The following is a 72089-nucleotide window of genomic DNA, read 5'->3' on the forward strand; positions in this document are numbered from 1 at the left end:
AACTTTGAACCCATTTGTCACTCCCACTGCACACCTCACCACTGTATTGCTGTCCCACACCACCATTACATACTTCTCTCCTACTCCTGACTTTGGCCCCCAAATTTTATTCCTCTGTTGTTACTACAGCTCTGCTCATTCTTCAAGATTGTGTTAAATAATCTGGTTAAAAAGTGCACTATCTCTCCTAGGCATCTCCATACCTCCCCAAGGATGTCATCTGGACAACTTGGCACGTGGTGTGTCTTCTGCTGCTGTAGCCCATCTGTTTCAAGGTTTGATATGTTGTATGTTGAGCGATGCTTTTCTGCATACCTTGGTTGGAATAAGTGGTTACTTTGAGTTACCGTTGGCTTCCTATCACTGCGAAACTCTGATCTCTGGCATCAACAATGCATTTATGGCCAGAGAAGTGCTGCTCACTGGATATTTTCTCTTATATTGATACAAATTTACAAATAAGTAGCTTTTGCCGGTGAAGTGTTAAAAGATCCTTGTATGTTGGTGTCTTTGTGGCTGGGATGAATGCAATCAGGAGCAGCAGTGATCAATTTCCTGTCAAATTAAGACATCTTCAAAGCGTTTTCTCACAAACTCAGGTTTATTTAATGTCACATCTTCAGCATTGAAAGAAAACAAGATAAGTGAGTGAAAATCAGCTAAAATTAGAGAGCTGACAGTTTTTATAGTCTGTCATGTTCTTGAGATGGAAAGATGTTTAACTTTGATGTTTGCAAACTGATCCACCTCTGATTTGAAGCCACGTGCACATCAATTTTAGGTCAGCACGCCGTACTTGATATGGGGAAAACAGACATTTTCACATGATGCTCAACGTGTCTGTCTTTGAACAATTTGCCTCCGTTTGCCAAATGTGAAAACACTACACCTAAAGCTAGTTATTTAAAACGTCTCTCATTTTGTGCAACAACTCAGCAGTGAGAAGATTTTCATGGGGTTAATTGGGTCTTGGGACACACACGCGCGCACATACACACCACCAAATCCTCTTAGCTTTATAATGAAGGAAGTAGAGATGGGTAGAGGGAAAAATAAGAAGGGAGGGAGAGAGAGAGAGAGAGAGAGAGAGAGAAACGCGGTGAAAGGAGAGAGGGAGGAAGAGGAGGGAGAGATGAGAGAAAAGAGGGGGAGAGGCAGAGATGCAGGTCAAGATAAAAGGATAAACACGGGGATAGAAAAAAGGAGGGAGATGCTGTGATGGAAGCAACAGAGAAATATGAGAGGGAGGAAAAAGTTGAAGGGGTGACAGTTAAGAGTGGATTGTAAAATAACAATGCTTTGTTGCCATGGAAACTAACATTTTTATCAGCCCAAGAGGCAAGGAAGTAACCTGCTTGTTAAACCTCCTGTGCTATCTTGTTAAGCTGTTGTTGTGTTTGTGTGAGCAACAGTATATTTGCAGTCGTGGCATTCCCTAATGAAACACTGTTGGCACGTCTGGCTTCGCTCTGTTTTGTTGTTTCCCCCCCTGAAGATTTATTTATTAATTACTCTTTTCCTTCTCAAATGAATGTGTGAGATTTGGATATGAGTATAAAATACAAGTCTTGTTTAGGACACACAGTGGATTAAAGAAGTTGGAGGACTCTTGTTTTTCATTACAAATTCAACTCTCCTGCCACGTTTCGCCTTCATTACTATGGCTTGTTATAATCCAACTAAGACTGGAGAATTTTATCCACAAAGTCTTTTACAGCTCTGACCCGAAAACACAAAAATAAAATAGGCTGAGGGGTTTTTGTTGTCTGAGATCAAAACGAGCAATGCAAAAGTCACAGGCAGCCGAACACACACACAGAGACTTGGTTTTTAGGAAGCTGCACAGTCCTGAGAGGATTATTCAAACTTTTTTAAAGCATATAATCAAGTGTTCTCCCAACACAGTCTTTAAAATTAAAAACAAAATCATCACAAAAGATTATTGGATGAGATAGAAAAGTCAATGTATCGATAGCAAATGATTTTTGGTGAACAGGCTGGAGGAGGTCACTCAGGCGAGGAGGTGTTACAATTATAAGCAGAGTAAAGAATTATACTGCAAAAAATGGGATGTTGGCACAGATTTTAACACTAATACCACAAAGTACAACAAAGGAAAATATGTCCGTCTTAACCCTCCGGGGAGCGCTGTGATCTCAGACAAAATGTTCAAATCAGGTCAGGTCATATCAGCAGCTCACATACCTCCTTTCATGCTAATTTCGAACATCCCTTTTGAGCACAAAGCAGTGTCAACAAAAAGATCCAATCTAAGTCCTGCACCTGATGATTTGAAGGCAGAATGACAACTGATGGCCTCTAAACTAAATCTGAGCTGCAGGAGAATCAGCCGTTTTCAGGCTGTGCGAACATACAGTGAAAATCAAATCGCCCATCACAGGTTTTCAATCACTTTGTTCCGTCTTTGTGCTACTGAGTGCCACATCGCTCACTGTTTTATGTTTCATTAAAGTTATAATTCCAAAGATTTTATTATACGTATCACTATTTTGGCATTATTTGTAGTCAGCTTTTCTCAATATTGTAAAAGTATCATTGCTTGAGGCAGAGTCCACTATTCCAAGGCTGGTGTTGAATTAAGAAATGCTCATTTGTCTCAATAATAGTCTAAAATAAAAGTCTCCGTATTTACCATGTAAGTCTCCGTATTTACCATGTTCCCTCTACATCCATATTAGAGCTGCAGCACCAAAGCCCCACATTTCCTACGACCAACAGATGTGCAGTGTGCAGTAACTAAAGTCAAGCTGATAAATACTTTGAACAAGATCAACCGCTGATTCGGTCAAAGCCAAATGTCAGTTTTATACCATCCCAACTAACAACCATTGAGTCACTTGGAGCATAAAATTGTCCCAGTACACTGTGCATCAGTAGGCTAACCAAACAGCAACCTCCAGGGCTGAAAAATGAAGCCAGCATGAAAGTGCCGGAACATGCAGTTCCTCTTGTGGCCACTTGAGGCTGTCTCTAAAGCAAGAATCCTCATAACAACTATTTTTTACATTTCTGTTTTGTTTATATTGAGTAATTCTTTTTATGTGCATGTATAACAGGATACTGGAGTTTAGGATTTGGCTGCTTTGATTAACAGATGTGCCAACTTAGGCAGCTAGAGCCGATCTGTATCTGCTGGGTTTCTAATTCACACCAACCACGATCTTTTTCTAAACCTGACCAACTAGTTTTTAATCCCTAAAATTGAATCATTCTTAATTGTAGTCGCTGGTCACTATAAAATACAAAAATAGGTACAAATTATAAAAGTAATCAAGTCCTTTGTCGTGCCTAACCTAAACCTAACCCAGTTGTTCTCTATTTACTTCTAACTGCAACCAAGCTGTAGGTAATGCCTACACTTAGCCAACCAATAATTGCTTAATTAATGACATACTTATAAAAGCTTATTAAAAAACTATGTGTGAAACTCTGTCATATTTATGACTTAAACTTGTGTGTGCAACAAAATGTTTTTTTCCTTTTAAAAGGGGAAAGTATTCATTTTGTGTACATGGACACTAATCAATACATGTGATGAAAGATTTTGTTCAGGGACTTGAAAATAGTGTTGGGAAATTGGTATTTAGGAACAAGAACAAGCTGTAAAGTTTATGTCCAGAAACACAAATCAGTAGATTACATTTTGTGACTATATTTCACAAACTGCAGTGTCGTCTAATATGAGTCACTGACCTGGACTTCTCCACTGTGTTTTGTGCTGTTTGTGGGGTTTTTTTGGAATTATCTGTCAATAATACAGTACAGGACATCCAAGAAGTTTGTGCTTGTGAATATCTAGTAGTTTATTGGCCTGGCTTAGCACTAATTATCTGATATTTGTATTTGTGGATTTTATTGCGGTTTAATGGTGCGGTTTGCTAAGAAAGGCTCCCAAAACACAACACTGCATGGGGCAAAGCGCTTACTCTGAAGCTTTAAAGTGTTTAGTTGTAGTTCAAAGGCAGTGTTGTCACATATGATCGATGGGTGGCACTAACAAACTCAAAGTTGTTAGGTGGTTTTTTTTCTTCATTTTTTAATAGATTTGACTGATGATTCTATAAATGCAGTTTTTATTTTGCTGTGACCATTAAGATTGCAGTTATTACTCTCTGCAATATCCTTTCAAATTGGGGCCTGGTGCTGTTGACCATAATTAGAAGCCCAGGGGCGTTACTGACGATCCTGAATGAGATCTTGGCGATAAGGACTTCGCAGAGAAAGTTACAGACAGGGCAGATAGAAGACTTTAAAAATAATTTGGGGTCAAACACAAGGCTTGAAACAGGACTCATCCACACACAGTGATATGATGCAGATGACAGAGTCGTAATATATTCTGTTGTTGTCAATGTCAATTTATTTATAGGGAATTTTAATCTCATATGCAATATAGTGGGCGGATTATTGCACAAAAATGTCTTGGTCAGCTAAGACAGTAAACAGATCAGAGGAGGATATCATATAGAATTTTGGCACAAATACACACACACAGGACAATCGTTCACACTCATTTTTTCCTCATTTCCAGCGAACCTCTTTTTCCCACTGAGTAATACTGCTGATTCCTTTGTCACAGAGTTGCAGAGCCATGCAGTTATTCCACTGAGTTATATCCTCAGCCACTCTCGCAGAGAGCAGCTGCCTCATATCTTGGTTTCCTTCACACAGAAAAAGATGAAAGGAGGAAGTTATGTGTCCAATCAACAGAAACCACACAGACCTCACTGACCACTTTTCAAAAAAGTTCAGACTGGCTGATAAGAGACAGAAGGCTTTGATATCATTATGAAATCAAAAAAATGTTTAATTTTTATCATTTTCTTTATACATCAGGGCATAAAAATTGTGTTTCTTTGCCCATGGGAAAGTGAATAAAAGAGGATTTAAAAAAACAGTTTCTATCTTAAAGATAGTGAGATATTTCTGCCTCTTATTTTCTCTTATTCAACTTTCCATTAAGTGTATTAAAACTGGCTATTTATACTCACAGATGTCCCTGCTCACTTTTCTGATTGTCAAAAAATGTCCAACAAAAGAAGCATCTCTGTTAGATAGATAATGAAACTGCCTAAATAGACTGACCCACTCCATCTGTGTTCATGTGTGTGTGCATGTGTTAAAGGACGCAGGGGGAACAAAGGATTTCCATGACACAAGGGGCCCAGGACAGCTCCGAAGGTGGGGGAAGGGGGGAGCTGGTATAGGATAAATTAGGAAAAGGGAGCCTAGTAGAGCCGCGGACGGACTTTGGAGGAGTCAAGACAACAGAAGAAAGGATCAGAGGATAAATGAGGAATAAATGACAGGAAAGTTTTAGAAAGACATGCTTTAATGGTTTTAGAGTTGAGTACTTATGAGGGATTTTTTTTTCTTAGCCCAGACTCATTCAGCTCTGTCTGAAAGCTCAGAGGAAGTCTGGTTAAGTCAGCTTAGGTCAGCTCAGTTAATGGGAGGCCGTGCTGAAACCGGTGTGGAGAAGTTAACTGAATTTGGGGTGTAAAAAGTCAGCTTCAGCAACCAAAGTCACTCTGACCTTTTTGCTCCGTGCAAATGTTTAATCCTCGTCTGATATATTGTGCAAAGGACTTTTGTTCTCCACACTGTAGCTCCAAAGGTGAATTAACAAGTAAACAACTACTTTGATTTTTAGCCCACAATTGTTATACAGGACCGTAGAGTGGCACCTGAGCAAATAATACAACATAATTGCTTAATTATTCAATTCCAATTAGTCTTAAAAATTAACACTGTGGTTTACACTGCAGCTCTTTATTGGAAAATAATCTTAACTGGTGGATGTTTTATTTGGTTAAAGCATTTTTCTGCTGCGTGTTTCCAAATCGGTTTGATGTTTTTATTCTGTTGTGTCGAGCTGAAGTAGAGCTTTTCCATGTTGTCACGCTTTTCTAGAAAATGCTTTGTAAAAATCTGGTTTGATGGTTGATTATCAGCGCACACCCAGACGTCTGTTGTTCCCCCAACAATAGACTACCACCACCAGCCCTTCTGCATGTGTGTGTGCGTGGGTTTGTGTGTGCGAGTGTGTGGGTGTTAATCATGCAGCTCTTATCAGCGACCGTCAGACCTGCAGAGACTCCGATGTGCTCCCTGCTGATAGCTGCACATGCAGAGGTCTCCTCCTCCCTTGGGGTTTTAAATAGAGAACTAATAGACCTCAGCTTGGAAAATAAAAGCTGAAGATCATTACCAGGCAAGAACGACAACTCGGTGGAACAGTAACTAGAGTAGCAAACAGCTGATGATACACTGGCCTCTTGACGCACAATCACTGCGTGGGAAGGAGCCGAGAAAGACACCACTGCACTGAACGCCTCCAATCGACAGTAACCGTGATTTCCACAAATTTGCTGCAATGTCTAATGAAAACTCGCTTCATCAAGCAGAGGATCTCGGCTTCTTTTTCAACCTATCATTTGCATACATTTGATAAAAATAGAGAAAAAGATGGCTCGGAAGGTTTGGAGTTTGATAATCATACCGAAATATCTATAAATCCAGAAGCGCTTCTCTGATATTAAAGAACATACATTCATTTGATAGTTAAAAACATCCAAAGGATCCAGATTTGTGGATGTATTTAGCAAGACTTTCATGCATCATATCTGATTTGCAACCTGAGGAAAAAAGGGGGTCACACAGAGTCAACTCTGTATGAAACACGTCCTGTAACTCATGACTGTGACTCTAATTTCAGCTTTGATGTTGAGAGAAAGAGACGCAGAGACCGGGTGAAAAGATAAAATCAATCATTAGAGTCTATTCACTCTGTCTCTATGGTGCCAATGGAAAGGATCTAAATCTGCTGACACATGCACACAGAAAGAGAGAGTGGGAGCTTTAATGAACAGTCAGGGGAGTCCATCGCCCCTTTCCTTTTCACATTTAGACTCTTGATTGGCCGAGACCTCTGACCATAAAGGTCAAAACTGTGACCCTAAGTCAGCCTTGAGTGTGTGTGTGTGCGTGTGTGAACATGTAGACCAAAGGCGAGCTTCAATATTTGGATAGAAAATTTGAAGTCAAACACTCAGGAGAGGTTACACTAAATTTCTATGAATAAACATGCTTCAAGTGGGCAGCGTGAGTTGGGAGGGTCAGCGGCACGTGAACTCAAGGCCTGTTTGAATGTGTGCGAACTTCAATCTGCAGATGACAGCTCGTTAACTCGGAGAGATCTGACCGCCAAGCTCAATCTTGTGCTTTCTTTTCCCATCCCCCCCTCTGCCATGGTCCGCAGCAACAAGGTCAAACACAGAGGCTGAGGAGGGAGGTGTGAAACAGTCCGGAGAGGTGCACAGATCCTTTGCTCATAATAATAAAACTCTTATAGGTGCATGTAAATGCACATGAATGCGATGATGGATTCAAGAGTCTGTTTATATCTATAGACGTTTCAGTTATAAAAGTGACTCTAAAGCTGCCTGTTGTTTCCTCTTTACTCCTTTTTCACTAATCAGCAGTTTATGAAACCCTGCGGAGTAATGTGAGACGCTCCTTAAAAAAACGCAGGGAACCAAAAACAGCAGAAAAGTACAATGATGGCAAAAGACACTTTTTAAAATATAAAGTATGCATCACATTCTGAGTTCAAAATTAACCAATTTATGTTGTTATCTGATAGCTATTTCCATGTTTTAAAAAACTAATTATAATTACATAATGATAATTCTGATCACTCCATTAAATATTATCCACAAAGCCTGGAACAGCGAGCGCAGCCCTGAGGTAGTCAGTGGCTTAGTGGGGTTTTCTGGCTAACATTCTCTGGACAGGCTACAGTAGCTGGGAAATCATTACATAAAACTCATTACCTGCAGATATTAAACTGGATGAAACTGATCATTTTTAATTCAAGTTGGAATGATTTTTGAAGGTATCAGTCACATGAATGTTTCTTGATAAGGTCTTCCTTTATTCTATTTTATTCAATTTTATATTTTTGAAAACAAAAAAAATTGTTAGCGACCAAGCAAGTTTCTGGGATCACCAGTCAGAAAAATTTTCTTCAACTTTCATATTTTCTCAATAGTATGTAAGCTTACTTCTGCCACCAAAAACTGTTTTTGCCACCCATAAGTCAAAACTGATTATTACCTTAAAATTTTGATGTAATTCCTTAAAATTTCAAGTTCTCAATTTCAAGATATTTTTCTCAGGATATTGATTATTAAATGTAAAATTCTGAGATCATAAACTCACAGTTTTTAGATAATAAACAGAAATTTTGGCTTATGGAGAACTTTTTTTGTCAGTGACAGAAACAAGCTTCGATACAATGAGGTTGATAAAGCAGTTACACAACATTACAGCTTTATTAATTCTACAGTCACACCAAGGGAAATGGTGGTTGGAGACCACAGCAACCATGCGCAATGAACTTGCAAACTTGTTTCCTTTGAAATCATTGCATCAAAGACTGGGGCCAGGTCTGTGACCACTCACAGTTAGTTGCCAGTTTTAGAGCAACCGGAGAAGTGTAGTCGGATTGTAACAACAAGAGAAAAAGTAATCAGAAGGGAGGGGATTGAACTACCAGAAGGCAACATTGCAGGAGTTGAGGACAGCTACAAGTACCCGGGGCTCCCACAGGCAAATGTGAACCACAAAGAGGCCGGTACCAACTACCTCCAGAGGGTCACGCAAGTCCTGAGAAGTCAGCTAAATGGCAAGAACAAGATCCTGGCTATCAATTCCAGATGTGGGGAATGCCAAACAGATAAAACAAGACAATGAGACAAAGGAAGTAAAATTAAATACATGACACAGGAGACAGGGAACAAACACAATATATCAGGAAGTAAGTGAACAGGGAACACAGAGATGAAGGCTTGACAATATGATACAGGATAGTACAGGAGATGCAAAAATAAACTAAAATACAAGAAATCAAAAATAATAATAACTTCAAGAAACAAAGAAAAAGCATTTAGTTCTCAAATAGTGAAAGTTACAGCAAAGAAATAAATAAATAAAACACAAAACAGGGGTTAAACCAGTGAGGTATAAACTGACAGTCAAAATGCTTGTTTTATATAGAACTTTAAACAGACGATGATGTCTTATTTCTCTTCATTGTTCCTCTATTAAAAATACGTTTTGTAAAGCAGTAATTCTTGGCGAGAATTTGAAACAGGAAACTTTGAAATCCCCTTTTTGTTATTTTTTCATCTTCCTTTGTCAATCTTCAATCTCCAAGCTGCTTACAGTTACAGCTCAGAGTAACCTCCAAAAAGTCAATGAACCCAAACAGCTCACCTGCAACTTTGACTACAACTTGAGGCAACTGGTTGTTGGTTGTGTTTTTATGCTGCTGCACAGTGTGCTCGTTTGTTTCGCTCGACTGTATTTTTAAAAACAGGCTATTGAGAATGCAGGTGCTGCGCTTCAGAGAGACAAAATAAAAAAACAAACCAAAATAAGACTAAAACTCAATCTGTTAGTGAGCATTATTATCTGACAAATACTTGAGGCATTATTAATAAAATCTCATCACACCCTAGCTCCTTATCATTTCACTCATTTCTTCATTATCTCCAGCAAATGTGACAGTAATTGTGGGGTGCAGTAGCATATGTCAGCAGCGGATACTACCTGCAGTGAGAAGAAAAGGATGACAAAGAAGAGAGATTAGGCAGGAGAAAATTCTGGAGGTCACAACCCAAATTTAAATACCGAACTGAGTTCTTTTAGTTGCAATCTTCGGTTTAAAAATTAATCAGCCAAACGCAGGAGTGAATGACAGAATGAAATAATAATCAAATAGTGGGGGAAACGGATGAAAAAAAGCACAGAGACAGAGTGAGGTAAAGAACTGGGCCAAGCAGGGATCAGCTTCATACCGAGATCACAGACATGGAGCGCTGTCTTCCTATCGCTTATTTCTTCTGTATGTTTACCTCCCCTGCTCCATCTTTACTTCCATCACTGTCTGATTTTTTTCTCCTCGTCTGAATCTTTCTGTCTCAGCTTGTCTCAGAGAGAGAGAAAGGGAAAGATAAAAGATAAGGCAGAGAGATGGTGCTTTAAAAAACAGGCTGTTAGAAGAGAGAGGAGGCAGGAGAAAATGCAAACAGATGTTTTATGGGAAGGTCAATGAAAGGAACAATGGCCTCTGCAGGCTTTGGACAGAGCAATAAGGTCAAAGACAGAAAGCTCACACCCTGATCAATAAACATCTACCAAACAACTTTTTCCCCACTGCTTTAAATTGAAAATGTTTTTGCAAATAAATCTAGTGATCTAACTTGATTGCTGGGTGTGTTTGACTGGGAATTATTTTAAAATGAGGACTAAGAGAGCAGGAGGACATATTTACTGTGCACATCGTTTATATGTAAAGAAAAGCAATGTTTTTATCTGCTTCTATGCATCACTGGTAAAGCAGGTATAATGAAAGCTGTCTGTATTGTTAAATTCCTTGTAACAAATAACAATGTAACAATAACAACTGACACCATGTTACATAAACCAAAAAAGATGTGTGTAGAAAGGGGGTTGAATATTATATCGAACCCCTTGTTTCCTCCATGCCGTTGTTTGTCCTGTTTCTTAATCCCTGCCTAAGAGAAGACAGAAGTTATTATACGCAAAGCTTCCTGCCACAGCCATTCAGTCTAATGAAGACTTAAAACTTTTTGTCCTTTTTTATTGGAAATCAGAGCTAATATTAATCCCTCTGTTTTTTTCTTCTGTCCCATGTCTCAGCTGGCCATCAATCTTAGAGAAACTCTCAATGCTTTTTCCAGGACTCTCATTTGGTTGAGAGCATAAAACCTTCCCCTTGCCCACTTTATATTTTACCAACATCTTTATTCAAGAAGGTTTTCCCCAACATTGGGCCGTGCTAACAGCAATCAACAGTTCTCTGATTACCTGCTGTTATTCATTCTCTTTTAAGAAAGGCTGATCCTTCCCTTCCTGGCTTTCATTTCAAAGATTTTAGAAAAACGTCGTGGGCAAAACAACTAATTGATTTTAATTTACATTTTTTAATAATTTCATCCAAAAACATAACTTTCAAATATGGAGAGTGAAACATTTCAAGCCTTTTTGTTTTAATTTTGATGGTCATGTCCTACAGCTCGTAAAAATCAGAATTTGTAGTCATAGTGGTATTAGACGGCCTCTTAAGTGACTGAGACACCAGTGCGAAGGGTTATGGTTATTTTAAGATTTCAGGAAGTGAATGAAAGTCATTGTAATGTCCTCTGTAGTAACAGAAGCATAACTGTGTGTGTGAGAGAGAGGCGGGTGGGGGGCAGGCCTTTGGAGATCATGACAAAAAATAACATCCACACACTTAGATATATACACAGGAAAAGGGGGAATGAGAAGTGCAATCTTCTCCAATCAAGATGTTATTGATTTGCTGCTTGATTTCTCTCTCTCTCTGTCGCTCCCATCAGCACCTGGCTCTTGTCACAGTAGGACACTGAGGCTCAGTAGCAGCAGAGACAGATATTTACACATCATTATCTTTCCATCTTACATGCGTGCACACACACACTTTCTTTTAAAATACACACACTCAAACTCTCTCGCTCTCTTGCCTGGTCATTGGCTGTGAAACCAAACACAAACAGATGTTTTCTGCTCCCTCCTGCTCTTCAATCATGATTAGCTCCTTCTCAAGAGCCACAACAGCCGCACGTTTAAGTCTTTCATTTGAGATTTTTTAGCATCCACTGTAAAAAAGAAAGAAAGAAAGAAAGAAAGAAAGAAAGAAAGAAAGAAAGAAAGAAAGAAAGAAAGAAAGAAAGAAAGAATCACTTTAAACGTGAATATAATGGCACAAACAGAACACCCAGATATTTTCTGTTTCATTTCAATGATGCTATAAATGCCATCTCCATGTATAGAAAAAATATAAATTTGATATTAGGATTTAATGTGCACTATTATGAAAGCTAGTTTATGATGAAATAATATACACACAATGGTTTGTTGTTTGTTTGTCTTTTTCTTGTCTTACGACCTGGGTTATTACAGTAATCTGTAATATTTCAAAAAGCTTAAAAATGGCACATTTTCTGAGCATCAATTATTCTTTCATTTCTATGTAAGGATGTTCACTGATACTCAAAAATGGAGGAATTTTAAGTTACAGAATTTAAATGTAGAATAAGTCTCAAGTCACCCCTCATTTCTTTATATTTTGTTTTCCCTGAGATAGACGTCCTCGTAATATTTTAAAGCAACAGTTCTCCAGTTTTTCTGAAGGTCTTTCAATGTTTTTCTTTGAACACTGGCTACTTTTTTACATATTTCCAAAACAGTAGGTCTACCCAAACCCTTTCACAAGAATGTTTTTTGTTTATTAAACTCCTAAGACCTGAACTCTTCCACAGTATGCATTTTTAATTTCTCGTTGATATTTGGGCATATTGGGGCCCGATGAATGTAAAAACAAAGAATTACCAGATTTTTTTTTACCTTATTTTTGTTTTTAAGAAAAATAAGAGCCACATGTGAGGATATTCGCTTAAAATTTTGATAGAACAGTAGCAGTATAATGTCCTCATAAGTGGATATCAGGCCCTTGTAGAGCAAAATTGAGTATTTTGGTCTAAATAACCCAAAATGTGATGTCCACATACGTGGATGCCAGGTCCTAGGAGGTTAAACCACTTAACAGTAACCTATGAGTCACTCAGGCATAAAAAGGCATCTAACTCAACACAAAAACATATCATTTGTTCTGTTTCTTTAATGGAATCTATGGAAAATGTCAAAAATTACATCAACAAGGTAATTCCCAAAGATCTACCCATTAAAAACATGCATATCTCTACATGGTGTGAGGACAAAAAACAACTGAGGACACTGAACAAGTGGAGAACAAAAGAATTTACAGCAGATGAACAGTATCTGAAGGTCATGTCCTTAAGAAATAAGGGAAAAGCCCTGATACAGAACCTGAGCGAAGCTACTGATCCATCTGCTGTTTACTGAAGCCGCATCAGAAATGGTCTCAGTGGAAGGGTGGCTGGTAAGAGCCACCTTTCTGCTAGGAAACAGGGGGAAGAAGCTGAGGTACTGAAAATCAGCAGCAACAGGTCTTATGGAGTAATGAATCCAAATTTTACATTTTGGTTCAAATCATCAATATGTACGGGGTTCAGGAGAGAAGTACAACAAACTGGAGAGTGCCTGAGAGACCAGAACAAAAGGCAGCCACCATCCAAAGAATAGCTTTGAATGTCCTTCAAGAAGAGTACTTACTTAATTACAAGAAAGCTTGACTAATAGAGTTCAGGCTGTGTTGAAGAATAAAAGTGGTCATGCCCAACATTGATTTTCAAGCTAGTTACAATTTTACATACTCTGCTTTTATCTTGAATTAAAGCAGAATGTAAAATTGCATGCGTTGCCTACATCTACACTTACACACATTGCCTACATCTGTTTCCTGTTTTCTTTGCAAATTATAAAGAAATTAGATGTGGCTTAAAATCTTTGATTGCCCAAAAGACTGAGATTTTTCAGTTTTTCTGGAGCCTGTAAATCATTTTCTCAAAATACAATACTTATTTTTAAAGCACAATTTCAAGTATTTGTTGTGTCTTTATTGGTTTTTGATCTACTAACTAACAAAATCTGCTTGCAGCCTGTAAGAAAAACAGCTAAAGGCATCACAAGGGATTCCCCAGATGTATGTGTATGCATGCATGTGTGCGTGTGTGTGTGTGTGTGTGTGTGTGTGTGTGTGTAGCCGTATGTTAATCAATGCCGTTAATGTAGCAATGAATTAGTAGTTTAGATGTCACGGGATGCTTAACACAGCTGATCCTTACCAGGCACCAACACACACAAACAGACACACACTGCCCACAGGACCCCGTGGGACCACAGGCGGACATTGTATAGTAGGCTAATTATCCCAAATTGCTAAAGTAGTAGGGAGAGCCTGCGTGTGTTCGTGAATGTGTGTGAATGTGGTTGTGTGCATGCACGCACTCACAGCTGCTCCTGGTGTCAAGCCATTGATAGATGAGAGATAGAGAGAGTGTTCATTTACTGCTCGGAGGCACACACACACACACCTGACTGCTCATTTATTGGTCTAACAGATTGGTCTTTTGTTGCTCGGTCGCTGGTTCATGCTGCAAGAACTGCTGAAGTTCAGACTACGATGCTCCGGGGAAAATGCACCCTGTTGTCAAGCGTAAATGCCTTAAATGCTGCAGCTAGACCTCCTATGAAATTTGTGTTCATAATTAGGAAATAATAGGCATAATAAGATGTAGTTTGACGAGGAACAGACGCAGGGGAGAGTGCCAGGAAGCATGTGTTGGATGGATAAATATGATCGCCTTCAGCTCCAACAACGAGAACTCCCGATCCACTCACAGTAGCGTTGCTGTCGTGGGGGAAGTTTTTTACTTTTTTCAGAAGTTTGTTTCAATTAACAATGGCCAAACTTTTATCTGTGGTTATTAAATGATAAGAATGGAAATATTCTAAATTCAATCAACATTCAATCATTTTTAAGATCTTTGCCTTCAGTAGAAACTAATGAACGTGGTGCACATGGGTCGGGACTTGCTGTTGCCCCTTTCACGTGTTTTTGAGACAAGCTTAAGTTGACTTTACCTTATCGATGCGATATATATATATATATATATATATATATATATATATATATATATATATATATATATATATATGTATATATATATATATATATATATATATATATATATATATATATATATATATATATACATATATATATATAGGAGTATCTTAGCCATTTGCAGGATCCTGTGCAGCCCATAAACATTACTTATTAACAGGTTTTTGTAATCTTCCAGCCAAATGCTTTTCATGCTGCAGGATATTTTCTCATTGGTTACTCTACCACAAATAAAAATTGTGAAAAGTTATATTTAGCATTGCTCAGTGTTAGGCAAATAAAATAAATGGCTTGGTGGAAGCAAGAGAGCTGACATCATTATGATCTATCCAATCATAAAAGAACAAAATATAAGAAATAACAACAATGCACATTATACAAAAAACTATTTGCTTTTACATTTTTTAATTTATATATACAATTTAATTTTTTCAGTATGTGCAAGTTGCCATTTTTTCTTTTTATTTTGGTACATTAAAATGATAAGCCATATCTTCTAAACCTCTATAGCTTTTCATAGCATAAGTTATGATTATGCTTTAATCAGTAAGTTATACATATTTTAATATCTCATCTAGATTGAGAGATAGAGATAGCCTTTTGTCTTCTTCCCAAGAGACCATTTGTCCCCCCCTTTCTTCTCTGTCATCCAGCCATCCTGCTCATTCCTCCGTCCCTCCATCTTTTCGATATTGATGAAGTGACAGGGCCACAGAATGAAAGACACCACCTCATCTGGTTTAAATTACCTCCAAACCACACACACACCTGCACCAGCACACACCAGCTGTGTGTGGCGGTAGGCATGGAGGGAGGGGTGAGTGCCTCTGGGATAGGTGGCGAGGGAACGCCCATGACCCCAACCATACAGATAAACACACACACACACACACACACACACACACACACACACACACAACAGGAAGAGAGCAACAGAGCGGTTGGGGTGTGAAATGAGCTGTAAGGCAGAGGGGATATTAAGCTGCCACATGTGCTCTGTTTACTATTCTCTAATTAACCCCCAGGCTGTCTTATAGACTACACACACAGAGACACACATACACACACCTTATCTTGTCTGAAAAAAAACTGGCTTTGGTGTCATGCAGCCAGAACATTATCAACACTGATATTACTCTGCACCACAGACACATTTAAAACGAGATAACTAGAGGCACCAGAGACTCTGTGTGAGCATATTAAACATAGTTACCTGCCCGCTGACTGTATATAAAGGATAAGCAGAGATGCTAAACACCAAGTTTGACTTGTCACAAGCTTAGCAGCGGGACGAAGTTGTGAAAAAGTAAGTACACTCCATGGTTCAGTAGCTTGTAGAATCACCTTTAGCAGCAATAATTTGAATTCATCATTTTCTGTATTACTTTATCAGTCTCTCACATCATTATGGGGGAATTTTGATCCACTCTTCCTTACAACATTGACTCTGTTCAATGAAGTATGCAGGTATTCATTTATACAAAGCTCTCTTAAGGTTCCACAAAGCATTTCCATCAGATTGAGGTCTGGGGCATTACAACACCTTGATTCTCTTCTTTTTCAGTCATCCTGTTGTAGATTTGCAGTTGTGCTTGGGATCATCGTCCTGTCGCATGACTCAGTTTCTACTAAGCTTTAGCTGTGAGATGGCCTCACCTTTGACTCTAGAAAACACAGGGAAGTTAATGGCTCACTCAATGACTGCTAGGATCCCATGTCCTGTGACTACAGAGGCAGCCTAAATCCTCACCCCTCCACCACTGTGTTAGTTACTGTTTCTCTGAACATTGCATGGTCTGACCTTGAGGTGAGTTTGGTGGAACATCCACTCGGGGGAAGACTGGGAAGCAAACTGCCCAAACTGATTTTATAGAAGTGCTCACTTACTGTTGTTCAGTTAATCAAGCCTGTTTGATTAGCAACACTTTACTGCCACTTACCCACTTAAAACCTATAGAAGCAGTAGGAGTGTACAGAGATTTTCAGAGGACTGGATGTAAAAATGCCTGTCGTCCTGAAAATGGATGGATGAGAAAGTCTTGTGAAAACTGTTTGACTCTAAGAGTTGGATACCAGGGTTCTCTCATTCATTCATCTGAATGTTAAACACTCTTTCGGAGAATATGATTGAAAAGCTTTCTCACTTTGTTTGGTTCTGTGTTGAGCAGTCCACCACAAATGGACTGACCCTGCCTGTTCTCACACCCACTGACTTTATGCTGGCGTGATATTATCTTTGTTTTATTTTGTCTTCTGACACTGAGGACAGAAAATTCAGCTCTTTATACTGTTTAAAAAGATGTGGTTAAAGCCAAAAATCCAGGCATTAAAGGTTATTATATTAGATTTGCGTCAAAATGCACTAATTTTCTCATGTATGTGCGCAATTGTTGTGGAGTAAAACAATACGAAACAAAAGGTTATGTGAACTTTTAAAAAAATGTTCTCTCCCTGTGAATATATGAGTGTGTGTATTTGTGTTTAGGCTATGATGTCACCTATAATGCAATCAGCTGTCAACACTAATGCACTCACACGCTCTAACAGAGTTAGTCAAAGAAGAGAAGAGAAAGTGGGTGGACACTTGCTGCGTGGCAAGCGTTGGAAAATGAGCGGTTTCTTAATAGAATTCACCATGGTGTCTTTTCCTAAAGTGTCACACACTGATACATACACACTGAACACAGGAAAACACACACACACAAACAGAGGGCTGAAATTGAGCAAGTCTAATTGAAAAGAGCCAAGCAGAGAGTAATCTGATAGCTGCAGTTTGGCCTGAAGGGGGAGGAAGAGAGAGAAGTGGGGTGGGCAGGCGATAAGCGATCGGGTGAGGTGACAGGCAGAGAATGAGAGAAAGACAAAAGGAATATCCAGGTTATTAACCTTAAAGTCTAACTCACACTGAAATAAAAGTCAGTTTGGATATTCCCAATAGGCTCATCAGAATCTGTAGCTGTTTGTTTATGTAATATAAACGTTTTATCCACTGACTTCTGTATTTCAAATTTTATGTAGTTTAAATCCATGAAGTGGGACATCAGAGGAGAATTATAATTGTGACACATGCATCTAAGGGCACTGCAAATAAAGCATGGATGCACCATGCATTACTAATGACCTCAGTCTGTCACACTAAGTACCAAAGTTACTCAGTGTTTTAGTGTGCTAGTGGCTCTCTGGACCAAACTGTAGTGTTAAAAACTCTTATTTTACTATTGAGTTACAAAGGCTTTGACTTTTTATTTGATTTTTATTTATCTCTTTGTGTGCAGAGAAAGTCATTAAATAAATAATTAGTGTTTCAAGTATTACAGTCTGTTTGGTTTCCTATCCCAAAACCAACACACAAAACATTTGTTCATAAGCTGAACAATCATCATGAATCAAAAGGCTATTTTTTTAAGTAATGACGTAGAAACTTGTGGTAAATTTGAAAGTATATGACTGAAAATAAGTTTTACATACAAAACTTACAATGTTCACAAATGCTCAGTGTGCCCCCTCTGTCGTGGTCTGGAGTCTTTGACCCAGTATTTTGAGTTTTGTTCTGAACTTAATTCTTGGAAAGTATAAGATAATTTAGGTTCTAGTTCCTGAGTATGTTATTTCTTTAGTACCTTTGTTATTTATAGTTATAGTTTGTCTTAGTCTCGTCTTCGTGTTCTGTCCTCACTGGGTCCGTGTTTATTTTACCTCCAGTCTCCCCAGTCATGTCCCTGTGGCTGTCTGCATTCCCTGTCTTGCCTGTTAATACACCTATAGTCCTGGTTGCTGTGTTAATCTGAGTCTCAGTGTGTGTTACTTCCTGTTTTATTTTGTTAGTCCTCTGTTTTGTGTGCATATGTTCAGTTTTGCTTCCCCTGTCTTGTTAGTCAGATTTAGTTCACCTGTGTTCTCTCTATTTCCCTGATTACCCCGTGTGTGTGTTTAAGCCTCTGATGGTGTGTTCCCTTGTTGAGTCCAGAATTAAAGTGGTTTTAATTTAGTTTTGCATCCAAGTCCTGCATTTGGGTCCTAACCTGCCTGCTCCACAGTATCATGTGATGATGCTTGTCCAACACTTTTGCTAGCATGTCTGGAGTACCTGCAGCCACTGTTGTTGAAACTCATGAATCCCCTTTTTCTAACTGTACATGGTTCTGATTGGTACCGGAAAACGACTGCAGAATTAAAGCACTTTGAAATCAGATAATTCCTTTTGATACACCCTGCACTTTATTTATTTTTTTGCCCCTCATTTGTTTTGCTTTTCCTTTACTGTTCTATTGTATTAAATTGCATTACGTGTTCTTCATCCTAACTTTTCCCTCTGAGGACAAACGAGGTTCTGCTTGGCTTGAATTGACCTGACCCGTCTGTGCAGCTGTCACTTTTGCTGTGCTGACTCAAACAGAGCTGTGAGTACTTCCTCAGGCTTTTCACATTTGTTTCATGTTGCTGTAGCTTGTCCATCTAATCAAACTCTGACTGGCAGCTTGTATACAGTACTCTAACTTATTGATCAAAGCTACATGAGAATCATAGAATCATTTCTATATTTTTGAAGAGCCTACAAAGGAAAAAGAAACATGAATGGTGAAATAAGAACCTGCAAAACTAGATTTTTAAGAAACAATTACTGAACCAACAGTTTTGGTGCATTTTCTATTTTTCTTCTGCAAATGTTTAAAGACTTCAATAAATAAATATTAATAATTTATGTAATATTTATGTAATAAGTTTAGTTTTTAGTTTTTGCAAAGACAGTTATTGATTTTATGTGAGAACCTGATGGTACCCATTTCCAAATGACTGCCACTGCTGTTGTAAATGAACATAAATTGAAACAGAAACAGCAGAAACAGCATGTAATGTCTCACACCAATGTAAAAATGGGAAGGCAACCTCCTTGCGACTACAAAAAAACAGCGATTGCCCAATGATTGCATTGAATTTTTTCACATTTGGTGATCAAATGCAAGACTGAGCTTGCATTTGATCACATTCAACCTCTGGGGACTACTTTCAATACCAAGATGACACATTTTATCTAGTGGGAGGAAACCTTATTGCAAAAAATCCAATTCAAACTGACTACAACTGATGATTGCCAAACGTTTGTAAATAATAAGTATAAGTAATTTATAAATGCTGACCAAAAAATGTTAAATCATTCTCCTTAAACACAGTCTTGAATAATCAGGTTTTATCTTCTCTTAAAGAGCTCATAGTATCATGTCACTCAGATAGAGCACTTTTGGTCGTGCACGGTCACCACGGTTTTCCCCAAGTGTGATTGTAGCGTAAAAGGAACCACTAGCTGTAATGGTCAAAGCTGGTTGACATATAGCTATTTCATATATTCATACAGTTTTTACTCCATTAAGTTTAATTTTTGCCCTGTTGTTCTGGACTGTCTTAATCATGAGGATGAAATGATGAGAGCTAGGGGACTTCTAATTTATTAGATCATCTTTCAACATGTGTTTAGTATCCAACCACGTATTTAGCATCGTTTGAGAAGAGGAAAAAAAATATATGTATCGATAGTAATAATTTTCTATAACCTGTTTGTGGAGACCGAAAAAAGAAAACATTTAAAGATTTTAAAACAAAAAAGGAGTCAGATATTGGGATAAAGATGTAAGATTACCACTTAATTATTATTTTTTTCTTGCAGCCTCACTGTTGCATTTGATTTAGCTTTGGCTTTAATCTGCACTTCTGATGATATTTTCTCCTTTAGTCTGAGTGTATTTCAGCACCATGGTAAAACAGAGTGGGGTGCGGAGGAAAAGTAGAGTGCTGCATAATATCCCCTTTGTCCTGCCCACACACACAGACATAATAACACGGACATGCAAAGTTCGGACAGCAGCACGGACTAATGACAGGTAACAGTAATTTGTGTTACTCAGACATAACAACAGCAAGGACAAGTGAAATATATCAGAACCCAAACAAAGGCCACGTACGCACACGCACACACACCAGCGCGGTCTTTGTCTCGTTTCCACCGTCTTAACTCTCACATGTAATTAGCCTCACTCTCTCTGTCTGTCGCAGATACCGATAGCACACAGGAGGGGGTCAGCGTTTGTGTGTGCGTGCGTGTAGCTGGGTGGGTATTGGGACACGGGGGTCCCAGCGTCTCAAGGGACAGGTTATGACAAATAAGATTAATGTGTCCCCTATTTCCAGACTGGTGCACTGGCCTCTGTTGTGCTCACACACACACACTCACGTCATAAAAAACACACATACACGCCTCCCTGATAGCTTTTTCTCTCAGGAGAGGGTCCATATGGGGACCAGAGGAGGGTGGGAGTGTCGTGCCACGCTAGGACGTCACCTCCTCTCCTTTTCTTTGTTGTCACATAAAAGTGAGGGACAATTGTATTTAAAGAATCTCATTTTGTCAATAACAACATATGTCTTTTGAGATTGTGTCTCAATTTATCCTTATATCAAAGTTATGAACAAAGAAATCAGAGCTTTAATCAAATAAATGTCTCTATGTAAACAGTCTAGTGCAAGAATACAAAGTAAGACAAAAAAGTAGGGGAAAAAACACTTGTTTGTTTGGACCATGAAGAAGAAAACTCTGAACTCAGATTTGGATGGCTAGCTGTTTTTTCTTTAATGTCATGAAGGTGTAGAAAAATAAATAAAACCTCTCTGTGGACTATTTTTTTAAAAAAGCGTAAAGTAATGAAATTGGCACAAAATACAAAATAAAGATTTTCTTTCATTTGCTCTCCATTCACTGGTCCCACATTTACATGAAAGGATTACAGGTTTTACTTTTTTTTTTTTTTTTTTACGTAATTGCTATTTTCAGTATTAGGTGAAACTTTCTTTGAGCTTTGTGAGACAGTTTAATAAAGGCCGCAGGCTGTAGCTTTCTGGGATGATGGCACACATGCATGTAGAAGACGATGGAAGCAATAGCTCAGTAAAACTTGTACACTTTAAATGGAGTGAATGCAGTGAAGAGTTGTTAGGTGATTTAACGGATACGTTATATAGAAATTATCAATCTTTGCCTGGTTTGACAACTCTATATTTGCATCTTTGTCTCTTGAGTGGTGTTGGTCTCGCAACTCAAAAAAAAGTAACAAGTTACATATCTTTCGTTATTTTTCATGAAAGTAACGCTGTATGCTACTTAAAAACGTATTAAGAAAGTATTTTGTCACACTACTTATTACGTTACTTTTGTTACTCGATGGCCAAAACATATTGTCCCATAATTACCAGCTAACAATATAAATATGTTACAGTTCGACACACCAGCACAAATCCCGGTCCTAATGAGGGCAAACATACGGTCATTCTTTTAGTTTTTACAAACAAAATGATGCAAAATTTGAAAACAGTTTCTACTATAGAAACATGTGATGGTGGCAATGGAGTCTGCAGTGCTGCAACCCTGGATGCTTATTGCTGTCTTTGTTACCTGCTGAAGTTCAGGTTCTGGTTGTTGGTCTGGGCTCATTCTCACCTTCTTTGGTTTAGCTCTATGTTAGGATGCTGTCATTTTGTGCAATAAAAATAAAAGTAGCGTCTATAACCCCACTCTCCAGTAGATGTTGACCGCTCCACCATTCTTCTTTTACCACCACACGAACTGAAATCAGTTGACTGCAGCACATGCAAAGAGGAAGTAAAAACTTGCAATGCTCCTGGCGACTGATTTCTTAGCCAACTAAACAGGGGAAAAAATTTGACTAGCCCACTAGTCTAAAACTAAGAAATGGTTATATATAAAGTTAAATACGAGAAACATTTAATGGACAATGTCAAAAACTCAATAAAGAAAGGCATTTTCTTTGAAAAAAAAAACACAAACCATCTTCTTCAATAATGAATCATGTTGTTACTTTGCGTCTGTCACATCATGCATCATGAAAATTGCACATTTTACTCCAAACAGACAATGAAGAAGAAAAACACCTAAAATATGTTGTTAAATATGACATGAAAACATGTTACCACAAAATTATGTTCGCGTAATCTTAACACATTAAAACCTAACATTGGAAAAACTAATAAGTTGTACCAAAGAAGTTTGACGCATTGTGGCGTACATTAGGAATGATATACTCGGCTCGAAAATTCATGACAGCCACTCCAATAAATGTTCAAATCTAATAAAAAAACAATAAAGGTGGTGATAGAAAAGCCTTTGTAATGCAATTAATTGTAACAAGGGTAATTATTGAATTTATTTTCATTGCCGCAAAATGTAATGTGATTACAGTAGTGCGTTACTCTTGGAACATTTTGTACCCAGTGTTGGTCAAGTTACTTGAAAAAAGTAATCAGTAACTAATTACTGATTACTTCCCCAAAAGGTAATCCCATTACTTTACTGATTACTTATTTTCAAAAGTAACTAATTACTCAGTTACTTTTTAAAAACACGATTTACAACCTGAATAGGTGATAAAGCGATAGATCTTTCAGCCCAATTCTACTTTTTCTGCATAATCCATCTTACAAAATGTAATCAAATGGAAAAGTCTCCTTTTTTAAAACTTGTTTTATTAGTTTTAATCTTTTAACTTTATGTATCAAGCACAAATTTAATTATATGCAACATTCTCTGACTGGAAGAAATTTGTGTAACATTGAAACCTATTTTCTACACATTCCAGCACATAAAATAAAATAAAAAATTTGTGTTTACTCTCACTCTTTCAAATAGATGCAAGTAAAAGACAGCAGAAAATAAATAACATCAAAGACTAGCAGTCCTGTTGCTCTGTTTTCACCTGTAAAGCAGGATTGGCGTAGGCGGAGGTTTGCCCTGGTGCAGGTGTGCCGCAGCGGTCAGTTGAAGAATCCGCGAGTTTCTCTGTGTTTTCCCATTACGTCGTAGCACACTCGGTGCTTGCTTGGAAGTTTAGGGTTTTTTTTTTGCCGTATAAAGCGCACAGCGGACACTAATGTTTTTGTCACTTTTTATGGAATCAAACTCAAAGTAAGGTCAGTACTTCCACGCTTTAAACGCTGCACGCTCATACTCTCTCCCGCACTCGATATATTATCCACTGTTGATCTGCACACAGCTTCTTTGCCGTTACTAAAATCACGGTTTTAGTAATGCAGTAACGCAGCGTTCCTACGGGAAAGTAACAGTAATCTAATTACGTTTTTGCAATAGTAATCCCTTACTTTACTCGTTACTTGAAAAAAATAATCGGATTACAGTAACATGTTACAAGTAACGCGTTACTGCCCATCTCTGTTTGTACCCAACACTGAAGTGTAGCAACAGCAAGTGTGGACATGTGTTGTGACAGCATCTGTCAACATGCTGTGTCACAGTTTAACTCCTTCAGTACAAGAGCTGATCTGAGTTCGGTGCCATTGATGCTGTCAGTATGTCAGCAATCATGCTGATGTCCTCTGTCGCGTGTCGAGATAAAGCTATATATCCACACATACATATACACACACGAACACGCCCTCCCTGAGCCTTTTTTCACCCTTTGACCTCAGCTCTCGATTGGCCCACCATGCTTGAGTGGTCATTAGATTTCACCAAGACAAAGGAATAAAATCTCTCTGTGTCAGAGGCACACACGAGAGATGGATAGAAAGAGAATACGAGGGGCACAATGGGAATTTATATGCATGGAAAATTTCCATAAGGTTGATGAACCTTGCCGCTCCCAGAAAACAATTAAAGTTAAATAAATATTACATGCAAAGACACCGCTGAATCCAGACACAGGCGGTTAGACCAAGATTATTTTCTAAATGCAGTAATTTCATTTTATTAGCAAACAATTCTATATTGCCAGCCAGATGATGCTCAATGACTAAAAACTGGTGGGGAGATAAACTCCTGGCAGATGTAGATGTATGGGAAACACACCAAGGAGTCTTGTGGTTATTAACACTCAGTGTGAAGCTAATGGAGGAGCATTGTCAGCTGAGATGATGATTTTTTAAGCATTTTTCCTGATGTAAAACAAGGTGTTAAACTTTTTCATATGGAGACATAGAGTCCCAGAGATATTTCTTATTACTCCTTACAGTGAGTAAAGTACTAATATGATGGGCAATTTTTACAGTATGTAATAGCAGGAAAGGCACAGGTTTATTAATGGTTGTTCTCATTCCTGGGGAGTAAAATAATGTAGTTTTGTTATTATCGTTTGTGGGAAGCAGTGCTCCAGTGGGGTGCTGTATACTTGCAAATACAAGCACATTGTATTTGCAAATAAATAAAACATCAAGCTTATTAATATTTAGAAATATTTAGAAGCATTCAATTTATAAAAAGAAGAAAAAAGTGAAGTCCTTTTGATTATTTCCTTTAAGTCTAAAGTCATAAATACTAAGTCAAAGACAAGTTGGGTCTTTTAGAAATGTTAGTCTAACAAATCCCCAAATGTGCCATTCAAGTCTGGGCATAAGTTATCCTCCATTCCTGAGCTACATTTTATCATGGAAAGCTTGGGAATTTGTAAAAACACAATGGTTCTATACCAAGTTTAGGGACCAACAACAGTGTGTGGTCCTTGTCATTAATTCTAATGGTTTTGCAAATTAAAATTTCCAAATAGAGGGCAGCATGGTGGTGACAAGGGGAAAAGATGGTGGGATGATGGTTTGCACAGTCACTTACCTGTTGGAATCCATCATCTGCCCAGAGATTTGCATGTTATTGCCTTGTCTGTGTGGGTCCCCTCTGGGTACTCTGCTTCCTCCCACAGTCCAAAGACATGCAGTTTGTGGGGTTAGGTTAACTAGTGATTCTAAATTGTCCATAGGTGTGAATGTGAGTGTGAATGCTTGGCTGTCTCTCTGTGTTGGCCCAGTTTTTCTTTTTGTTTTATTTGTTTGTTCCTCTGGCTGGTTTCATTAAGCCATGACATCCTGCTTGCACTGATTTGCTGTGATTTGCAGCTAAGTAAAGCAATTGAGAGGCGAATTAGCACCTCCAAGTCTGAGGCAATGGTTCTGGGCTAGAACAGGGTGCCATCCCATTTCTGAGAAAAAAACTGATTTCTTCTATTTTTTTTATTTATTTATTAATGCTTGCAATAAAGTTAATAGACAAGTTGGTCACACAGTAGAAAAGTGGAATCAAACAGCATTAAAAAGTTTTATGTTAACAGTGTTACTGTGAAGTCCTCTGTTTTCCTGCATGAGTCTCACCTCACTGTTCAAAGTTCAGCATTTGTTTGGTTGTGTGCATTTGTGTGATTTAGGTCTGCGTGTGTGTGTGTGTTTCTGTCTGTATATGAACAACTGTGTGTGTGTGTGTGTGTGTGTGTTTCTGTCTGTATATGAACAACTGTGTGTGTGTGTGTGTGTGTGTGTGTGTGTGTGTGTGTGTGTGTCAGCCCCAGAGGTATAATCTTTTCCCCTTGTACTCCCGCTGTGCGTCTCTCTCCCCGAGATCTGAGCTGTACCCCCGACTGAGACAATGAGTGTGTGTGTGTGTGTGTGTGTGTGTGTGTGTGTGTGTGTGTGTGTGTGTGTGTGTGTGTGTGTGTGTGTGCACTGTGTCCTCTGAGTGTGTGCATGCTGCTGAAACCATGGGAGCTCTTGACACACATGCCTGAGGGCTTCTGAGGGAGCAAAAAAAGAGCAATGAATGGATAGAAAAATATAGTTTTAAAAAAATCCATCAAACTTGATCTGTGGGTGAGGGTGAGAGTTTAATTGCTGTGTTTTTTGTCAGAAGAAGAAGAAGAAGAAGAGGCAGGCTTTAGTTGAGACACCATAAAAAGATGTCATGAAACAAAGAACAAGTGGAGAAAACAGATGACGCCCAATCAACAGTTTTTGAGATAATTGGATTAATATGAAGAAAAATTAATGATCTGGTGTGTGAAGTTTTTGTGTGTCTTATCTGTGCACAGCTGACACAAAAACAGATCTATATAGCAAGAAAGAAAGAAAGAAAGAAAGAAAGAAAGAAAGAAAGAAAGAAAGAAAGAAAGAAAATCCTCTTGGGAAGGAAAGACAGAGAGAAGACATTCCTCCTCTCTGTCCTGGTCTGAAACTAATTGGTCCAGGATTAGAGGAGATTATATATAAATAAATAAATAAATAAAAAAAATACACAAAAATCATACAAAGGCATCCACAGGTCTAGTTACCATGGCAATAGCCTGCTGTGCAACAGTGCAAAAGCAACAGGGAGAAAAAGAAAAACCAGTTGCTGTCTTGTCCTTCAACGCACATATTAAACAAATATGTAAGACTGCTTTCTTCCATTTGCGCAACATCTCTAAAGTTAGAAATATCCTGTCTCAGAGTGACGCTGAGAAACTAGTTCATGCATTCATTACTTCCAGGCTGGACCACTGCAATTCATTATTATCAGGATGTCCAAAAAACTCACTGAAAAGCCTTCAGCTAATCCAAAATGCTGCAGCAAGAGTACTGACAGGGACTAGAAAGAGAGAGCATATTTCTCCTGTTTTGGCTTCCCTTCATTGGCTTCCTGTTAAATCCAGAACTGAATTCAAAATCCTGCTCCTCACATACAAGGTCTTAAATAATCAGGCCCCATCTTATCTTAATGACCTTGTAGTACCATATCACCCTATTAGAGCACTTCGCTCTCGCTCTGCAGGCCTACTTGTTGTTCCTAGAGTATTTAAAAGTAGAATGGGAGGGAGAGCCTTCAGTTTTCAGGCCCCTCTTCTGTGGAACCAGCTTTCAGTTTGGATTCGGGAGACAGACACTATCTCTACTTTCAAGATTAGGCTTAAAACTTTCCTTTTTGTTAAAGCATATAGTTAGGGCTGGACCAGGTGACCCTGAATCCTCCCTTAGTTATGCTGCAATAGACATAGGCTGCCGGGGATTCCCATGATGCATTGAGTTTTTCCTTTCCAGTCACCTTTCTCACTCACTATGTGTTAATAGACCTCTCTGCATTGAATCATATCTGTTATCTATGAAGCGCCTTGAGGCGACTTTTGTTGTGATTTGGCGCTATATAAACAAAATTGAATTGAACTGAATTGATTACCAGAATGACACAGTTACAAACCAGTGGTTTATTTAGATGAACAGTGAAGCTCATTAGTGAACATGTGGCTTTGCTGCAAGACTTTTAAGAACTTTAACAGCCTGTTGACACCTGCTGATATAGAAATAGGAATGAAGCGTTTATAATGCTTTTTATGCCACTTAGTGCTTATCTTGGAGAATCTGCAGAAGAAAAATACGTCAGTTGTCAAGCAGTTAAAGACACAGAGCTAGACATCATTCAGAGAGAAACCAAAGCTGGTGTAGGTATCAGACTGGAGAGGCAATGTGCAGCTGTGGGGATACTCACAAGCCCCTTGCTGATTACTGAGTTTATTTCAGAGGTGTGAGAGGGTTTCCCCTGTAAGACTGTATTTTATTGGGCTTCTAAGCTAAGCAGGAACTGTCTTTAGCAAACACCATGTTTGAGGACAAGGTGGTTAATGGTTGTATTTGTACCAGAGCATCAGAGAGCTGTTTCCTGGTCCAGGAAAAAGAAACTGGCAAGTGTGGGAGGATTTCCAGTTGGCTTCAAGTGCAAAAGTAGAAAGCCAATAAAAACCTAAATAAATAGCAAACAAATCCAAAGCCAAAAGTGCCTTACACAAAGTTCCCAAATGGTGCACAAGCCTGAACAACAACTACAACCATCTCCACCACTCCTGCTTCCTAATTTGGATTGGCTGTTTCTCTAATGACAACTTATCCAGCAAGCTAATTAATTACCTGAAGAAGATGTCGATGCAGCTGTCGATATCTCACTAAAAGTTTAATCATTCACAGACTTAACTTCTTATACCCTGGCAGCATACATGTTAAAGTTAGCTGCAGGTCCTTTAGTGAATTCTGCTTTCAGGTGATAAAATACAGCACGCTCTTTAGCTCGTAGATCTATTTCATGTTTGAGCAGGTGTTTCCTCAGATTAGATGTGTTGCCATGGGCAGCTTTGCATTTTGCATGAGAAAGGTTGAAGAGAGCATTGTCTGTGTTAAGTTTTTAAAAGTGTACCTACCTTAAAAAGTACATAGTTCGGTACCTAACCCTATTTATCGGTAGTTTCGCAAGCTATCAAAGCAAACCCCTGAGTTGTTTAAATCAGGGCTGTCTTCATTGTCTACAGCTGCAAGCTCCAGTATTGTATTAAGAGAAGATATAGAAATGGAATAAGCTATTCTACAAATATGTCAAACTATTTTTTTAATTAGTTCTCAAAGCCCAACAGTGAATGTGGTTATGTAGTACAGTATGCATACTAATGCAGGGGAAATAAAAGGATAACAACAAAATATGTTGATTTACATTGAAGCTGTTTTATGTTCCTTGTAAATAATAACTAAAATAAAATAAATCAAACTATAAATGAGATGAGTCATGAAATATTAGAAAAAACAAATGCACAAAAGGTTTTTGACAACAAATACATTATAGTTTTTAGAGTAAGTGCTGCCACATAAATCAAATTTAATTGGGAGAAACCTCGTTTCTTTTTTTTTCTCAAGCCAATGCACATCGCAACAAAGCGTTAAAAATTTTTCATGATACACAAAATTTGCAATCACTGGTATTAAGAAAAAAAAGCTTTAAGTCTACATGACTTTGTTGCAGTTCACTAAGGCAGGGGTTTGGAGGGAAACACAAAACTCCATCACCAGGGGATACTAGTGTTAAACTCTAATTATTGACTGAGGCATCCTGTTGTTACAACACCTAAGAACATCTGCTGTTAATTAAAAACAGGCTTCTACGTTTTAAAAAGCAGCTGATATTCTGTCTGATTACGGTTGCTGTTTATAGATCGCAGGTAAAATCCTGATGCGCGATGCTTCAGGCCTCAAAACCAGCTTTGTATAGGCATTTCAGTGGTTGAACAAAGGCTTTTAGCGTGTCAGCTGTTGTTTTTTCCTTTGGTGTCACAACATGGGTTTGTCTGTGAAATGCGCTCGACTCTGAGGCAGCAAGCTTTTCTCCCTGTCAGTCTTAAAAGATGATCAGACTTACTGAGACATCAGTTTCCTCTGTTTTCCGTTTTCCTTTGTTGTTTCTGAAATCTATTCATTAATCTTTACAGAGGATTTGAACACAGCTGTTGTACCTGGAGAAAGAAGATAAAACGTTTTACCTCCAAAACAACAAGAAACTTCAAGCTATTGTTTTTGAAACATGACTGATTTTATCACTCATTAACTGATTAAGAACTAGAAAGTCTGTGTGGATTTTTGACCTCCAGAAACGGTGTGGTCAGGGCTTTTATGAGTGGTTCCCCATTTTATTTACAATCATGAAGAATGAAGATGCATATCCTTTTAATTCAATATGAATAAGCGCTGGGTGGCTGCAAGTGCGCACGAACAGTATGGGCAACCTCAGGTAAGTCCTGCTTTCTTTTTTAGCTCTTCAGTCCTTTCCACAGGCTCCACCTCCAGTTTCTCAGTTTCCAGAGAGCGCATTGGAAGTGGGTTAGCCACAGCAAACAAAATTCCCTACAAAGCAGGAGGAGACAAGCTGGAAAGTACAGGTACAGAATTGCAGGGCAAGCAGATTATTAATAAAAACTGCAACACAGCCTGAGATACACTACCACGCTGAGGAGGATAACAGCTTGGCAATGAGAGCCTGGTTGAAGTACTACCAGTGATTGAGACGGACTGGATGACACCCTCTCCTGGTGGTTAGTTCCACCCACATGCTGATCCACTGACAAAGGAGGAAAAGAGAGAGCGAAAGAAAGAAGGCAAGTCCATACCTGGAGGACATGGGGGACTCCTATAGCAACACCGTGATGTGTGACAATTTCTTGCTTACTGTATTTACTGCATGTGGGTCATGTTCACTAAATGACTCGTGAAGCTGCACCCAGAGACTGACAGCAGATTTAAAAGACCTCAAGATAACTTGAGGATAAACACTATCAATGAAAACAGGTAACTGGGCAGAAGCTAGTTCTAAGCATGAAGAAGACAATTACCACCCTGGAGGCAACACCAACCTGACAGAGAGAGGAAGATAAAGTCGGTCTTTAAATATTGATCACTAATGAGGAGATAAGTAAAAAGGTGTCGCAGCTGAGGCTCAGGAAAATCAGAAGCTTTAGTTTTAGTTTAATAATAATAATAATAATGGATTGGATTTTTATAGTGCTTTTCAAGGCACCCAAAGCGCTTTACAATGCCACTATTCATTCACTCTCACATTCATACACAGTTTAGAGCTAATCTTGAATGTTTCTATAATATCATAAAAGAACAATTGAAGGCATTTCATGGGATTTAAAGACTTTAATTGGCAAAGAGTCAGCACTGCCCACCCTTATTCTTCATAACTTTGGCAGGTCTGTATAATAACCTGGATATCAGCTTGAGGGCCTAATCCTGTTTGCAGTTGATTTCTGCATGATCAGGTCATAGTGGCTTCTGCTTGTCTGATCCCTTTTTCAGGACTTCACATAGATTTTCCTGGCCATGGCTGTAGAATGCTAATTTAATGCTCTACGAGAGACATAGCTATCACTTTGTGCCTCGTAACACGGTGTCCTGCCATGCTGGAAAATTCTGACCAAATTCCCCTGGATTTTCCAGATTCCCCAGGATCACTGGAGGAAGTTAGTCCTTTGGGACATTTTTAGTGTGGTTAGTCCTTAAAAAAGGGAGTGGGCAAGCCGAAGCCAATCAGCTGCATCAACTTGGTGCACTGATGAGGGGGAATGGATCGCCATTGATCAGGATTTGGTCCAAAAGCAAGGGTCAACTCTGTAAATATTAACTCTTTCCTTGAATTTGATTTATTTGCCCTTAAAGACTTTGAAACTTGTGAAATAGAAACACTTGTGCCTCTGCAAAAACGTCTGGTCATGACTCTAGTTGTTTCTTAGTTTATTAGTCTTTGTTATCCTCTGATTACATAACAAAATAATTTAATCAACACAGACACACACACTCTTTCACACACGTGCACAGACACCTGGTCGTTTCCTCTCTTGATCAGCCAGATGTTAGCGTTGAGGCTGCGATGTAAAATCAAGTGTGAGAAATGTTTTTAATTATCTGGCCACCTGGACGGGGTTGTACAATGCTCACGCACTCACATGCACGCAAACACGCGCACGCATATTTGCACACAATGCCACCATGCCTTGTTGTGCATGGATGTGTATCATATAACCTTTCACTTTCCACGTGAAAAGATGTGGATTTTACTCACAGAATAAAACCTGTCAATCTTGTCTTGTGATGTGTGAAGACCTCTTGAGGATAGAGCGTTAGGTAAACACACACGGGCGCACACACTCACGGTTCCAGGTAACAGATGTTGTCCGTCTTTTAATTAAAGTCAACAAATTAAGACACTGTACTCGCTCACTGCTGCAGAAACAGGCCCCAGACAGTCACGCACATACATTTCTGTCTTCTTCACATTATTCTGTAATTGGCTGGAGGCAAATATTGCAGTTTGCTTAGAAACTCTGTTCGCTTTTAATTATTATTCAAGGGCTGCAGCAGACACTCTGGCAGTCTAACAGGCTGATTTCTGACTGTAGACTGATTCAAAACTTGTACAGAGTGCTTTTGCAAACGCAGATGGAGTAAAACCCTCAGTTATGATATTACATCATTAATGAATCTGTGTACTTGTTGTGGTTTAATCAATATGGCTGTTTGATCATGGCCAAATAATTCATCAGTCCAGTGTAGTTGTATTAAAATTACATACATACTTGGGTTAGGGTGCCTTCTATCTCCCTCTTCTATGAGAATTTTGGGGCATCCGTTTGACAAGAGTCATCTGCCCTGGGACAAACTTGGGATTTCCTGAAGGTTTGGGAAGGGAATGTCTGGAATACTCTTTTTAGCCTTCTGCCACTGAGACCCGACCAAAAAATAGAAATGGATGGATGGATGCCGCAACTTGATGTGAAGTGTCACAGCAAACAGTGTTTATTGTGTAGGCAATAGTCAAAATAATATCAAGGATTTATGAAAGTGTTCGAGGTCATTTTAGGAAAATATATAATATTAAATTATTCATGCTCCAAATTTATTAATTACAATAATACAGAAAGAAAGGAAAATCTTAGAATGAAATCATCAAGTCAAAAGAAAATGACCTTTGTTAGGTATATCTGTTATGCAGCTAATTAACGCAAATATCAAATCAGCCAGTGACATGTCAGCAATTCAGTGCATTTATGTAGGCATGGTCAAAGTGAGCATCAGAAGGAGAAGAAAGGTGATTTAAGTGACTTTGAAGTTTACTACACAATCATCTATGGGGAGAAAATATTAAGTGAGGTGCAGTTCTCAAGGAGAGAATACCTAATTGATGCCAGAGGTCAAAGAAAAATGGTTAAACTGCTGATTAGAAGGCAACAATAACTCAAATAATCACTCATTACAACCAAAGGATGCAGAAGAGCTTTTATGAACACAGTGGAATGTTTCCAGCACCTTGTTGAGTGTGTGCCATGAACAATTAAGATGGTTCTGAGGGTCAAATGTGGTTCCACCTGACAAAGAGCAAGGTGGGAAAGGTCACCAGTCCAGTAATAAAGTGAGAAAACACTTAAATCCTTACCTGAATCTAATGTAAAATCACCCAGCTGATCTAACTTACATTACGTGGGACTATAGAAGGAAGAAAGCCCACACAAGCACAGAGAGAAGACACCAAGGCATCAAAGAAATTCCCCCAGCTGACCAAAAGGTTTCAACTACCAAAAAAAAAAAACCCCAACAGTGACAAAAGAAAAGATAACTTCAAGGACAATTTTTTTCTTGCTTAAATGCAGCTTAATATTCTTTTGGGTGCATCCTAGTCTCCTTTGTTTTTCTTTGTATCAGACAGAAATTAGTTCATGTGCAGAGTATGCAGTGTGGATGAATGTAGAAAGGCATATGGTCTGCAGCACACCACACCAGCAGGAATGCACCAGCGAACCTTCCAGTTTCCTCCCATGTTTGTCCCTGACATCAGATCAGTCAAATGTTAAGATGTTTCATCGCTGCTTTGTTCACCCCAGTGTCTGATCTTAAAAGCGCACTTCCTACAGAAAGGCAGTGACTGTTTGCAACTCGTCCAAAAAGTCCACGTCAAAGTCAGCACACAATTTAAGACTTTATTGTTCAGCCTATAACAATTAGTAAATGCAGCAAAAGAATTAAGTGTTACATAAGAATCAACCTTTTTACTTGATTTCTTTCTTTCTTTTTAATCATTTAACCAAACAAATCTTTCAATTTCTCAAGCAAAGTCTTTTCTTCACCGTTGCAGAGTGTTTTCTGACAACAGGAGAAGGTGAAGTCAGGGAGGGAGTATCTGACAGCCAGAGTCATGAAGTCACAGTCTGCATACCGCAAACATTCAGTGTAGGTCTTGCCTGAGGTGAGGCAGTGCGAGGTCAGTATTGTCAGATTAACAAATACATACAATTGTGAATTTTGATTTGAAATAACTTGCACAATAGCCAATTTTAACAAAAAACTAATAAAACTTTGAAAAGAAGCATTTTCCAAATAGAATCTGTGCAGGAAATATGTTTTCTTACTTTATAATAAATTGAATTTGTTTATAATTCAAATGAAGTTTTTCAATATTGCTGAAATTTAGTGAAACGCAAACAAAAGAATGCAAAATCCAGAATTGCTTTTGTGTTTGTCAGTGGATTACTGTTATTATTATCATTACTGTTAAGAGCAATGTGTCACAGTTTAATGAAAAATGCATTCTTCACCTTATTAGGTAATCCCTTCATTCCATAATAAGTTGTTTAACACACTCATGCTATAGACAGATTTATGTTTGTCTTTTGTCCTGAACAATGCTTACCACCACTGGTGAGTTTGAGGCAGGAGTCCTTCCCCTGGCTACACTCCTGCTTGACTGCACAGTTCTGGGAAGACCCACCCGGGCAGGAGTAACACTGCAGCGAGAGGCCTGGAGAGGAGTTGCAGAGTTCACATTGTTTAGCTTTAGATTAGATTTAGATTTAGTCAGTGGTTGGGAATTTTATTTATTTATGATGTATTTAAGGATGCTCATGCCTGAGAACAAGCTTTAAGAAAAGAGCTCTAAAACAGCTCAAATAGTCACTCAGTTTTCATAATGATTAAAGGACCATGGAGGGCCATGAGTGCCAAAATGAGTTAAATAAATACATCGTTAAATAATGAATAAATTGTGTCAGTATGAAAACTGGAAATAATTAATTAACTAATTATATTATTAATTAAATCTGGCATTAATTGATTAAAAATGGAAATTAAAAAATGTCTTAAATGTTTTCAATAAATGAACTGATTTTATTTAATTAATAAATTAATTACTCATTAAATTGTTGGATGATGTATTTATTTAAATTCATTTTGACATACTTTGGCCCTCCATAATTGGCAACCCCCAGGTCTCATATATAAAACCACCGCTGATTGCCAAAAACTGCAGTTCCTCTAAAGTTCCTCTAATGACCACTAGGCTGTCTCAAAAAATGAGTGAATCCCAGGGTCTCTCATGTTAGTATTATAGTATTTTTTTAAAAAATAAATAAACATGCCTGCAGACTCAAAGTTCAGAGTGTGGGTCCTTTGACTGACAGGTGTCTCGGCACAAGCACCTGCACCTCATTCATCCGTTTACACACGCATTCATACAAGTGCTTTTTTCTACATCTAAGCCTTTTGTCTAACATACTCACATACTCACACACAAGGTTCAGTAACTTGTTCAAGGATACCTCAATGATACCTCAACATGCATTTGGAGTAGCTGGGGATCAAACCACCAACCTTCCAACGGGTAGATGACCTGCAGTACCTTTTTTGTGTTGCATTCATAGAGTCTATGGATGTGGCTTTCTAACTAAGTTTAGCTGGATTTAGCTTTTGTCTAAATATGGCCACTTTGGGCTCCTGAAAATCAACATGAAGAGAGCCCTAAAGGAAAGTGAAGGCATTTAAAAAGGGGACATGAAGGTTGGCACCCCAAATTGCCCCAAAATGCATTAATCGGTTTACGAGGGTGTCCTTGATAGTAAGGAAGTGCTTCAAGGCAGACAATAAAATGTTAAACCTTCTCTGGAAATTAAGTGACACTAAACTGATAATTCTGGTGTGTTCACACTGATTACATGACTTTGGATGGAGCCCTGTTTTCTGTTTTTGCAGGAAAGAAAATGAGTATATTTCACAACTTTTTCTTTAAGGCAAAGGCAAAATAAAAGTCTCATGGACTGTAAAAATCTGAAAAACATGTGCAGTGGCCTCATGTTTGCTATATTTCATTAATATTTTAGGAACTTGTCAATAAAAGAAACCCCCCAAAAATATAGAAAAAAACAGCAATCCAACTTTGCACAAAGCAAACTGCATGTCCAGAGACGTGAATTAATATTTATAAGTGGAGGCACATGACATGACAGCAGAACATGCAAACAGCACAGTGATCTGCTAAAATGTTCCCTCAGGCTGATAATCTCTATGACTTAGCCCCACTTGGCTGCACTTTTTAGGAAAAAAAAAATAAAAGAGTTCCTTTTTTCCCCTTACCAAATCCAAACATGGCAAAGCTGACAGCTAGGCAAAACACCACAGAGCTCCTCATCGTGATTGAAAGGACTGTCACGTCTGAAAACCAAAACAAAAAGCAGAGTTTCCAGCATTGTCACGCCGAGATAAGAGGCAGGGATTTGACTTTGTGCAAATAAAAAAAATGGATAACACATTCAGGGACTCGAAACACACACACACACTCATGCTGCCGTTTACAGTTCGGACAAGATTTGGGGTATTTTTAATGAAACAAGTCTCCCTGATTTCGGTTCACGCTCACTGACTTTAAATATTTTTTGTTATTTTATTAAACAAAATTAAAAATAGGTAACAAATTTTTCAAGTAATACCAGAAGAAACTAAAGAGGACAAAACAACAGACAGAAATCAGGTAAAGAAAAAAAAATCAACTGTGAGTACATTAGACATTTTTAAATTATTTCTGCCTCGTTATTTTTATCACAAATCCCTGCAGCCACTCACCTGTGAATGTGAAGGAAATGATTCAGCCTGTGAGGAGCGAGGAGCTTTTTGTAACAGCAACAACGGAAAAAAGCAAACAACCCATTTGTTTGGTTTCAGAGTCCAGACGTCTGAAATGTTGACCAACATACCGAAGAGTTTATGTAACAGAGATCAATTATTAATAGATTTTAAGTTGAAGCTATTATATTTTTCTTCTTGCTCTAGGTGATTTCTGTTTGATTTTTCATCTGCATGTACAATTTAAAGAATAAAGGTAGGTCAATAACGTTTATTTCACTGATTACTGATGGCATGCTTAGTGAAAGTAGTACTATTCACATTCAGGTCAACCTTCCTGTTCCTATGGTCATGTGGATATCTCAGTACACTCTTACTGCTTCCATTGGAATAGATAATCAAATGCACTTGATTAATTGATCATCAGTGTATAATAGCAGAAGACTTGGCAGTTTGCTGGTATGGAACATTCAGGTGAGTGTTCAAACAATACATTTCCTAAGGTAGATGTTTAAGCAAATTCACCCCTAGGTCACACTCCAGAGGCCTTGTTTAACATCTCAAATGTAAAGTATGCTACCAGGATCCTTCTCTCTAAGAAAGAACATAGCAGCACGACTTGGGTTTGCAAAGATACGTATGAGCAAACTACAATACTTCTGCATGTTTAATGCACAGAATCCAAATCAAGAAAACCAAAAACACCACATCAACTGTTAAGCACGATGGTGCAGGCATGATGATTAGGGCTTGTTGCGGTCATTGAACCAACCATTTGACTTTGTAAACCAAAGTATTCTAAAGTCAAATATGAGGCCATCTGTCTGACACCTAAAGCTCTGCCGAAACTGGATCATGCAAGAGCACAGCAGCAAATCTATAACAGAATGGCTGAGTGAGAAAACAATCAAGGTGTCACAATGTTCCAGTTGAAGACCAGACGTGGCTTCCACTCCAGATATGTTTTTTGCAGTTTCTTGAAAAAGTTATATTTTGATTTAACCTCTAGAGACCAGAGCACTTGTTTGGGATGGATGGCATGCAAAAGGTCTATACTGAACAGAAGGAAGAAAAGCCAAACATATGTCCCTGAAGAATTAAAAAACAAACAACAGAAAATTAAAATTAAAATTGGACTTTATCAGTGATATGTGAGACTTTTTCAACTCACACTCAGTGCAAAGAGTATCAAAGAAAACTAGTCCTGGTGGTGTTCTGTCCATTTTCCTACACCCATTAATTCACTTTTTTTATTCTAATAACTGTTAAAATTGTTCTCAACTGCCAGGTTAACCTGCACTTGACCCATACCGAGAGTCTCCACTTGCTTCTTTATTGCTACTGGATAAAAACCAGGCTTTATAAAAGTGTCTGTCTCATAGCGTTAACTTTTTAAAACCACAGACAATCAAAATGTGAGACATATTTTTTTAGGATGTGCAGGATGTGGACACCCTATAAGAGGTAGGGAAAATTAAATGTAAGGGCTTAACAGAGCAGATATAAAGCAAAGGATATAAGTGAAACAAGTAGAGGAATACTTAAGAACAATAAGAAAAAATGGTGAAAGTTAATCAGTGTGTGGACATTGTTTACAGTGGTTGCAACATAAAAGCAACAGCAGGCAGACTTTTATCCAGTTCATAACACAGCGCCTGTGCCTGAAAGGTGAGCTATGCTGTGAGCTGGAAAACTGTTATTGCTGCAAGATTTGCCCTCAGAGTCAGAGAGGTGTAATATCTCTGTCCATCAAAGGGAGCGAAGACTCAGCACATTTCAGCTGAGGGAAAATGAACCTGTGTAAACTTTTACTGCATTTATGACAAATGCTGTCTGCAGGAGAAAAACAAACAGAAGATGTGAATGACGGCGAACTTTAAATGGAATCGAAAGCATTACATGAGCAAAAGTTATACTTTATATATATTTGTGTGTGTGTGTGTGTGTGTGTGTGTGTGTGTGTGTGTGCGTGCGTGCGTGCGTGCGTGCGTGCGAGAGAGAGAGAGAGAGAAATTCGTAAATCTTAACTGACTTAAATTTGACTGATCTCCTGTTCAAAATCATCTTTCCTGCATCCCTGGACCATGTTCAACACAGATGCTATTTTTAGATATCTCACTGGTAGTCCTGCTCTGTCTTTTTCTCTCTTTCCTAGCGTCCTCCCTGCTCGGGGTCCGCTGCGTGTCTTCTCCATTTGGATCGATCTTGGTGTCCTCTGGGACGAGATCCACTGCGCGCATGTCTTCAGTGATTGCGTCCATCCGCCGCTTCTTCGGTCTTCCTCGCGGTCAGCAGCCTCCAGGATCAAGTCGGAGGGCTGATCTTGACACTGAATTCTCCTCAGTGTGCATGACGTGTCCATACCACCATAGGCGCACTTCCCTCATCTTCTTTTTCATTGGGGCAAGTCCGAGTCGTTTTTGAACAGCTTCATTCGTTGTGGCAGTTTCATCTCCATAGCATTGAGGAGCATTGAGGCCCGCGTTCCACTCCATTAAGGGCCACTGGCCGTATGACTGTCTTGTTGATCTTATGATGATGGACTATCTTCTTTGGCCTGCTCCGTCCTTGAGCAGATAGCCTTTGTGTATTTCTCACGTTGCTCCGGCGAGGGGGGACGCCCTATCATGTTGATTCAAATCGAGTTGACGTTCCATGTGATGCGACAAAAGATGCCCTGACAGACTTGTTGTATCATCTGTCACCAGAGACCCACACCATTGGCCAAGGACCAAGGATCCTTGTTTCCAGCTGGCACTACAAGGTGGTGGTGTTGGGGTTTCACCAGCCTATGTCCTATCCTTTTATGGATGCAGATCTCCTTTAGTGTGTCAAAGCAGCAGTTTTTCGACTTAACAAATGTTTTAAAGAGGTGGACAAAGTTACACTCAGGCAAATCTGGAAAGTGAAACAGGTGGTGAGCCAAGCCAAGGCTTTGTTTGAGTGTCAAAAAACATTCTCCCTCGGGTTTATCAAAACATTATAGCAGAATTCCACCTTGATCTTCTTCCTCTGGGGAACGGATTCATGTGTACAACAATGTGGATGTTGACCAACATGCTCCTGGTCTCACTGGCTGATATGCTGGAAGGCTTGGAAAATGTGGACACTTCAACTGAAAAGTGCCTTCATCACTAGATAGATAGATAGATAGATAGATAGATAGATAGATAGATAGATAGATAGATAGATAGATAGATAGATAGATAGATAGATAGATAGATAGATAGATAGATAGATAGATAGATAGATAGATAGATAATTTACAGACATAATTTCAATATTACAGTCAAGAAAGAAATCTAAGGAGAATAAGGAATGCGCCTTTCTAAAATTAGACTGAAATGATACCTTAAGTTCCTGCAATTTTTGTAACCTCAGTAGGATTTCGCTCTTTCAGAAGAATAAGCTTGGCAGTAATAACTTTTTTATTGTGAAAAATTTCCCAAAGTCCCACTGTGCCACAGTTCTCCATTGCTGCCCAGAAACTATTCTCCATTATTCTCTGTTCCACAAATATTTCACTCATTACCATGAACACAAGTGAAGAACCGCTCCATTCTACCTCCCCTTCTTTTCAGCCTATGTTTGTGGCAGTTTGTTTGTTTGTTTGTTTTTGTTTTGAGAAGATGTGGCTTGTTTCCAATCATCAGCACTGGCAACAGGCATGCCCAGTGGGCCAGAGCGCTACAAAAGCCTTCATAGCTTAGTTTCTGTGTGAGAACCTTTTAAGGATTCCAGTTGCCGTTTGGTTTGTTTTCTTGCACTAAACAACATTGCATACAGTATCTTTGCACTCATGCACTCACTTACACCACTAATACTAATGACTGATGGTTAGTTGAAGGTCTTTCTTTGTTTTTTTTTAACCCTCTGGACTCGGCTAATGCACCGGCACATTCAAATCAATCGATTTAAAGTGGCGTGGCAGCGTCGCTGAATTTCTATTTCAACTTGTGTCGAATGTGCAGACTTCAAACTATAAACCAGTTTTTATTCCTAACAATGCAGTTATGACTTTATTGACAGTTTGATGTTGCTACAAACATTTGTGAAAGAACAGGCCACTCTCACGAGCTTAGTGAATTCTAGCGTTGTCGTGTGATTGGATGCCACCTGTGCAACAAGTCCCGTCATGACATTTCCACACTACTAAATATTCCACAGTCAACAGCCAGTGTTATTATAACAAACTGAAGTGATTGGGAATGTGAAGTAGCATGACATAAGCAGCATGGAAAGTGATAGGAAGACAGCATCTGCAGACTGTTCAAGTTTCTTTTAAGTGTTCTTTATTTTCTGGTGCCGCCTTTCAACAATTGTTTCACAAAACAGAAGAACCTGGCAGTCAAAATCTCACCTGCTTTATGCAGAAATCCACTCATCTGAACCTCATTAGAGCGGGGTTAGCGGATACTAAGGTGCAAAGGTTGCCAACTTTCCCCAAAGTCAATTGTTACATACCTGCAAACTTCATGTAGCCTTCATATTAGCTCAGGAACAGTACATAGAGAGCTTCATAGAATTGGTTTCCATGGCTGAGCAAATACACCCAAGTCTTGTAAAGCCTGTTGCTACTGGACTCGTGTTCTCTGGACTGAGAATCATCCGGCATCAGATGGACAAGTCTGGGTTTAGCCATTGCCAGGAGAACAGAACTTGTAGGAAAGTTTGATGCAACGGGGATTATAGTGTAGGGTTGTTTTTTAGGAGTTGAGCCCGGCTCCTTAATTCCCATGAAAGGAACTCCAAAGAAAACTTTGGACAGTTTTATGCTCCCAGCTTTGTGGGAACAGTTCCTGTTCTAACATGACTGTGCACCAGTCCACAAAGCTAGGTCCATAAAGACATGTATGAGAGAGTTTGGTGTGGGAGAAACTGACTGGCCTGCAAAGACTCCTGACCTCAACTCGACAAAACACCTTTGGGATAAATTAGAGCGGAGACTACTAGCCAGCCCTTCTCATCCAACATCGGTGTCAGATCTCATAAATGCACTTCTGAAAGAATGTTAAAAAAAAATCCCTGAAAAACATACTCCTAAATCTTGAGGAAAGCTTTCCCAGAGGAACTGAAACCATTATAGCTCCAAAGGATCGACATGATATTAAACCCCTTGGTTTAAGAATGGGATGTCGTGCAATTTCATTTGTGTGACGGCAGACGAGCGAACACTTTTAGCAATATAGTGTGTGATGATTTAGACTTTTTAAATAGGAATTTGCAAGTCTCCCTTTTGCTGTGGCAGCGTGGTCTGGCTTGTGACACACGACCAGAGGGTCAGACTGAAAGTCTCCAGCAACAGCTGCTAGACTAACATGAGCTGTTCATGGAGCTCTTGGAAACGAGACACGTGTTTTATTTAGTATTTTTAATGACTCGTTGAAAAGCTTCAAGCAATATTCTGGCGCAGTTTGGAATATTTATGTGCAGCGTTGATGTTACGCAGGATTTACTGGCCGAATCAGTTTTATTTTATTTATTTTTAGACCACAGCCAACGAAGATTTTTTGCATTTTAATCAGTAGTAATTGGGCTGGTACTCACATAGCCCCTCTCTACCCTTACTGCGCTCTTTAAAACTACCAGCCAGTACTTCCTGAGCCATCCCCATCTTATGTTTTTGTTTGTTTTATTTGTTTGTTTTTATAACCCACGTGCAGTGTTTTGGTTGTTTTGATTTTGATGGTGTTAATAAGGAAGCAAAACCTTTGGCTCTGAAATAAATACCCAACTGGGTACCGATTCAAGTTACAACTCAACCTGAGATCTGATTTAGACCCATCATTTAACCAGATCAAACCTTCAATCCCCTTCAAACATATATTTTCATGCTGTTTTTTCCTGTGAATGAAAAGTGCCAGAGGAGCTGTGTGTTATTATGAAATTTTCACTCTCTGAAATGACTCGGCCTCCCAACGCTGTCAGCACTGACACAGGTTTTATGTCAATAAACATTCAATCAGGAATGAAACTCTGCTTCGGCTGTTATGAGTTTTTTATTCCTGGATTCATATTAGGTCCCCTTTCTTCCTCCTCTCCCACTCTCTCTCTCTCTGCTGGAGGCGCAAAATCAGAGTTCAGAGCCGAACTCACTCGCACGCACCACAAGCATGAAATCAAAGTTTGTGTTACAGTTTTCCTCCCTCTGTATTTTCTTTAATGGCCTGCACCTTTTGGAATCAATTTCGTCCTGCGCGCTTGAAGGAGAGAGATCATTTCACTGTGAATAATATATAACATTATATTATAGTCTGCAACAAAAGTTTAGCATAATAAAACTTTGCAAGCTGAGTCTTTACCGACCGGCATGTAATGATAATCAAACAAAAGGGAGGATTTTATGTGGGAACGCAGGAGGAGTTTGACTTATAATTGTGTAACATTTTCCCAGAAGGAAGCTCAGTGTTTTCTTACAGAGGTTTAAGCATCACCTCCTGAGATCAGCACAACTTTCCTTTGCCATTGCAGCTATTTAGGCTAATGACTGACTGTCCTGCTGCTCATTACTTTTTTGTCTCAGGTCCAGCTAAAGGCTGGTGTAATGAGGCAAACCAGAGCCTTCATTTGTATCTGTGGTGGCCTCGGCCTTCGGTGAGGTTTTGTGTGTGTGTATGTGTGTGCCTCAGCTCACCTAAAGTCAATGTTTAATTCAAGGTAAACAGAATTTTGTCCGTATTTAAATGCGATACGACTTGTGGGGAGATCCACATCAAGTTACGGCATGAGATTTTAGAAGGGTTTGATTTTACAACCACACGGTACAAAAGACAGACGTGGCTACTGTGACGACATGAGATTGTTCACTGCCACATTGGTGTTTTGAAACCAGATTTTTGATTACTTATTGGCTAATGGCATGTCAATCACACGTCATTACCCAATGAGCAGACTGATCATCAATGACAACCTTCCAAAAAAAACCCTCTTTCTAAAACACAGCTGCTTTCACATAGGCTTAAACGAGGTTTGTGCAGTTATACATATAGCCTCATGGTGGCCATTAAAAAGAATGTAGCTTAAACACACTTGCATGTTGGCATAGATTGAAAGCAGTTGCTTAAATCAGCAGCATTTGATGGTTTATAACAGATTAGGTTTATAACATTACAGTTATGCCATAACTGGAAGGTGAGTTTATCCACCTTTCTTAAATACTGAAAAATATTTTGAAACAAATTTCAAAATATGGAAATATTTCAAGAACTAATGGATGAATTTAGGTTTTGCACAGATTCCCAGAACATGAAACCTAAAGACCAAATTAAATATTGCATCTCAAATGGGTTTGAGATGTCCAAAGTCCAAAGATGAGAATATTTAAATGGTTAAGTGATATTTCTGAACTGGCTGTGGATATGGGATAAGTTGCATAAAACAAACTGCTGATTGAGTATGGTCTGTAGTGTAAACTGCTTTGTTTAGTCACTACAAATAAAAAGCCCAACTTTCCACAGAAGGGAAAGCTGTGTGATCGTCTTACAATAAAAGAACAGATTTTTCTTTTTGTCCTAGCAGTTTGTCCTACATTTACACTGCAATGTTAAATATATGCAGATGTTACCTTTAAATTGGTGCAAACTTGGCACCCTGGGTACCCAAAGAATTTAACACAGTAAAAATGTGTATTTTAACCTAAACAACTAAACGAAGTGATGCACCTACACCTAAACTGAACTGCAGGGTAAAACTGCTTAAACAGGGTCTGAAAGTAAAGTTTAAACAACATAAACAGACATCATGAACTCCAGGCTCCCCAGTTAGAAGCTGGGAATGCTCTTGTCAGCCTCTTAAAGTGGATGAATTTTCATCAAACAGTTCATTGAGGTGGTTTATTTATATATTTGTTTAATTTCAAGAACATTATTTTCATCTGTAGTCCCTGCGTGAAGGCCCATATTTAATTAGGTAAGTAAACATTTGAAAAAAAAGTGCAGGAGTGAAAGTAAACTCTCTAGTCTCCAGCACAGATAGCATTACTAGTTAACCGGGGTCATTATTGCTACCACACAGGACTGAAAGAACCATTTCAAAGTTGCTCAGCGTTTAAAATACCTCAGGTGTCAGTTGGGGCTGGCACTGATAGCACGGTACCAGTGGGATTATCACTGAAGTTCCTCCATCTCTTGATTGTTCATGGAGAAATAAGTGGGTTTCCAAAGTACTTCAAACAACCCAGCCAGTGTTATTTAATCTGTCACAGCTGGTGGTGTTTATTCTGAATATGTGGTATTCTCATTTTTATTTTTTAAGACAAACTACAAAATTCTGTACAAATATCAGCATTAAACTAACTTGTAAATCGTTACATTTAGCTGAAAATAACCCTTACTCACTCATTCTTATTGTATAAAACAAACCTTTTGCTCTTTCTCCTCTTTTCTCCATCCATTGACTGAGTTTTGTTTAATATTCTCTTTGTTCTCCTTAAACCTCCCACCTCTTTCCTCCAGTCGGCCACCATTTCTCTCTGTCTTCCTCTCATTTACCAGTCCACTGAGTTAAATATGGGAAAAACCAAACCAATCAGGCCATGACATGGTTATTATTTTTAAGCACCGTGTTTTTTTAGTTCTCTCTTTTTCTCTCTTGCTTTATATCAATCGTTAGCATTCTTTCACTTTTTCCCTTCTTCCATCTCTCTTTTATTCTCTCTCTCAGTAAGTATTCCATTTCTGCAAGGTTGAAGAATTTAAGCACCAAAAGATTTAAAAATCATTAACATTTCATCAGTGTGTTACGGCCCTAGCAGTGTCTTGTGGTGTTTCCAGCTAGTGAGCTGTGTATTGTGGTTTTCAGCTAGTGAGCTGCGTTTTCCTTTTGACATTTTGCATTACTGACCAACGCCTGAGTTTTGTTTGTGTTACCTTTATGGTGATAGCGGCTTGTCAGTCTCTTTTAGTTGAATTACTTCAATAAAACTGTTTTATTTAACTGCTTCGCCTCCCTGACTCCTTTTTCTGACCCGGTCACTTTTGTTACTTCCCCCTCCCTGCCTAGACCCCCCCAGGGGAACGTAACAAGTGTACTTTTTTCATAACATGAATAAGATGTTCCAAATGAAAAATGTTTGACAAGAATTTCTAAATACATATATATATATTAGGGGTGCAACGATACTCATATCGATATTGAACCGTTCGATACAGTGCTTTCGGTTCGGTACGCATATGTATCGAACAATACAACATTTGTAATTTATTTTATCAACTTTCCTTCTGACGATGCTGTCTGTGTTGAGCACTCAGTAAATCTGCGTTCGACTACTCAGCCTAGGCTGCACTGTCGAACGCAGATCCACTGAGCGCTCAACACAGACAGCATCATCAGAAGGACGAGCGCAGGGCAAGCTAGCGAGACAGAAGTTAAGCTCTCCTTGCAACATGGCAAATTGAACCTTCCCCACCCTCATTCAGATGTGGCGTTTGGAATTATTTTGGTTTTCATGTGACGTATGACCCTGAAGGTAAGCGCGTCATGGACTAAAGTAAAACAGTATGTTGGATGTGCCATGCAATGCTCAATTACATGGGTGGGAACTAGTGTGTTAGCGAGCAGTTAGCTCGTTAACGTGTTAGCCGTCTAGCCCCACGCAGGGGTAGCTCGATAACGGAGCACTAGTGGGAACACAACGAATATGACTGCACATTTACGCCGACATCATCCTAGTGCAAAGACAAGTGGAAGCAGACAAAAACAACAAGCATGCATGTTACAAACTTTACCCGAGTCATTTAGACAGCCGTTAGCACATGATTCTCCTTATGGGGACCTGATATGTTTAATATTGTGGCGAGCTCAGACAAGGAGGAGAGGGAGGTGTCGTTTGGTCTTGCTTACCGTGAGCTAGCCAGGGAGCACAGCCGTTTATTGACATCTGCAGAAGAACACTGCCGCTAGCTAACTCCTCAGCGCGGCAACCGCACAGCAACAACAACACACAGAGCGCCCTCTGACCCCGGAAGGACACACCGTCGCAGCGAGAAGGCGTCACCCGTCACTATGGCAACATAAACAAAACATAACTGTACAAACAGAACCCTGAACAGCCCTGACCCGCTACATAGCCCCCGCCTAAGGGGTCAGTCGACCCCGACGACCCCATTGCCCCACACAAAGTCCTGCAAATGTCCAGGTGCCTTCTTTTGGCGCACCGGCCGGTCACGACCGGCGGGGGAAAAGTCACTCGGGTCAGAACATGGGGTGCCACCATCATCCCACTTCTGACACTAATGTGGCGAGCTCAGACAACGAGGAGACGGAGGTGTCGTTTGGTCTTGCTTCCCGTGAGCTAGCCCGGGAGCACAGCCGTTTATTGACATCTGCAGAAGAACACTGCCGCTAGCTAACTGCTCAGCGCGGCAACCGCACAGCCACAACAACAACACACAGGGCGCCCTCTGACCCCGGAAGGACACACCGTCGCAGCGAGAGGGCGTCACCCGTCACTATGGCAACATAAACAAAACATAACTGTACAAACAGAACCCCGAACAGCCCTGACCCGCTACAATATGCTGCTGAGAATATAGCCCAGAAGAAGCGTATAGTATAGCTTTTATTTTGGAAAGAGCCATTTCTCTGTAATAAACTCTCTTTTCCAAAGATGAGTGACTCCTCAATCAGATACAGGTGTTACCGCGCCAGATCCGCGGCCCCGAACCGTAGTAAGGAAACCTCTGGCAGTTACTTGAAGGTTCCGTAACTGACTCGTAGCCGGCAACAGCTTACTATACAGGTCAACTCCGCTAGCAAAAAGATCGAAGGAGGCGTAGGAAACTGCTTCACCGAACTTTATTTCTTCTCTAAGGCAAGAACACAGCGTACAGTGGGCTGAAACAGTTTACTCACAGCGAGCATCGCCGACACAACTCTGGCTGTCGAGGGAGTTATTATATTCCTTTTATTTATTTTCTTTCCGTCTCTTCTGTAGCTAACCGTTACTTTTTCCCCTTCTCCGCTCTCTCTCTTCACACACACACACACCAGGCAGTCCCGCTACACACATCCCGAATACATTTCCCATCAGGCTTCATCCTTAAAGGGCCATGCCTGTAACACAGGGCTTGCAAAATCGGGCTAGCGATTTTTCCAGTCGGGCTACCAAAATCTATCTCTGCCCTGCCCGTCGGGCTATTGTAGGAAGGAAAAATATATGTCAATGCTTTTGCATTCTTTCGGAAATGTAGCTGGGTAATTATGTCATTGGCATCGGTGAGCCACTGTCAATATGTGACATATTGAAATCGCGTTTGAATTTGCGCTTGTTTTTTGCTTTCACTTTGCAAATATCCAGGTGCCTTCTTTTGGCGCACCGCCGGTCACGACAGGCGGGGGAAAAGTCACTCGGGTCAGAACATGGGGTGCCACCATCATCCCACTTCTGACACCAATGTGGCGAGCTCAGACAACGAGGAGACGGAGGTGTTGTTTGGTCTTGCTTCCCGTGAGCTAGCCAGGGAGCACAGCTGTTTATTGACATCTGCAGAAGAACACTGCCGCTAGCTAACTGCTCAGCGCGGCAACCGCACAGCAACAACAACAACAACACACAGGGCGCCCTCTGACCCCGGAAGGACACACCGTCGCAGCGAGAGGGCGTCACCCGTCACTATGGCAACATAAACAAAACATAACTGTACAAACAGAACCCCGAACAGCCCTGACCCGCTACAATATGCTGCTGAGAATATAGCCCAGAAGAAGCGTATAGTATAGCTTTTATTTTGGAAAGAGCCATTTCTCTGTAATAAACTCTCTTTTCCAAAGATGAGTGATTCCTCAATCAGATATATTTATTTTTTTAATTATTTTTGTTTCAGCAACATTAAATTTAAAAACTGTACTTTTGAGTTAAAATATATATTTATAATTTTAATAAATGACAAATTAAAAAGGCATGAACATTTTTTTGTATCGAAAAAATATCGAACCGTGACACCAAAGTATCGAACCGAACCGAAAATTTTGTGTATCGTTGCACCCCTAATATATATATATATATATATATATATATATATATATATATATATATATATATATATATATACTACAGCCAGGGAGTGAAGCACAGAGATCTCAGGTAAGCTATGAATACTGAATTCTTGGCAGTGATTTCACAAGTTCAGTAAGGAGAAAAAAGTAAATGATAGAACAAAAAAGGGTATTCCTTAGAAATTTTAGTCCAAATTGGTATGATAGCACACAGTTGCCACTGCACATGCATGTGAATCTACTGTTTTACTACATCGTAAAGGTCCTCTGTTGGACAGGGATCTGAAGACTGGGGAAGTTATTTGAGTACAGTGAACTCAATGTCAGGGTCAAGAAACCAATTTGAGATCATTTGAGTTTTTAAAAATTATTTCTTATTCTGCTGGCAGCAGAAATCAGAAGATGGATACACTGTGGCCCTAAAGGGACAGATATGGTCAACAGGAATATTCAGGTAGGCTGTGGTGTTAAAAATACTGAACCTTTACCCTAACCCAACTGTAAAATTACCCCTACACCATGCTGGACCATTGCACCACCAGCAGCCTAATCAATGTATTCAGTTGTCACAAAGCAGGATGGATCTGTGCCTTCATGTTGTTTACTCCAAATTCTAACTTTACAAATCTTGCAGCAATAATCGAGGTTCATCAGAGCAGACAAAATCTTTACAATCTTCTGCTGTCCAATTTTGGTGAATCTGTGTGACTGTAGCCTCAGTTTCTTGTTCCTAAGTGACAGAAGCAGACAGCGACATTACAAAGCAAAATTTAAAACCAGCAATCATCTATCCTTGGAAACGTGAACAGGTAGAAACAGAGCCTTCAGCCTGACTGCTCATCAGTTTGTTATGTGTTAAAGTTCAGGGTCTGGTTGCTGGGCTGGGGCCTGCATTCATTCAGCTTTAACATCACTCTGGGATTTTGGCTAGCTCGCATTAGCATGCTGTCTGTGCAGATGCTAGCAAAGAGCTGCAGTTATGTTTGCATAATCCAGATGTTTCTATCCTGGATGTAGTTTCCATTTTACCATCATGCTTTCGTAAATTTGTGCAATATTGAGAAGAGTTATGTCCATATCCACGCTGCAGAGTGAGCCACTATTTTTCTCTGGCACACAAACTAAAATCAGCAGAATGTAGCTAAAGTGGAACTGGTAATTGGGGCTGAAAGGTAAGCAGACTAATAATTCCAAGGAGTTGAACTAGTAGGAACTCAGTTCTCATTGCCCATCCCTAGTAGTGAGACCTGTGAAAATGTATTGTTTGGAGACGGTGGCACTGATGAAAAGACAGGAGCCGAGGTGAAGGTGCTCAGATCTCAATTGGGAGCGAACAGAATGAACAGAATTAGAAATGGGAACATCAGAGGGATGGCTCAGGTTGAGCAGTTTGGAGACAAAGTTAGAGAGAAAAGGCTGAGATGGTTTGGACATGTGCAGAGGAGGAATAGTGGATATCTAGGACTAAAGGTGTTGAAGATAGAGCTGCCAGGCACAAGCAAAAGAGGAGACTTCAGAGAAGGTTAATGGATATAGTGCTGAGGGTTGATGTAGATCACACTAGGGACAAGGTGAGAGGAGATGATCTCCTGAAGAAAGATTCATTTTTCATTAACAATGACAACTCAACACACTCCAACTTAAAAAAAAAAGAAAAAAAAAAGAAAGCAAACTAAGTGAACATCAGCATTTTAACAAAAGATGTGCAGAGCTAATAATAAGAGAATGAGAGCATAATATATGAATGCCAATATATTGCTTTTTTAGCAATAGGATTTCTGTCATGGGATGTGCCTCTTGATCTGTATTTAGTTTTATTTTCTTACTTTGCTCAATTCCTCTAAATGTTGCATGCATGCAGTTAAATCACTTTCTTTGTTTTTGCGCACTGGTGTTTGTAAGACACACTTACACACAGCGATGCCTGAACACCAAGAAAGGACACTCAGACACTTGTTCATTCACCTGGATCCCGGAGGACAGCTGTTCTCAACTTGCGGTCATTTCCAGGACACTGACAATTAAGTGGTGCAACTGCCCTTTAATTAGAACTAGGAATAAATAGCGTCCTCATTAAGGACATAATTAACTCAATCAATGAACGTTAAAGAGCACTGAAACACCAATTAAACTCCATATACACTGTATGTACAGGACCAGAATGGTGTGTGTGTGTGTGTGTGTGTGTGTGTGTGTGTGTGTGTGTGTGTGTGTGTGTGTGTGTGTGTGTGTGTGTGTGAGAGAGAGAGAGAGGAAGAAATTGAGGGTTAAACTGAAAAATGTATAAGGGGAGTTAGAGAGAGAGAGACCCTCATCGTTGATATAATTATCTAAGGTGACCTGAGTGTCCATGCATGTAGGACATACCTGCTCCGTGTCTGTCTGTAACTCTTTCTTTTTACTTTCTCTCCTCCATTGTTCCTCCAGACAGTAACTCCCGCCTCCCTTAACTATCAATCTGCACCTTTTCTGTATTTTCTTTTCCACTGTTTGTTTGTTGTTCCCTTAATCATGCCTCCGTCTCTCCACTTTAATGCAAATATCAAAATGAAGTGAGCAAAATCATAAAAACTTTGACAGAAATAAATTTCAATTAAAACAAAAAGCTTAGGACTTCTCTGAATTCAAATCATGTTCTGCTACGAAATATATATATATATAAGTAAATAAATAAAACGAGGGGATGCATGTGCTGATTGTGTCTGATTAATTAGTCATTTTTGTTGTGTTAACAGTTACAGCTTTGAGACATGATTACTTTACAGATGAAAAGAAAACCACCTCACCTTCAGCCTTTACTGAGAAAATAGAACATGAAACTCACCAGGGTAAAAGGCAAACACTGAAAGAGTGGGAAAGCCGCAGTGTAGTGATTATAATCTGCTTGAAGGAACACAGTGGATTTTAGCATGAAGTTTTTATACTGTATGTTAAAGTAAAGTAAATGGTTGATTGGAGCACACAGCATGTGGGCACTTTTACATCTGTTTAATGTCTCTGTGGCTCTGAAGGAGATTTCAAAGCTTTAAAATGTTTAAACTGCACTACCTGGGGAAGGGGGGGAAGTCAAAGAATGGCTTATATAATGTGCTAAAAGTCATGTTATTCATCGTGAAAAAGAAACACTTTCAATTCTAAGGTTTTATAAATGTGGAGACAATAAAAAGCATCTGATCCTTACCAGGTTCTAAAATGATGCAGCCATAACTCGGATAGGTAACAACCTATGTCACGTTATGCTGTGTCATTAAGTATTTGACAAAAAAATTAAGCCAAAATGCAGAAACCGTGTGTGAAAAACTAAACGCACAACATGATTTAATAGATGTAGAGCCACATTTAGCAGCAACAATTTGAACTTGTATCGTAAATGTTGACACACAATTGTAATAGTTGTTTTCTGTAGAACTCTGTAGAACTATCTGTGTCCCACATTGTTGTGGAGGAATTTTGGTTGTTTTAGATTTATTGTGCCAAATTATAATAGCAGTCACCTCAAGGTTCTTTATATTGTAGGGTAAAGATCCTACAATAATGAAAAGAAAACCCCAACAATCCAGTGTGTTCTTACGAGCAAGCACTTGGCAACAGTAGAAAGGAAAAACTCCCTTTTGATAGGGAGAAACTTCCAGTAGATCCAGTGACAGGTTGGGGTGAGGCTCTAATAGATATAGATATGCACCCTTCTTTAAACTATTTCCACAGTTCAGATTAGTGATGGGCTTTAAACTGTGTCTTTATAACCCTTCCCACCTGGCTGCTGCTTAGCCTCTTATCATGTACGCCTGATTGCCACAGTCTTCTACCTCCTACTTCAGAATCTCACAGGATCAAAATGACCTGATGAACTCTCAGTGATGTCCTTGATGAATTAAGAAGAGAGAGAAGTGCAGTGAATGGTCTCAGTAGAGGAGATGAGATTCTTTCTGTCTTTCTTATCCCTACATTTTAACTCCATGGGAAGGATGCACAGCTCAGTGGGAAATTGTCTTGGGAGATTACCATTGTGTGTGTGCATGTGTGAGTGTACGTGTGTGTGGATTACTAGTGTTTGGTATTTATTTCCAGAACACCGGAAAGCTCTGTTTGACTTTTTCACAACAGGAGGTCTTGCTTCAATCTCATGCCCCCTGTGCACGTGTGTCTCTGCTGGTGTTTATTGCATGTATTCCAGCATGTGTCCACTTGTAACATGCACATATGTTCCAACTTGCCGTCTTGCGATCAGCAGGTTTGTGCTTGTCCGTATGCATGTGTGTGTTTGCATGCATCATGATCATATGTGTGTGCGTGCGTGCGTGTGTATGTGTGGGCATGTGTGTCGTCCAGGGAACATATAACTGGATTAGCCGTCATGCTTTTATTTCTGTAATGGAAACATCAGCCTGGGAAAGAAAGTAGAGCTGAGGCCAGGCAGACAGAACGAGAGAGAGAGATCGCTGTAAGTAATGTACTTATACTGCAAGAGGAAATTCTTTATCCAAGACGACCCTCAGCTTTGAGTTTGCTTCAGATCACAGCGTTAAACCGAAACCCTCACGTTAAAGAGTCTTTCAACCCAGAACCACAAACTACCACAAAACAGCATCATAACAGGGAGAGTTTGAAATTAAGCTGAGCAGATACGATTGCTCTATTAAGGAGTGTTTGTTTGTTTGTCTGTCTGTTTGTTTGTTTTAAATAAAGCAACAATAAGGTAAGATAATGCCACCAAGATTCAGGATTTTTTTTATATATTTTAATATTTTGAATATTACAAAATATCTATCCATCCATCCATCCATCCATTCGCTTCTGCTTCTCCTTTCCAGGGTCGCGGGGGGCCCAGCTGTCATAGGGCGAGAGGCGGGGTACACCCTGGACAGGTCGCCAGTCTGTCGCAGGGCAAATATTACAACATTCATATTACAAAATATGTATATCAAAATAATATTTTATTATTGCCAATCGTTATGAGACTATTTTTTTTATTTTTTTATTTATTATTAAGTACATTAAGTGTTTGCAATATTACACATTTTTTGTAGTTTTTCCTCTCTACACCACCACAGTGGATTTTAAATCACACAATGAATATGTGGTCAAAGTTCAGACTTTCAGCTTTAACTCTGGTTACAATCAATAACAAGAAAGTCAGATTCACAGTTCTGCAATAGTATTTAGACAAAGATTAACAAAGACCAGAGGGATGGAAAGATAAAACTATCAAGAAGGAGAGCAACAGCTCATGATCCGAAGCATACCACATCATCTTCAAACAAGGTGAATGCGATGTTACAGCATGGGCATGTATGGTTGGCAGTGGAACCAGGTCCCTGGTGTTTATTGATAAAGTGAGTCCTGATGACTTCTGAGGTTTGCGAGGCTGTAATCTCTGCTCAGATTCATCCAAATGCTGCAAAAGTGATTGGACAGCACTTTACAGTGCAAATGGGTAATGGCCCAAAGCATACTGCAAAAACAACCCAAGAGAATGCCAAGGTAAAGAAATGGGATAATTTTCAATGGCCAAGCCAGTCACCTGATCTCAGCCCAACAGAGCTTATCTGAACGCAGAAAGATCAACAAACAAGCAGCAGCTGAGCAGCAGGACTGGCAGAGCACCTCAACACAAGACACACAGCAGGCTCCAGACACTAACAAATATTGCTTTGTCCAAGTATTTTATATGATCCTTATATCTAATATTATGTTAATTTATTCAATTAGTTATGTGCCTCTAAAAAGGAGAGACTATGTATAAAATGGTTGCAATTCTTAAACAGTAGTAGTAGTATTTATTTATATTAAACTTATTGAATGAAAGGGTTAAATGAAAATGACAAGAAATCTTTCATTGTCCAAAAATGTTTGGACATAACTGAATTATCAACCTAACATTGAATTTATTATATGTACATGCTGGTGGTTATAAACAATTTCTTTCCTCATTAATTTGCATTTCAGGATTCAGTTCAGGATGTGTTTCTGTCTCCATGTCTCCTTTAATTATAAGTTACACTGTTACTGTTTACTTATCTGCATTTTTGTCTTTCGAACACAGTTGTTTTTTTTTTTAAGGAAACGGGAGAAGGGAGTGGTCAACAAACATCATTATGGAAATAATTCAGTTCATGTTTGAGAAAACGAACAGGGTAATGAGATGTATTTATGCTAGGTTGTAATGTGCAGCACCCACAAAGTTACTTGTGGTGGACATAGGGTGTTGCAGTGCCGGACTTGATGAACGTGTGTGCTGAGAACATCTACAGGTTTGTCTGACATACAACGTAACAGCGAGTGATTCCACGATGGGGGGGGAGTGTTGGGAAAGCAGGTCACTGGACAGTGTGTGGGTTTTGTCAATTAGCGATGGAGGTCACTATGCCTGTGTATGCGTGTGTGTGTATATATATATATATATATATATATATATATATATATATATATATATATATATATATATAGGGGCAGATGTCCAGGGTCCCATGCCATGGGCGAGCTTGTGTGTGTTGCTGTCTGTTCATGTGTGTTGTGAAGTGATGTGCAGCCAATCAACTCAATCTCCTTCCTTTTCAGTGATTTCTGAGGCCGACAGCGAGTGACTGTTGACATGATTTCAGTTCGTGTTTCAGACTTGAAGCAACAGCAGCAAAAGTTGGGATCTGTGACTCTCACTGCCCTCAAAGTAAAAACAAGAACGAACACACGCGAGGCCACAAAGAGTAAGAAAGGATTAATTAGATGAGATATTTCTCTGTGTTCTCCTTCTCATTGCTTATTTCAGTCCAAATTTCAACTGCAGCTTATTCGCAGTGCTGCATCAATTCATTTCAGTTTTATTTATATAGTATCAAATCACAACAACAGCTGCTTCAAGGCACTTTATATAGTAAGGTAAAGACCCTACCGTATAAAAAGAAAACCCACAACAATCACGTGACAACAAGAGCAAGCACTTGGTGACAATGGGGATGAAAAACTGTTTTTAACAGGAAGAGCTTCCAGCAGAACCAGGGTCCTGGATAGCCATCCTATTCCAGCATAACTAAGGGAGGGTTCAGAGTCACCTGATCCAACCTAATTGCATTTATCAAAATGGAAAGTTTTGAGGCTAATCTTGAAAGCAGTGCTATCTGCCTCCTGAATCCAAACTGGGAGCTGGTTCCACAGAAGAGGGATCTGAAAGCTGAAGGCTCTGCCTCCCATTCTACTTTTAAATACCCTACAAACCACAAGTAAGCCTGCAGTTTGAGAACAAATTCATCAAATTTTTTTCTGCAATAATATTTATTTAACAGGGAAAATACATGTAAAGGCGGTTATGTTTAAGCAAAATGCAACAGATCCAAGGACAAATGGGACTTTGGTGATGAGCAGATCGTGTCCCGGTTTAAAGCACTCTAATAAAAACATGGATACAAGCACACTGAACAGCAGCAAACGGGGAATATTGTGGAAAACTATGCAACACCTTCTTTACAATAATGCTCATCCTGGGAGTAACCCCTGACTGTACATTTTGTATACAGTATATGCATATAACCAGGAGTAGCTGTTTAACTCTGAAGCCATGTATTTTATTTTATGTATTTATTTATTTATCTGATATTTATTGAATAACCATCTGCCTTCCCTGTGCATATTTTCTGTTTTACTCCAGGAGGTGGTCTAATGAGAACGATAAAGTAAATAATTAACAGCTTTGACTAAAATAATAGGTTTTTTGGGGGTTTTTTTTTTTTTTTAAAAAGCTAGGAGGTAGCACCCTAAACAAAAATGGAACTGGTAGAAAAACTGTGATCACTAAAAGAATATTTTTGGGCAACATTGCCCTATTTCACGCTTTTCCTGCAATGGATTTCCAGCAAATGTTTGAAACTCATGTTTTGTCGAGATTTTAGACAGAGCATTTGCGCCATCTGGCGGTTATTAGGGGACATGCTCGCAGAGGAACGTTAAATTCTACTTGGAGACCTCTTTGTGTCAGCGTGTTATCAGAGAGTACTTAATGTTTGCTGATTGCAGCTTTTGAAAAACACAAATGTAAGCATGTGGAGATATGCAAATCTACAGTGGGGGTTCCTGCTTTCAGTTGGTGCATTCAAATTTTATTTTTTTGTCTGGATTTTACTTTGAGTTTTTCTTTTTGTCACTGGCTTAAGAAGAACATGTCGACAGTGGTGAAAAGAAAGTGTATTTTATTGAAGTGAAAGGTAAATTTATAAGCACATGAAGTGTGTACTGAAGTGTTACTAAATTCCTTATATCACAAGACATAACTGAGGAAATAGGTGTCCTCAAACACTCATTTCATAGACCAGTATCTGATGAACATACCATCACAAACCTGTTGCATGTCAGGATGTTTTAGAGTGCAAAATGACATTCATGATGCTTATCTTGAACTTGGTGTACCCGTTCTTGCAAAAGATATGCCAGGCAGAGCCAGGGAGTCTCTGATTTCTTTGTGGTTTATTCACGGCCTCAGGACAAGTTGTCACGTCCTGCACTGATGGCAGGATTTATTGTTAAGTCAAGGAGAACGCCTGTAAAATGTTGCTCAACTGCAGCAGAGACGAGTGGCATAAATTAAGATATTTTACAACATTCATGCTTTCCATGTTAAAAGCTTTCATCTTTGCACTTGTCATAAACTTTTCTTTTAAACTACCATGTGTCAGCTCAACATTTGGAATCTTTAAACATGCAAACTCTTTAACCTCACTCCCATAGTTTTTATAGCTGACCTTTCAGGTCTGTGACCAAGTGTTTCTGCTCATTCTGTGCTACGGAAAGGTATTTGCCCACTTCCTTTCTTTTCTACATGTGTCAGATCATCAAAAACTTATTCAGTATTAGATAAAGATAACCTCAGTAAATACACAAAGCAGTTATAAAACAATGATTTCATTTGTTAACGGAGAAACCTGCCTGGCCCTGTGTGGAAAGAGTATTTCCACCTGCTAACAAACACATTAAATCAAGAAAACATGAAAACCACCAAAGGACAATAATCAGCAAGCCCAGGTTTGAGTGACTCAAAAAAAAAGAAATATTTGAAGTGACCAAGTCAAAGTTTGGACAAAGTCTGACTGAAATTCTTTAGCATGACCTTAAACAGGCTGTGCATGCTTGAAACCCCTTCAGTGTGGCTGAATTAAAACAATTCTGCACACATGTGATTGTAGTTCCTGTTGCCGAGGGTGGCACAACCAGTTATTAGGTTGAGGGGGCAATTACTTTATCACACATGAGCAGGTAGATGTGGACACCTTTTTTTTTCTCTGCATCTTGTTTTTACTCTGGTTATCTTTGACTAATATTAAAATTTGTTTGACGATCTGAAACATTTAAAATTTATAATCCTCTGTTTTCAAGCCAATTGTAAGATAAGTTGTTCCACGCATATCTTAGAATGTGCAACAGTCCTGGGGATAGTCCCTGACTGACTCCATGATAAGCGATCAGGACTCTGACTGTAATGACTCTGTTTTCTCCTTGTCACTATAGATAGTTGTTTCCGTCTCTGGTCATTTGTTTGGGCTTGCTGTCATGCTGCAGAATTAATCTGGGACCCTGGTGTATATTTAAGTCATTCCCTGAAGCAGCTCAACTCTTTTTACAGCTTGATTTTTCTTTTCCACCTAGTTTAATGTAGAAGTAAAAAACTATTTTGAAAAGAGCAGAAAATGTGATTCTTTCTTTTTGAGTTTCCTTTGCTAGTTATTTTTATCTATTGATAAAACGAAGGTCTGAAAAAAGGTCTCGCAAATGTAAGAAATCTCTTTGTACTTTGGATTAGGAATTCAGTTTTGATGAGTATCTTGGCTGTCTTATTCAGATTTTCCCCTCTAAAATATATTGCGTCTCAATTCGAAATAAAAATGATGATAGCATTTATTTCACATCTTGTTTAATGTTGTTTGTGATTCCTTTGGCTGAGCAAACCATCTTTGGATCATTCATAAATGGTCCAGAAAGCAGCTGTGAGGCTTCTCACCAGCTCCTCTAAAAGAACATGGATTATGTCCTCTTTACACCAGTACCCCATTAAGTCGATGGTTCAATATAAGATTTTTACTGAGCTCCTAATGGTCAAATACCTCCTTAAATTAAAGGACAAGAGGAAATTGATTGATTGATTGATTGATTGATTGATTGATTGATTGATTGATTGATTGATTGATTGATTGATTGATTGATTGATTGGTAATTTATTTCAACATGTGAACAATATACAAGTACATTTAGAAAAGAAAATAAGCGAGAAAAAAAATACTATACAAATTACATACAAAAAAACATTCTGATTAATTTACATGTTGAAAATTGCATTTTTAATTTTGCTGCCTCTAAGTTGTGGAATTTGCTACCATTAAACTTAAGATCTGCAGCCGCTGTTTATACCTTTAAAAAGAAGCTTAAGACGAACCTGTGCACACTTGCTTTTAGTTTATGTTTATTTAAAAGGGACAATGCAAATTAATTAACATGAGCACTTAAAATCATCGTGTAAACGTGGCAGATTTAGCCACATTGATTCAATTTCATCAGTAGTCACTGGCAGGTTGATGGCATAACAAATGAATCAACAAATCCAAACATTCAGAAGCATGTGAACATAAGTGAAATACAGAAACACACATGAAATAAAGAATAATAATGAACCATATTTAAACACATTAAAATCAATGACCTTCAGTGACATTATTTCACATCATGACAGCATGTTCGATTATCCAGTAACCACTGTTTTACAGATTTAGAGAAAGAAGTAAAGAATGTTATATTCCTTGTTTGTATTGTATTGTACTGTGGGCAAGTATAGCTGACTGCCAAATGCACTTTTCCTGAGGGGTATTTTACAGTCTCCTCTAAAAAATGCTGTGGTAGATACAGATGAACTTTGATTTTATTTAATGGCCTCATTAGAGGAGTGGGGGTCAGTCACTTTTATCTATTTATCCATTTTAATTGTATTGTTATTGTGCTTTATATTGCAGAGCACTTTGTAACTTTTGTTTTTCAAAAGCGCTTTATAAACATATGTTACTTATTTCTTTACTTGAAATAGTAATTAATTAAGATTTTGTTTACCACAAAGATAAAGGCACCTGACACTGAGTTTAAAAAAAACAACATTTTTTCCAGTTTTATTGTGGAAAGCATGTCTGAACATTTAAACAGGAAACTGTCTATTAAGGGTTTACAAAGTTGGAACAGCCCTTTTTAAAGTATCAAATGGTTTAGTACTTGGTTTGCCAGTATTTTTGCCTGGGCTCAGAACATAGACAGAAATAGAAACGCTTATTTTAAGTAAGATAAATAATAATAATAATAATAGCTCTGGTATGAATAAGGAGCACCAAAACGTCGAGTTCAGGGTTAAAACATCAACATTTTGTGTCTTCTTCAGCAGTCAGTGCAAACCAGCCACATGAGCCTTTTATCAAAAAATCAATTTCCTTTAACTGGATTTGTGTTGGTTGAGCCTATCAGCTCCTTTGTGTGATGTGCGATGCCCAATATAACTTTGGGTTCACTAATATGAGTGAAACCGCTGTTTGGTGTTTTGCTGGTGGTGTGGCGATGCCTGGGAGGCCTGTGGGGTGCCTTTTCTGACATGTACAGGTAACAGTGGTTATAATAGACAGGTGTAGGGCAGCACGAGGCATGTCTCAGCCAATCACAGCCGAGGTCCAGTGAGACTGCAGTGGTTTAAAACTGATAACAGCCGTGAGCTGAGCTCTATGGCTCAATGTGTCTGCAGAAATACCTTGAGACTGTAGGAGCCTCTGTCACACTATTTCTGCACTTTTTTTTACACTTTTGGTCTTTGCAAATCTTTTTTTTCTTCAAAGACAGCTTTAAGATGATTTCCTCTTCGCCGTTTCTTCTGCTGCTTCTCTCCGGGTGGGGTTTGCTCAGTTTTGTCTCGGGTTCCCCCGCTGTGGAGGAAGCTTACGAGGCTGTGGTGAGCATCGTGTCTCCAGGACAGCAGTATCTGACCGGGGAATCCCTTCACTCCCTCTTTAATACACTGGAGCACCGTGTGCACTGCGGCGAAGTGCCGTGTGAAAAGGTGAGTTTTATTAGGCTAAAGCTGCAACCGAGCTGGAGAGCCCTGAGTCGGGTGCGGAGGAAAAAGGTCGAGGTCCAAAAGCTATTACGCAAGTGATAGATCGGGATAGGTCTGCTTTAAGTTGTAATCAATTTGCTAATAATAAAAATAATGTTACATTTTTAAATTTTAACATTACTTCTTTTAGATTTAGATTTAAGTACTTATCTGCTGAACAATCATCTAAGTTTACTTTCATGTTCCAAACTGCTTATTTACTCCTGTAAAAGTGTGCAAAAGTTAACTAAAAGTAAAGTAAGGGTGCTTTCAAATAATGCTGTAAGTACTTTTTTAATCAAAGTGCAGCAAAGCGCAATAAACAGAAAATCCTTAAATCCCTTCAGCTTTAAAATGGCACCATTTTTCCACCTTGGCCGGCCAGTTGTTCCGAGCATTTGGTAGTTTCATGATGGGATTTAGGCGTCTATTTGTATTTTTTCTATTTAATCCCAGGCTTGTTTAATAAAGTGGACTTATCAATGGGAATCTTTGAGCTGCTTTTGAAAGGAAAAATGTCTTAAGTGTAACTTTATTGCATAATATTTGCCGTGGATGCACAGAAAAAAAAGACGAAGCAAAAAAGAAAGAAATATTATTAATTGAACCTAAAAGTTCAGACCTTTTTCTTCTCTTTCCTCTTCTTCGTCTCATAAAGATTTTTTTTCTCTTTTGCAGTAAGTTATTAAATAAAGAGTCTCTGGTGGAAGTCTGGCTACTCTAATGGAAAAGTTTAATGACAACGTAATTGAAATGAGCTTTAATCAGGGTTATATCAAGAAAAAAGTGTTGGACAGCATTTTGCCTTGTGTCAATAGGCTTCTTCCTTCAGTCAACAGGAGCCTAAACACCGATCAGGGCCTTTAGCGGCAGGTGTTTCTCCTGCCTGAGAATGAGCCTTTTAAGGGTGCTGTGTTCACATCCCTATCTGACCATCTGATAAAGATAAAACCTCAGTTTTTTTTTCAGTAAAGGAATCTTCAGCTCATAAAAGCTGGTTTAAAAATAAGTTATTACAGTGCTGGTGATTTTTATCCAGCTTTGGCTAAAAGCTCTCTTAAGGGGCACCAAAAATTAAGCAAGAAAAAAAAAACAGGCTGGCTGAAACAATTACTCTTCGGTTTCAGGTTCAGTGTGTTAGCACTAATCCATGCTTATTTTATAAGTGTTGCTGTTACTCAAAGCATTTGCAGGCAACTTAGACAAAACCCCTTTATCAGTGAGTGAGAGAGAAGTCCTTGGACTTCTTAGGTGTCAGCTGACAACAGCAGGAATGTACAGTGCATGCCTGATAAATGTTTGCTATCAGACAGCTGTGGCAGCCACCAGTGAATGATGCATGAAATAAAAGAGATGAGAAACTGTTAAACTGTCAATTTCATTGTAAGAACTTAGCAGTAGTGACATCGGCTTGCACTGTGGATTATAAGAGACAAAATGTGAAAGAGGTTCAATATTGACCCACAATAAAAAAAAAAGTTTCGATTATTCCGCTGTCTAGGAGTTTATATGCAGTGCTGTGAAAACTTATTTGTCCGCTTCTGATTTCTTAGCTTTTTGAATATTTGTCAAATTTAGATGTTTTGCATAATCTAACCAATTTTATCATTAAGCAAAGAAAACCCAAGTTGATGCAAAATTCATTTTTTGAATGATAATTTTTTTTTTTTAAGCTATCCAAACCGACCTGGTCTTGTGTGAAAACCTCAGCCTAACTGGTTGTGCCGCACCCTTGACAGCAAGAACTGCAGTCAAGTGTTGTATTAACTGGAATTGAGTCTTTCACATCTCTGTGGAGGAATTTTGGTCCACTCTTATTTGCAGAATTCCTTTAATTCGGCAACACTGGAGGGTTTTCAGGCATCATAACCTGTTCAATAAGATTTTCAGACTTTGACTAGCCCAATCCAAAACCTCCACTTTGTCTTTTTTTTAACCATTCAGAGGTGGACATGCTGGTTTGACTCTAATCATTGTCCTGCTGCATAACCCAAGTGCTCTTGAGCTTCAGCCCTCTCTAGTAGAGAGCAGAATTCATGAATCCACCATGTTTGACCCCACCCGGAGAGAAGCATTTTAGGAAATGCCGTGTTAGTTTTACACCACATGTAGCAGGGACTCAAACCTTTCAAAAAGTTCACATTTTTTCTTATCAGTCCATAGAAGATTTTCTCAAAAGTCTTGGGGATCATCAAGATGTTGTTGCTGTTTTTAATTTGGCAAATGTGAGACGAGTCTTTGTGTTCTTTGCTCGGCACTGCACTGTTAGAAAAAACATCTTAAAAAAACAGTAATACTCCGGCAGCTGGGGCGCCAAAATAATACCGTAAAATAACAGAAAATAACTTGCTCATAAAAATATGGTTATTTCCAGTAATGAAAATACAATTTGTTGCCCTAATTTTACATGGGATTTTGCCTTTTTCAAGTGCTTTTAAACATTAAATTAGGAACAATTTAATGTGATTAAACAATGAAATTACCTATAAACAAGGTCAATGCATGCGGCAATATGGAAAATATTACTTAAATGTACAGAAATATACAGTTAACAGTTGGTTTAAATAATAATGGATTTCATTTATATCGTGCTTTTTGAGACCCTCAAAGCGCTTTACAATTCTCCTCTGGCCATCACCAGTAGGTGAAGTGTCTTGCCCAAGGACACAACGACCGAGAGTGTCCGAGTCGGGGCTCGAACCGGCAACCTTCTGATTACAAGGCGAACTCCCAACTCTTGAGCCACGATCGCCCTAAGTAGCAATAATAATAATAATTATTTGATGTAAAAAAAAAAGTTTATAAGAATCATTTTATATATTTTTCCATAGCATTACATTTGAATTTAACAGTTCAATCTTTCAAATAACGGACAAATATTTGTGAAATCATGATACATTTGTGAATGTATTTTAACAATCTAAATATGCATATGTACAGACAGATACATTTAAAAAACAAGAAAATTAGGTTTTATTACATTACAGTGATTTAACGTTAATTTACATTTGAAATGTGAAATCACAGTCTATTGATGTAAATTTAATGATATTCTAGAAGAACAGTACAAAACTATAAAATACACAGTAAAATACTTTTATATTAGGATTTTTTTTTTTTACAGTGTGGTTTTCTTCTTGAGCTCTCCCATGATTCCTTATTGCTGAATCATAAACTCTGAGCTTAACTGAGATCTGCAGTTCTTTAGATGTTGTTCTGCGTTCTTTTGTGACTTCCTGAATTGGTCGTCGATGTGCTTTTGGAGTAATTTTGCTAGGCCGATCACTCCTGGAAAGATTCACCATTGTTCCAAGTTTTCTCCATTTGTGGATAGTGGCTCTCAACGTGTTTCACTTTAGAAATGTCTTTGTAATTGTTTCCAGACTGATAGATGTCAATGGCTTTGTTTCTCAGCAGTTGCCTTAGATAATGGCATGATGTGCTGCTTTTTTAGATCTTCTAGCCTACTTTACTTTATCAGACAGGTTCTATTTAAGTGATTTCTTTGTTCAACATGTCTGCCATTAGGGGTAGAAGTGGGCAGATACTTTTTTACAGCACTGCGTAAGGAGAAACACTTTTCATGATACTGTAGGTTCTCTTAGGAGTTATTATTATAATCACAGCAATGTATTGATTCTGTAAGAGTTTAAAGGGCCAGTTCACTCAAAATAAAATTTAGTCAACAACAACACATAGTTGGATTTTTGCTTTGTACCAATCTGCTGTAAAATATAGTCGTATGATTCTTTACCATCTAATCAGTCATTCGTGACCCAACTTTTAGGTCAAGATTGGTGGATATCAGTATTTTATGATATGCACCGATCTTGTTGCTTACATCATCTCTAATAAAAGACAATAAAACTGCTGATATTCATGAGATATGGATTAGATTAGATTATAGGTTTCTGATAATTCTGGATAATCCTGTATAAATGCACCAATAAAGCAATCAATTCATGACCTCTTTGCAGTAGCATCGTTTATGTTCACATACACTTTATTAGATACACCATGCCAGTACCAGATTGGACCCCTTTTTGACTCCGGAGCTGTTTTAGTTCATCATTGCACAGATTTAACAAGGTGCTGGAAACGTTCCTCCGGGAGATTGGTTCATATTGACAGCATCACACAGTTGCTGCAGATTTGTCGTCTGCATATCCAACAAATCTGCTGGACTGAGTTCTGGTGACTGTGGTGGTCGTTTGAGTACAGCGGACTCACTGTCATGTAAAAGAAACCACTTTGAGATTATTTGAGCTTTGTCGATGGTGTGTCATCATGTGTGGTTAGAAGATGGATACACTGTGGTTGTAAAGGGATGGAACAATACTCACGTAGGATGTGGGGTTTAAACAATGCTCAGATAGTAATAGGGGCCTAAAAATCTCCTATAATATTAAATCACCAGCCACACTTTCAGCCATTGGTAGAAGTAGGATGGATCGATGCTTTCATGTTGTTCATTTCAAATTCAAGGGTAGTCAAACAAAGCACAGTTTTTCCAGTCTCCTATCAGGAAGTGTGGCTCCAAGTGTAGTCCTCTGCTGCTTTAGTCAACATGCTGTGCATTTAGAAACGCGCTTCTGCATACTTTGGTTGTAACAAGTAGTTATTTGAGTTACTGCTGCGTTCCTGTCAGTTCCAAGGAGTCTGGTCATTCTCCTCTGACTTCTGGCATCAACACAGTGTTTTTACCCTGCTTACTGGATATTTTCTCTTTTTCAAACAGTTTCTGAAATACTCCAAAACAACCATGCAACATGTAAAGTCACTTAAATCACTTTTCTTCTCTTCTGGTGATCAGGTTGTATTTCAGTAGGTCATCTTGACTTGACTTTCTACATGCCTAAATGCATTGAGTTCCTGTATTGGGCTGATTAGAACACTTGTACCTTCTATAGGTAAATTTCATGAGATTGAAATGACTGTTTAATCTTTTTATCCCCTCTTTTTGCTCTCTGGACACAAAGTGTGATCTTGCAGATGCCGTTCATCAGCTCATAGGCAATCCCGACGTCCAATATGAGGAAGAAACTAGAAGAAACAGTGTAAATGTGGCTGTCACTGTATCTCAGTTCACGGCTCTCGCCTCCGGCTCCGTCCTTTACCTTTCTTCTCCTGGCCTGGTCTGCACAGCGATAAAAACAGGAACATGGGGAGAAGAGACTGAAAAATTCCTGCACAAATTCACACATAATGATCCCCATGAACACAAGAGTGAGGCAAACCATGACCATGAACACATAGACGTCCATGGATTAGAAGGTGTCATTCAAGAGCTTCGCAGCCACTACGACCCCACAGAAAGTGAGGTAAGCACAAGCCTATACTCAATCTTCAGTAAATAGTATTTATTGCTCTCTTTTGATCATATTCATTATAAACTGGATAGTGACAAGATAAGAAGAATGTAAAATATTAGCCTTCGAGTTTCCAAAAACTTTTTTTTCCAAAAATATTGTAGCTTTTAATTCACCAGCAAACTTCAACTAAAGGAGTCGCGAGTAAACCAGCTGGGAAATTAAAGAGACACATGCAGGGAGATCGCTTCCCCATTACAATCAGTTGTACATTTCCTTTATGCAGTATAACATGAGAAAAAAGTGAGCATATAGATGTTCACAGATTAAATAACTAATAAATAACTAATAATAACAAATAAATAAACTCTTGCAGGGTGTGTTTTATTTGATTGCTGACAATGGAAGCTTACATACAGATTTATATCACAGCTGGTCAGACGGGCTGGGTTTTGCCCTGTATTTAGCCACATCACCATAACACCTGATCATGATTAAAAGTGCTCTTTGTATCCGTTTCATTTTACTGGCTTGATTATGTAATTTATTTATTAGAATAGAATAGTTCACAAAAGATGGGCAGCACGGTGGCACGGTGGTTAGCACTGTTGCCGCACAGCAAGAAGGTCCTGAGTCAATTCCACCATCAGGCCGGGGTCTTTCTGTGTGGAGTTTGCATGTTCTCCCCGTGTTTGTGTGGGTTCTCTCCGGGTACTCCGGCTTCCTCCCACCGTCCAAAGACATGCAGCTTGTGGGGATAGGTTAATTGATTAATCCAAATTGTCACTAGGTGTGAATGTGAGTGTGAATGGTTGTCTGTCCCTGTGTGTTAGCCCTGCGACAGACTGGCGACCTGTCCAGGGTGTACCCCGCCTTTCGCCCTATGACAGCTGGGATAGGCTCCAGCGCCCCCCGCGACCCTGAAAAGGATAAGCGGAAGCGAATGGATGGATGGGATGGATGGATAGTTCACAAAAGCTGGACATGATGTTGGACTGTAACGTTCAGTGAAAAGTTGCTTTTGTTTTTTCCGATTTACTTCCTTAAGACAAAAGTTTTGTCAGATTTCCAAACATTTAGCTGTGCTTCTTCTTGTATTTTAGAGTTTGTATGTCCAGTGTTGACAGCATGTTCTAGCAGTTTCATTATTATTATTATTTGTTTTTTATTTTATTTTGTGTATCAAATTTTTTGGGTTTGTAATTTTATCTAGTGCAGATAGTTTTTCACAAACAGACAGTTTTTACACAACAATGTCCTCATATGACAGAGTTCCTCCGTGTAAAATTCTTACATATTAATATTTAACAGATTAAGTTGAGGAAAGTTAATACAACACTAAAAAATCAACAGTCCATAATAATGGTGCACCATTTCAGGAAAACAATAATGAATCAGGGAGAGTTGAGTGTTAAGTATATTTCCAGGATTTACACCAGCCAGCCGTATTATTTAAACGACAGACAGGTGAAATTCAAATCTGGCTGGCTGTTTATACAGTCATCACGGGCATCATCATCGTGCTAATTTACAGCCTTATATCCACATACATACACCCCATCTCATATTTGGTTAAATATCCCTTATCAGGTTGCATCTGCAGATATTTTTGTAGCAATCAAAAGGTTTCTGGTATAATTCAGGCTGGATGTTTGACCACTAATCTTTACAGAACTGGCAGGCTTCATTTAAATTGGCTTGTCCATGTGGGCAGCTGCACATTCTGGTCAAACTTGAAGGTGTGGATTTTGGAGCAGGACCTTTTTCTTGATCAGCGCCATCCCAGTGATGCTGGGATATATGTCTTAAAATCTTTCCATCCTGGGAAAATAAAACTTCAAAGAAAGGGTTAAAAGTCCAAAACTACCATAACATGATGAGTGTATGCATACATCTTACACAACTGTGCAATGAGCATAGGATCATCAGATCGGATAGCCTGGTCTGATGAACCACATATTGTATTGCTTCATATGAATGGCCCTATTAAAATCCCTTGAATGTGTAAGAGATGGTGATAGCAATAAAAAAGTATGTTAGCTGAAGGACTGGGGAGTGCTTTGCTGGGAAACCTTAGATTCTGGAATTTATATGGACTTTAATTTTCATATACAACCTATCTGTGGACATTGTTGCACACCACGTACTCCCTTTTATGGCAACATTATTTCCCCGATGGCCTCTTTAAGCATGATAATGCACCCTCCCAAATTACAACACCTTTATCTAAACAGTAAAGGCCACTGAGGGGTCATTTAACAAGGAATTTATGGAATACTTAAAAAACAAAGAGAATAAATCTAACAACAATAAAATTGTTAAATATTAGTTTAAAGAAAGGACATGCATTCACACTGTTCAATGTCAACTACAAGGGATTAAAGGGGATTAGATTATCTAATTTTACAAGCTTTTTGTGTTGTGTTTCACTTGTGTGGAGCACAGTCATTAAAACCCTTTGTCCAGTCTCAGTATTCACATGTTGATTCATAAGGACCAAAAAGTAAGGAAAGCTAGTGCGGTTTGAAAATGATCTGCAATGGCTTTAAGAATCTAAAGAAGACCTAGAAAAACAATAACTCCACTCCATGTAGAGTCCATGCTTTGACAATTCAGGCGTCCCACGTGCATTATGTACTAACTGACCATTGCTCAAAAGTGTTCGAAATGTCAACTGTGTTTAAATGTGTCGCCGTTCTAAAACACTCAGCCCCTTTTCTTTTCTTATTACCATGTTATAGAACTGTATAAGCGCTAGTGGCATCATGGCACAGGTTGACGCATCATCAGGAGACCAGAAACAGGAAGTGGGTGCGGTTTTGGGATATGTGCTGTATCATGCCCTGCAAGGTCACTGCTTCGCTAATCAGTCCCTGCCTGATGAGAGCTTCTTCGTGAACTACATCATGGAGCAGCTCGGCTCAGAAAATTTCACTATCCTGGGTAAATGTGCATAGACACAAAAAAACATATGAGCATTAATATATGTGCAATCACTCAAATACCCACAGCCTGTAAAACACTAACTCTGCAGGGCACTTTACAGGAACTGCTTTATTTAAAAATCAACGATTGTTGTGGTCACTCCTTTGTAGTAACATAGGGAAAATGTAGTCCTATTAGCCTATTATGCCTTGCTAACAGATAATTATGTGAATCCTGAGGCCATTTTGTTCAGTTGCTTTGTGTGTGACTGTAGACCTAAAGGCTCTCATGAAGAGCCTGAATATCGGACCTAGCTCGGAGGAAGACCATGGACATGAGCACACAGCAGATGAACACGCCGACCATGATGACAATGTCCAGAGATGGAGGAAGAGAAGCAGTGACAGTGTTGAGGGACGTGAAAGTAATAACACTTGGGAACAGGTACCAACCTAGAAACACAAGAAAATGCCAATTGGTTCACACATTTCATCATTTAAATACCAGCGAGGTGTAAGTTATATAATGGATGTCTGTGGTTTGTTTTTCCCAGCGTTGTTTCTCAGCTGAAGAACTGGTCCAGATCTACGGTCTGGCAGAGAATAGCTCTGCCTCCTCTGGTCTGGGTCGGCCTGGCGTGGTTCAGCTCAGCCCTGCGCTTGTCCAGCAGATCCTGAGCGGAGCCTGTGCAGATATTACAGATCCAGAAAAACCTGATGGGCTCTCCAAGGCTGAGAGTAAGTGTCGTTGTGGACTCAAGTAACAAATAGTTCTACCAGTTGACAGTTTGGCATGTCTCAAAGGCTGGGAAATAAGATCTGTTTGTGCATTACTTATAGCTAACAACTGGTCTCTAATGGACATTCCAGGCACTTTTTTTCCTGTTTTCATTTGATGTCACTGCTAGTTGTTTCCTGCACACAAACAGACTTGATTCACAAATTCGAATTCTGGATTGTCCCTGAAGCACCTATTTCCAATTGCTGATTTTCAGTTACAACATAAAGGCTGGTAGATGTCAAAGAAAATGCACATCTTGTAGGGATTTTCACTTTTTCAGAACGAATGGTGGGAGATATAAAGTGGAAATCTCGAGGGCTGAAAAATGCTTGCCTTTTGGAGCATTTCAAGTAGACATTTCTGTTTTCTAGCATTTTATTTAGTTATTTAGCAATCATTAGCAGTGCTTAGTGGGTATGAATGCATTCATACAATCTTTAGCTGAAGATCGCTAACTAAGTTTGCTACCATTAACTGTTAACTTAGTATTCCACCCTTTTAATTATGGTCACTTCTGTGCTCGAAAAAACTAAGATGGTACTGATGACATTAAAAGAGTTAAGTCTTCAAGATGCATCCACTTTTCAGTGAGCAGAATCCCAATTAATATACATGCTATCATTTGTCTCTTTCTCATGTAGGATACCTCTATGCAACCATCGCCAATTTCCTGATAACAGTGATATCCATGTTTGGCATTGTGGTGTTGCTGTGTGCCGCCTGTACTAGTGTTTTCCAGATGTGCATCCAGTTTTGCATCAGCCTGGCAGTCGGTTCACTGACTGGAGATGCCCTATTGCACCTGATGCCAACAGTGAGGGATTTTAAAGCTTTTAGATTGGAATCATAAGGCATTTATTAAGATTGTAATGGGTGATTTGCTAGCACAGTGATACTATGTAAAAACTGATTAGTCTTTTCATATATTAACATTAATGATATACTCATTTTGTCTTTCTCCCGCATTCTTTATGTAGTTTCTGGGTTTGCACGTGCACTCAGACAACGGTGGCAGCAGCGAACATTCAAGTCACAGTCATGAGGAGGAAACTCCGGACTACATATACAAGATGCTGGTACTGATTGCAGGGATCTACTGCTTTTACCTGATGGAAGTTTTCTTCTCTCTGATCACATATGGTGATAAGCATAACGACCATAAACATCACCATGGGGTAAGAAGAAAACAAGAAAACTCCTCATACAGAACACATTGTGTAATGTGTAATGTTAACCTTGTCATCCATTTACAACCAAAATTGGTTATAAATATTGTGACAGACACATGTACTGACATTTAAAAAGTTCAAAAAATACTTTTTAAACTATTTGTCCTTCTTTGTCTCAAGTTCTTTCCTTCTGTCTCAGCCTGTAGGCTAAATTTCTGAACAGTTTTGCCTTTCTCTCCTTTCAGGAAGAATCTGAGCCTCACCACTGTGACCATGGGAGAGTTTTAGAGATGTATCAACAGGAACAGAAACAAAAAGACACAAAGTCACAGTCCATATCCAAAGAAGACCTGGTAAGAGATATGTGGTCATGTGAAAGTTTTCATGAGACTGTGCAGTCATAAGTCCACACTTTTTGACTAAGTGGGATATACAGGGAGTGCAGAATTATTAGGCAAATGAGTATTTTGTCCACATCATCCTCTTCATGCATGTTGTCTTACTCCAAGCTGTATAGGCTTGAAAGCCTACTACCAATTAAGCATATTAGGTGATGTGCATCTCTGTAATGAGAAGGGGTGTGGTCTAATGACATCAACACCCTATATCAGGTGTGCATAATTATTAGGCAACGTCCTTTCCTTTGGCAAAATGGGTCAAAAGAAGGACTTGACAGGCTCAGAAAAGTCAAAAATAGTGAGATATCTTGCAGAGGGATGCAGCAGTCTCAAAATTGCAAAGCTTCTGAAGCGTGATCATCGAACAATCAAGCGTTTCATTCAAAATAGTCAACAGGGTCGCAAGAAGCGTGTGGAAAAACCAAGGCGCAAAATAACTGCCCATGAACTGAGAAAAGTCAAGCGTGCAGCTGCCAAGATGCCACTTGCCACCAGTTTGGCCATATTTCAGAGCTGCAACATCACTGGAGTGCCCAAAGCACAAGGTGTGCAATACTCAGAGACATGGCCAAGGTAAGAAAGGCTGAAAGACGACCACCACTGAACAAGACACACAAGCTGAAACGTCAAGACTGGGCCAAGAAATATCTCAAGACTGGTTTTTCTAAGGTTTTATGGACTGATGACATGAGAGTGAGTCTTGATGGGCCAGATGGATGGGCCCGT

The 72089-nt window shown here is 39.0% G+C and overlaps 2 protein-coding genes and 1 long non-coding RNA gene across 3 annotated transcripts in view; 1 reads left to right on the forward strand and 2 right to left on the reverse strand.

Annotated features, from left to right (window-relative positions):
• Window positions 1-9036: 9036 nt before the first annotated feature.
• Window positions 9037-22271, reverse strand: LOC309698183. The gene is made up of 3 exons (XR_014274020.1): window positions 22167-22271; window positions 9885-11729; window positions 9037-9636 (listed from the first exon to the last, which is right to left on the reverse strand). It is a non-coding gene; the product is annotated as an uncharacterized lncRNA (long non-coding RNA).
• Window positions 22272-33769: 11498 nt separating this feature from the next.
• Window positions 33770-36736, reverse strand: LOC309698182 (CD59 glycoprotein-like). Its single transcript, XM_082520487.1, has 4 exons — window positions 36689-36736; window positions 36203-36280; window positions 34488-34595; window positions 33770-34038 (listed from the first exon to the last, which is right to left on the reverse strand). The coding sequence occupies exons 2-4, from the start codon at window positions 36255-36257 to the stop codon at window positions 33878-33880; spliced, it is 324 nt and encodes a 107-aa protein (XP_082376613.1). The 5' UTR covers window positions 36258-36280; window positions 36689-36736; the 3' UTR covers window positions 33770-33877.
• A 23626-nt stretch (window positions 36737-60362) lies between these two features.
• The window catches only part of slc39a4 (solute carrier family 39 member 4), a 14207-nt gene continuing 2480 nt past the window's right edge, over window positions 60363-72089 (forward strand). Inside the window, exons 1-8 of the mRNA XM_082520970.1 lie at window positions 60363-60746; window positions 65762-66103; window positions 68833-69034; window positions 69291-69460; window positions 69570-69753; window positions 70438-70610; window positions 70774-70971; window positions 71211-71318. Coding sequence (XP_082377096.1) covers window positions 60423-60746; window positions 65762-66103; window positions 68833-69034; window positions 69291-69460; window positions 69570-69753; window positions 70438-70610; window positions 70774-70971; window positions 71211-71318 — 1701 coding nt within the window. The 5' untranslated portion in view covers window positions 60363-60422. The remainder of the gene's footprint in view (window positions 60747-65761; window positions 66104-68832; window positions 69035-69290; window positions 69461-69569; window positions 69754-70437; window positions 70611-70773; window positions 70972-71210; window positions 71319-72089) is intronic.

Source organism: Aulonocara stuartgranti (genome assembly GCF_965226115.1).
Source record: "Aulonocara stuartgranti genome assembly, chromosome: 22".
In the NCBI taxonomy this organism is placed as follows: domain Eukaryota; kingdom Metazoa; phylum Chordata; class Actinopteri; order Cichliformes; family Cichlidae; genus Aulonocara; species Aulonocara stuartgranti.

Bases quoted from the DNA above. Each gene is read 5' to 3' on its own strand.
- LOC309698182 (XM_082520487.1), bottom strand. From the start codon at position 36,257: ATGAGGAGCTCTGTGGTGTTTTGCCTAGCTGTCAGCTTTGCCATGTTT. The intron at 34,596-36,202 runs GTAAGGGGAAAA...ACTCCTCTCCAG, and splicing joins CTTTGCCATGTTTGGATTTG to GCCTCTCGCTGCAGTGTTAC. The intron at 34,039-34,487 runs GTAAGCATTGTT...GCCTCACCTCAG, and splicing joins CCTCAAACTCACCAGTGGTG to GCAAGACCTACACTGAATGT.